At 38.6% G+C, this 60,948-nt stretch overlaps 3 protein-coding genes across 3 annotated transcripts; 1 reads left to right on the top strand and 2 right to left on the bottom strand.

Annotated features, from left to right (window-relative positions):
* Positions 1-38,954: 38,954 nt before the first annotated feature.
* Positions 38,955-40,482, top strand: LOC124197794. The gene is made up of 4 exons (XM_046593341.1): positions 38,955-39,173; positions 39,248-39,740; positions 39,822-40,168; positions 40,246-40,482. Exons 1-4 carry the CDS (start codon positions 38,955-38,957, stop codon positions 40,480-40,482), a joined length of 1,296 nt encoding a protein of 431 aa, XP_046449297.1.
* A 12,111-nt stretch (positions 40,483-52,593) lies between these two features.
* On the bottom strand, positions 52,594-53,842 carry LOC124197795 (alpha-(1,3)-fucosyltransferase C-like). The gene is made up of 3 exons (XM_046593342.1): positions 53,660-53,842; positions 53,080-53,581; positions 52,594-53,018 (listed from the first exon to the last, which is right to left on the bottom strand). The coding sequence occupies exons 1-3, from the start codon at positions 53,840-53,842 to the stop codon at positions 52,594-52,596; spliced, it is 1,110 nt and encodes a 369-aa protein (XP_046449298.1).
* A 381-nt stretch (positions 53,843-54,223) lies between these two features.
* Positions 54,224-57,691, bottom strand: LOC124197796. Its single transcript, XM_046593343.1, has one exon. It carries the CDS (start codon positions 57,689-57,691, stop codon positions 54,224-54,226), a length of 3,468 nt encoding a protein of 1,155 aa, XP_046449299.1.
* Between the last annotated feature and the right edge of the window lie 3,257 nt (positions 57,692-60,948).

Genomic DNA, 60,948 nt, shown 5'->3' on the forward strand with positions numbered 1-60,948 from the left:
TCTACAAAAAATTCAATTAAAGTAAAGAAAAGAATAATTCTCTCTTTTTAAGACCATATTTATACATTTCTTTTAAAACTAATAATATTGTAATTTCATATTTATGTTGAATATCTGTAATTTTTATTGAAAAATTTTGTAAAAGTTTTGAGTTTTCAAAGCAAATTTCTTTTATTAGTCTGGCAACCATTAATGCATTTCCTGTCTTGAGCAAGCGTCTCCTAAGTTCTAAAGCATAACTGGTCGCCATTTTTGTAGTCGATAGATCTGATACATTTGCACAAACAACAGAATGAAGTCATTTGGGAAGTCCAGCATTGGCTTAAGTGTAATTTCATCCTTTCTGGTATTAATTAATTATGCATGTATTGATTGAGAATGCCTTGCAAATTTAGGATTATTCCACTGATGCAGCGTCAGAGCGAATTTTCGCCGAGACAAGTTTGTTTGTTCAAAAACGTTTGCACTTAAGTTCGAGTTGTCAAGTATGTAAATATTTTCCCATGGAATTACTTTTTATTGTCCCATGACTGTGGTGTGTGTGAGTTTTTTTTTGTGTCTTCTCTCATTCTCTTGTAGATTTTGATGTTCATTTACGTGAGATTTTGGTGAAGAAACGAAAGTGGAGCTCCAAGTCGGGCTCTTTTTTTTCCAGCAAGATTCGGCCAGAAAAGAAGAGGAGGCGGCACGAGGTCCGCCTGTACGGAGAAATCCCCCAATGGACAGGGCCCATCCTGCCACCGCTCCACAAAAACACCAGAGCAGGACGGATTGAAGAGTACCGCAACCGGCCCAACGTCCCGTGTGCTGTAGATTCAAACGATCCTGTCATCCCTTCTACAACACCTGAAGAGCGTGAGGTCATTCACCGCCGGGTCTTGGCACGAATAGCCTCCTATGACCCTCCAGCATAGAGATACTTCCCCACGCCGGCAGAGATAGCAGAATACCATAGGCTCAGACAAAGAGTCGACGGAGATTGCCGCATCACCACGGGGCAGTTATTCAACGGCCCCAAACCACAACAAAAACTCAATCAAGGAGTCGAAGCCGTCCCAGGAGAGGAAGAATGAGCCGTCGGGAAGAGCAGGAAGAAGCAGTTGGAGGTGGAGAGACCGAAGACGAGGAGGTCTTACAGGTGCTGTGGGAGGATCTCACAATTTCAAAACCAGCACCCATCCCATCCCACCAGCAACTAAAGTGGCAGAGCCACCACGGCAAGGACGAAGCAGAGGAAGAGGAGTCCTGCAGCAGAGAGAAAGATCCACCTCAAGGATTGGGTGGATAAGAAGATTGAAGCAGCAACTGGAGAATAATTAGTCGCTCCTTCTTGATGTATCACTGTATTCTTGGGATGTCGCTCTACCGATAAATACAGGCTATGTTTTCCTCTCTATAAATTTAATTCTAATAAAAAAAAAAAAAAAAAACACTTTCTTACAGAAAAAACAGGAGATAAGCGATAAGCTGAACTCCATAAACATTTTTTTTCCCTTTCAGCTCAAGAAGGAATCCAGCTTACAGGAGATACTGTCAGGTTTCAGGTGTTGACTGTGTCTGGTTAACGAGGGTCAAGCAAAAACTTAGCCGACCTACCGCTCGTCACGCCATCTACTGAGAGGAAGGAGAGACGAAAAACTTTCACTCTCCAACAACACCGTAAGAGGCGCTGCAATCAAACTTGAAGCAGCCACTCAATCAATCAACACCGCAAGAGGCGCTGCAATCAAACTTGAAGCAGCAACTCAAGCAATCAACACCGCAAGAGGCGCTGCACTCAAAACTTGAAGCAAAAATTGAAGCAAACAACAAACCAAGCAGGCTTTATCAATTCATAATAAAACAAACAAACAAATCTTTCTTATTTTTCTATCCAAAAACAATCAGGATGACCAACGGACGAAGCGTCTCAGAGAGGCATGAAGGGACATATCACACGCTGGATTAATAACATCCAGCAATACGACAACGTACAAATGGACCTAACAATCTACAATTTAGTACTTGGAGCTGAGACAAACTTACAAAACGTACACACCAAGTACAAGCGACTCTCGGAAGGGATCGCCAGAGACATGGAAGAAGCAGGAGCGACCCGAGCACAATTCGATGCTGAAGTCGACAACCTAATCCAAGTGGATGAAGAAGTCAATGCTGCATACGTTATCGTCAAACGGAAAAGGGAAGAATTTGGAGGAATCCAAGCAACTGAAGAAAAAAACGGCAAGATCAAACGTTCCTGCTCATGCTCAATTCTCAACAAAGAGCAACATGAATGTACACTTTCTTTACTGATACATTAGTCGAGATAAGAGGAGTTACGAATGGACTTGATCTTACTCCTAAAAATCCTTCTTTTTTCACTAACAATTTTACTTACATCTCTGTCTCTCGTCTCAGTTCTTCTTGAACATTTTTAGCTCCTGATAAACCAGATTTTCGCGTTCATTCTGGGATGTAAAGAGTTTAAGATTTTAATGTTGTCATGGAAAAAAACGTTGTTTATTTTGGTCGTTAGAGGAGCAGTGCAATGAAGGAAGGAAGAAGCAAACTTTTGAAATTTGGTCACTTCTCGGCCGTGATGATGTTGTGGCCATAGGAAGCTCTGGCTGCGTTCAAAGGAGGCAACTCTCTCACGTGGAGCTCTGCTTTCCTAATCATTTGGCTCTTCTGTCCTATTTGAGAGAGAGAGAGTTGTGTAGGAGCCTGAGGCTCATACAAGGTTGTAGGTTGACGGTAGTCATACCAGGTAACCATACCAGGATCCAGCATCTTTCCAGCCAAATTGCACGGTATTCGGAATGTGTGTCTGCTATGTATGCCTCTGAATCGCCAACCCCTGGTATCCACCTTTTCAGGAACTCGAGCTCCGCCATCAAAGGCATTGCCTCATCCAATAAGCCAACAAAATGCTTTATCGCAAAAATGAGGAACCTGCTGAGCTGACATCAACCTGCCTCCATCGCCTTCGACTTGGCCATACCCATATAAACTCATTCTCCCATAGAATCGACATCGAAGGATGCTGGGAGAAACACAATGTTCATTCGAGAAGGATTGGTCCGTTCACTTAGGATCTTGGTCTGAAGATAATCGCTGAGAGCAGACGGAGTAGCTGACATCCAAATTCCAAAGCATTAGAGTTGCAGCAGAAGAAGGCCTTCACTGCAGACAATGTGACGCTCAAGGATTCAACAATGAAGGCCGTTTCGTAGACAGTTTCTGTCTTCGAGTGGGATAAACTACGCAGTCACTTGGAATCACCTTGTGGATTTCCCACCTCTACGAAGTTCCGGTTGACTGATTGGCATGCTGATCGGCTTTATCCACACCACTCTCATCACATCAACTTATTACTGTATGGGAGCTAACAAAGAGCCGGTGGCCATCACAACCCCTAAATTTTATTTTAATGGATGATATTTTGGGGGAAGCTAACTTATAACATCATCTTTCATCTCCCAAAACGACGTAATTTTCATTCATGTGGTTGACGTGCCACGGCACATTGCAAGACATTTTTAAATACCTTGATAAGAAGCCAACTGAATTAGGGCAACAGGTTGAGTGTTGTCATCAACGTTTGACCATTCACAGTCAAACCCTAGAATTGGGACTTCCGAACAGTGTCTGTGAGAAAACAAACAAATATTATTCTAAATTTGCCAATTGGCAAGTATATTTGGCAGAAATACTGTCATGTTCACTTTTTGGAAGCTTAAAAATTCGATTTCTTAATGTGGTGGGTTTCAGAGATTGGATTTTTATGATAATAGTTCCTGTCTTCGAGTGGGATAAGCTACGCAGTCACTTGGAATCATCTTGTGGATTTCCCACCTCTACGAAGTTTCGGTGGACTGATGTACCTGTGAAGTTCAAACAATGGGAATCAACTGATCGTACCATTCTTTTTGATAAAGAAATGCCTCTAAACGAGTTCATGAATCTATTATAGTAGAAAAAGTTGATAAATTGACCACGCATCACTTCATTAAAAAAAACAATCCAAATTCATAAAAGAGTTGAAGGAGAATCTTCCAGAAAATGTGTGTCTTCTCCAAGGAGATTTTTCTTATAACTACTCCAAGATTGCACAAAATTCAACGCCAGGATGTTTCTTCAATCCAACACCACAAGCAACAAGTTCCTAGCATACATAACTGTTAATGGTAAATATGTGCAACATCCTATTTGTGTTACATCTGACTGTACTGCAACACAGTTTCTGTTAATTTCTTTTTGAATGTTATGCTTACTTATCTTAAGGAATTGCACCCAAACTCAAAGAAAGTTATTCATTTTAATGACGGAGCTGACAGCCAATACCAAAACTTCAAAAAGTTTATCAATCTTCTGCATCACAAACAAGATTTTAACTTAGATGGAGAATGGCATTTTTTCGCGACTAGCCATGGTAAAGGTCCATTTGACGGAATTGGAGGCACCTTAAAAAGATTAGCACTTAGAGCAAATTTGCAAATTGCGGCTACCATTCAAACACCGCAGGCTTTATTTCAGTGGTGTGAAAGTAACGTCAAAAACATTAAGTGTTTCTTCGTATCAGCAACTGAAATAACTGTCAATAAAAAACAATTATGGTTAGGTTTTCAAATTTCAAAGCCATACCAGGCACACAATCCTATCATTCTTTCGTACCATATGAAGAATTTGAAATTGAAGCAAAAACCTATTCTTCTAGTGAACAGTCAAAGAAATTTGTCATGAAGTGCAGAAAAAACCAACAATCACGCGGTTTAGAATTTTCACAATTGAAAAATGACTGCGTTATAGCTTGTCTATACGAAGAAGATGGGAAATAGTATTTCGCCAAAATTTTGGAACGTGACGAGGAACGCGTAGAGGTGAAAGTACAATTCTTCAAACAAGCAGGAGAAGACTAACCGCAACGTGGATTTCAATTATCAACTAAAAAAGATGTTGCATTTGTTCCGATGACAAACATACTAAAACTTGTGGAGTCTTTTAAAAAATCATCAAGTAGAGCAAGAAATTTCCATGTATCGCAAGAAGAATTAACTACAATCGCCTGTACATTTTCTCGTTTGATGCAAGATGGCCAACTGTAGTTGTTTAAAAGACAACAATGCACTGTTAATTTAGATACGAATAAAATGTTTTCAAACTACTTGCAGTTTTATTACGCAAACTAATAAAATCTTACATTTCCTATCAGTAATAACAAGTTAATGAAAAAATACATAATTATTAAAAAATAAAATTATTCATCATCAAAGGCAGAGTAGTACTGCTGTCTGTATTGTTGTGGTATAAACCGATTACATACACCTTCATTTGGCTTTACAACAAAAATAAAATTTATTATTCATCAACAGCAGAGTATTACTGCTCTCTGACTTCTTTTGGTATAAACCGATTCCATCCTGCTTCATATGGTTTTACAATAACAACTTTTACTTGAAATTCAATTTTCTTTGACGAGTCGTGATTCTTCATAATCTGGTCGAAGTTTTCTTCATTTACGATTATTTTTTTGTGAAATATTTCAGTACGGGAAGGAATTAAATTTCTTCGCAATGTAGTGTTTCTCTGGTCCAATGAACTGATAGCACAATTTAAAATTTAAAAAAAAACTGAACTATAAAATAATTACCAGATAGCCTTCATAAGAAATTGCTTGAGTAGTGTATCTCTCCTGTTTGGCAGTTCCATCAAAAAAAGATGACTACAATGTGGGTGTCAATGTTTACTTTACGTTTACATGATGTATCCATTACGAAAGAAACTAGAAGATGAATTAACCATACAACAATTTTCACAGCCACTTAAACAAAAATGAATAAACCGTAATATGTAGCACAAAATAAGCAACGAACCCTTGTTTAGAAACAAGGGAAACTGACTGCTGATGAAAACAAAAATAGAGCAGAGAAAACCAAAACATAGTTTATTATATGGTTTCTAAACTGCATCCCTTCAATTACTGCCTCGAACGTCGAAATTTCTAACTTAAATTTCTACATTACGACTTGGAGAATATCTGTCTAAGTATTACAAATAAATATTCCGAATACCATTTAATATACATGTTCCATAAGAGCTCTTGAAACCGGGAGGAACAACGGTGGTGCCGTAGTGGCCTGCCTCAGCATACGCTTCAGCCTGACAGGCCAAATCCCTATCCCGTGGCTCCACCATTCATCTCTTCCACCATGGTAAAAGCCTAATTGACTTTACGAACTGTTTTGACTATTTTTTTTTTCTAATTTTTAACAGGTTCAAAATGCAGGAAAAGTTGTCTATCAAGTTCAGTGCATCCGTCTGGAAACAAAAAACAAATGAAGAACAAATTTCTTCTCGGAGCGACACTTTATTTCAAACAAAGGGATAAAGGATAAAACATAATGGAATTTTTTTGTGACACTTAAAGATGGGTAATAATTCAATTAATTTCGTAAGTTGTTGGCAGCCGATTGAATGTGTGTATTTTTTTTTATTGTTACTGATCTGACAAACACCTGGTAGAGTTGATTAATATAACGCGCCAATATAATGCAATTATTACTTCTAGCATCTATTACTGATTCTAAACATAAGAAATATCAGATAAATTAGTAATAATAAGGTTCAAAGGAACATGCCAAAGTTTCCACTCGTCTCCTCTACGCACAAATTAAACCAAAAATTAGATGACAGTTGTGGTTTAACTGTAGGAAAAATATAAAGGAAATTTCTAAAAAAGTTAAAAATATTAAAGAAGCACTAATTTGATGTTTCACCTTTTAATTAATGTAGTTCTGACATTATAGAGATTGAGTATACACGGGACTTCCGGATAGACAAGATATAAAAAGAAAACACAAAAATCAACAAATGAAACCCGTATTTGCGGCAGCAGCACGCTCTGAAACAGTAAGGTAAGTAACCAGCTTGTGAAGGAACAACAAATCGTCGGCCGGAAAACAAAAACAATAATAAAAAATAGATGTAATTGGAAAAACATTGAAAAGAGGAAAAGAGATGAAGATTACTCTGCCGAGAAGCGCCCCGCCTACGGTGTTGAGAGTCAATCACGACGGAGGTATTCAAAAATCTCAATCGTCACTTCGTGGAATCTCTTTGTGCTTTCCCTGGCGAAGGTGATCGCTAGAGGCATACTACATACTTCCACTCCGTTTGTTACTTTCATTACTTTCACTACTGCCAATCGCAACAAGGGCAGTCCACAGTCGACTTATCAGCTGTAGAGAAACAGAACGTTGTCGACAGTAATATGGGGTTTAATCCGAGCCAGACAGTGAAGGAACAAAGCGTGGTGGCCGTAGCGATGGGCCAACTTCCAGATGTTGACCAGCGATTTGAAACAAGCTTCCGTGCATTAAGTGTCGGGAACGACAACGATGAACGAAAAGCATATCATGTCCACAAACAAGTCGTACGGGACGTCAATGATTTCCTAGACGTTTCCCTGAAGTGGAAAGTCGGAGGAGTCGTCAAATTTAATCGCGGGCGGAAAGCAGGGACCGCCAGCACACAAAAAAGCCGCATGTGCCTTGTAGGTCTCGCCAACACACCACATTATACACATAAAGAAGCATAAACACAACGATCCATACATATTTTCGTAATAATGCATATAAATATATCATATGACTATATTATATCATATGAAAGTGGCAATTTTTCGGCTGTAGTTTAATTGGCTCTCGCGATGTCGATGCGAGAAGCCGCGCATAAAAATTCGGTGGACGATCTCCATGGGTCAGTGTTTGTCGTATATTTTATTCGTTTGTTAAAATGGAACTGCTCGTACAAAACTTTAGCAACAACGTTACAATTTCGTACCCGTATCACACAAAAAGAAAGGAGATAAATTATGACACATTGTTGAAGAATACATTGAAAAACACAAAGACAAAAAGCCAAAAAGAAATGCTGTTGCAATTCGACAAATACAGTAAGTGGCTTCATCTTTTTTGCTGCTGGTGTTGAGTTACATGTGCATCTCTCTCGTGATAGTGCCCTCCTCTTGATCCGTACAAAGGTGTAGTTCTCTCCGTCCTTACAAATTGAAATGACAGACGTCATTAGGGTAATTGGTCAAGTAGCATTTGATGGACTCGCAGGAAAACAGACTGTGTGAGATCAAAGCGCATTGTTAAATTTTGATGGATTATAAAAATTTTAAGACATCGAGAGGCCTTGCTTGTCACTTTCACTGTTCCATTGATAAGCCTCGCATTTTTGCACCCTATTAATTATACATGTTTTTGTTTTTCTGTATGAATTTAGTGTGTATCGAAAAAAGGACGCGAAAACGATGGAATAGGACGCCGAATCGTTTCATCAAACTTACTTTCATTTATTAAGTGTAAGTAAGTCCTGAAACACCACCAAATCGTACTCCAAACTTAACACTCTGTTTCTGGCAGCCCCGAAAGTGAAGGCTTGTTTTTTCGTAAACCTGGTTTACTGGGAAGGTGAGTAAGGTAAGATCAACCGTGTTTTTGTGCTAATCTGGTTGATTTCTAGTAATTGCTGTTGGTCTCAACCAACAAATTCTCTCTTGGTTGAGGTTCAACAAGAAACGGCAGATTGCATGGCCGAGTTCTACTCCCACAGATATATGTCCACTTTTTTACGGAAAATAATGTCCAGGAAACCCATTCAGGACAAATATGTCCGCGTTTTTTACGGACATATATTTGACTTGTCTACTTCCATCGTACTGTAAGCATTTGACGTATTCTCTCATTGAAATCCTCAATCGTCATAAGCTTCCTCACATTAATAAATTCGTACAGAACAGTACCCAATTCGTAGGGCTCAGGCCCAACATGCATCAAATCAATAGACCTATCTCTGTATGAAAAGATCTGGAAAATTCAGGACACTGTCTTGTTTAACTCCACGAACCATATCAGACGGTGATGCTAGGTCTTCCAAGTCCCTTTCGTGTTCCTCTGTTGACCGAAATCTAAAGTTTTCTTCGCGGAAACTTGGCCTTTTAACCATAACACATAGAACAGTTATGGTCATGTGAAAAGCAGCAGGTCAATCCATACATTTCATTTTTTTCTAGACAGTCACCCGAAAATTGTGAAATGCTACCAAAAATTCTAACCTTCCCTCGGTCAGGTACGCAATACCTTCATTCTCAAACTTTTCTATGTCCTCCATGAAACGATGCAGTATAGGGTGAAAACCATGCTTTTTCAAATCAGTTACGTGGCACAAAGAAAAGACATGCACAACACTTGCCATCAAAATGTGATTTGTGAATGACTTCAAAATGTGAATAACAGATTTGAAACAACCATCGTAGATATTGTGTTTTCTCCAACAATAACAGAAAGCATGCTTTTATACTTTTCGGAATTTTATGAGGAAGATTTAAATCAATTCAAACATCGTCTGATCAAAGTTTGCCAATAAAGCCAAAACAACATTTCTCGATCGATTCATTTCCATTCAGTTGTTCAAATGGCCCACCGACATACAATTCCTGTTTTAAATACGAATAAAGAAATGCGATTTTCAAAAAGGGAGCGTATAACATTTGTAATTTCAAAATTATCGCAACGTCACTAGCAATTAGCAACGAACTTTCGGCTCTAAGCCACAGTGTAAACAAATCCAGATCACGGGATTTCTGTTTAAAGACACACAAAATTCACCACCGGTCAACACTAAATGGGAGCCAAAAATAATAGATAAATTATTTTTGAATAAAAATGATACAATCCTCTGCTCTGTCAAAGCTAAGATTTTGGGAAGGCAGTACTCAAAAGGAAAATTTTTTTGCTATTCGACAAAGACCTGTCGATAAAATGATTTGTTTGGGCAGGTACGGAGAATAATTTGGATTGGAAAAGAAACTTATTTGCTAGTAACATTGTTTCAAACTCTTGACAAAGACAATTCAATCCATGCATACAACCTAAAAGAAGAAAATGAAAATAAATTTCTTGTAGCTACTGTGTCTGAACTATTGGATTACCGTCCTTTGGATGGCTGCATGCCATTTGAAGACCAAAAATGGTATGTAAAGTTGATGTATGCTGTTGTTGCACCTCAGTAGACAAACACGAACATTCAACATTTATAAATAGCTAACACAAGACCAGTCCTTGTAAAAAAAACTAACAAGTCTTGCACATCACCCTATAAAAGACAGAAGAAACACGCAAATTATCATTTAAAAGTCTCTCTTAACTTTCCTTGACACATCTTACGTTAGGAAGATTAATTACATATTACGAATTTATTTTTTAAATACAGTAATAACCTTTTTGTTCAAAGGCATTTAATGGAAACGCAGACGACCTTGCTCTTGCTGTCATACAAAGCCAAAATGTTGGGTGAAGTACCTTCTCAACACGCAATAATTTTTACAATTGGAATTTCATTTATTTCACACGCCGGTGGCGTATAAATTTGTTTGTTTCTTTAAAACAAGGAAAAATGGAAACCAATATTGTTGATCAACAGATAAAATGTAAATATGAAATAATTGGTTATAGGATTGCCAGTGAAATAGCAAACCGTTAGATGCCAGAAAATCCATTAAAATAGTACAAAAAATCACAGGGGATGGTAAGGAAAAAAATTGATTACCAAAACGAAACATTTGGTTTTCTCCTGTAGGAACGTTAACACTATTGTTTTGATCTCTCTCTCGTTATCTTTTCCGATTTTTTTTGGCTTCTCAGCGAAAACTTGTGTGTCGTGTTACGTGTTTAGGAAAAAAGTTCCTAATTGAAGCCGACAACAGGGATATATTTTTAGCGCAAAGTAAAATCTAAAATAGCACTTCTTTTATTGAAATAACAATCAAATAGCTAATGAGTTCTTAATCCAGTTTTTTTTTGTAGTCGAGACAACTGTGAACATTGCGGTGAATCTATTACAAGTGCAAACTTCGGATGGGTTTCATGTTTTGTGCGATTCGGTATTCTCATCTTGCATGGATAACGGCATTGCGTCATTTGTTGTTAGCGTCTTGTATGAACCAGGGCAGCAAGATGAAAAACTGGCAACTGCTGCCAAACACATCAAAAGATGCTCAAGATCCCAACACGTCATCCGAAATAACACCAGTGGTAATTCAGGTCATATGGAGTATGTATATTTCATTCGAGGAGTCATTCTAAATTATAGCTTTTGACCTCACAGAACCCCTTTTCGCCCTTGTGCTATCATACGGACGTCTGGAAGGAAGGCTACCGAAGTGGATGGACTAATAACCAACCTGGAAACTAGCAGTGTTTTGGCAGACAAGGACAAGCGTCGTCTTAAAAAAATCTTTTCCACTTATCTTTACGCCAACAACGGCAAGTAAGTATAAATATTTAATAAACTTAATCGCAGTTTCTAATACTATTACATACTTGCAGGACCCATAATCCGAAGCCAGAAATCATACACCAGTTGGATGTTTTAATAGTAAATCAATTTCCAATAACACGAAGTCCGTGTGGCCAAGGACATGCATGTGTGATTTAATAAGTTATAAAACGATACATAGTTGTTTTTCTTATTGCATCTTAATTTTTTTCACAATTCAGGAAGTTTGGTATGACATTAATACCAAGTGTGGCCGTCTTTATAAATTTGTGGCGCGCAAGAGAAGAGCGCAGGGAGTGAAGAGATCTTACAGCAAAACTACCGCATTGTAGTAATCTGGGCTAATTAATTTCAATCATTTTTGTGTTTTTGATCTAATCTTTTGATTTGTAGGAAAGTGGACTACTCTGATGTTTCTGTGGAACAATTTATGAAAGCGGCGATGCTGACTGATTCCAACAAAAAAAATGGCTGAAGTGCATAAAAAAACCTTCAACATCAGGAAAGCCTGGATCGACAACAAGAATCAAAAACCGATGGGACAGGAAATTGTAGAGCGTTTTCCTCGATTTATGGATATGCTAGAAGCAGTAAGACAATTCCTTGCTCTGTCGATAAAATATTTGTTATTAATATTTTTTGACAAATGCATTATTAACTGGTTGCCAATGGAGGCGAAAATCCTTAAATTACTCCCGGCTTAGGCCCAAGACGACATTAATATGTCAGGTAATTCGTTTTCTGTTTCAATTTTTATTTTGCTTGTATTTACTGCTGCAAACAGGAAATCCAGCTATGTAAAGCCATTGGATTTTCTCTGCTCTACCAATCCTGTTGCCAGCTTTGGTTGGAAAACTCAAGGGCTGCCGACCACTTCCAAAAACCGTGTCAGAGCAGCTTATTCTTTTTTCTCCAGTATGTGTGGAGCTTAATTTAATTTACCATGAGTGAAATTTTTTAAGTAATTTCTTTTTTCTTTTAGGAAAACTTCAACATTAGAACTGCATTTCAACAAACACAGGACGTGGGAATGAAGAAACCGGGAGTAATCGTTCTAGGAGAAAACACGTTTCCTCAAAGCGGAAACTGTAGCCATACATATTAAAGTTAGCTGTTGTGCCGAAGCAATGGCATACTTATGTGCTTTGTATTATGTTTTCCAATATTCCTATCCTGATGCCCTCCACATAGTTTTCGGCCTTTTTGAAAGGTTGTTGGAAATCCCCAAACCCTCTGTTAAAGCCAATGCCACTATTTCAAACTTTGTGGCTCGCGTAAATGCTGTGGATGTTAACGTAAATGTACCATGATGTGGTGTTCTAAAAAATGAACAATTCCTCTATAGACAAATTTTCAAAGGTGTGATATACATATAAACTGATTACAATAAAGTAATATTTCTAAATTGTATAAGATCTTATTGGATCAGTAAAAAAAATATTTAACGAAAAAAAATGTTCATATTTTTCGATGTCCTTGAGCGAGGCAGCTAAAAGTCAAGGCCTTAACACGCCTACCACTTATCTGTCAAACGACTTTGGTTTTCTTTCCGATGGTTTTGATTTAACTTTTGTTATTAACCTTTGTAGTAGCTATGGATGTCTAGTTTCAAAATGTGACATTTATGTCCATTCATTCATTTCCGCGTTTTGTTGCAAGAAAAGGGATGGATTCGGCGTGCCATATTTACCCCAGAACGCGGAAATTTTCTTAGCTTATTCGTCAGTAGCCTACGTGAGAAGAGAACTCAGACCACTCAAACTAAAAAACAAACGCTTGTAATCTAGGTAAATCATTTCATCAACAGAGAAATAAATCAATAGAAATAAATATCGTGTGATTACTAATACCATAACAACTTATTTCAGAACGTAGGCTACACTTGTAATTATTAATTTTCGAGTTGTCAAGTAGGTAAATATTTTCCCATGGAATTGCTTTTTACTGTCCCATGACTGTGGTGTGTGTGAGTTTTTTGTGTTTGATGCCAAATTGGCTTATTCTTCTGTGTCCACCTTGTAAGCGTAGAGTGAGGAAGGTGTGTAACGATTAGTTGTTAATTATTTGTGATTTTGTAATTGTGTGTTGTGTTGCGTTTCTTTTTTAGAACTTGCATCATGAATCAATGGCTTGAAACTATGTGGAATGGTCGGGACCAATCAGATAGAGATGAGTAAGACGTGGAAGATTGTGTTTTAAATGCTGTTCAGAGACACCTCATCAGAGACACCATATCCTTACGGTATCTCTAATTTCCCTATTTATATTTAGATTATGTAATTTTAATAATCTTTTTTTACACAGAATGAGGAATTGACCAATCAAGAAGTAGAGTTGATCGTATTTGCCTCCCACAAAAATGGAGAATTCAAGTATCTGGTTAAGTGGTAAACGGTATTCTCTAAACGGACAGACATCACCACAACAACAAAAAAAAACAGAAGTCTTTCCGCAATTCGAGTGAATGATTCAAATTGTAAAATCAAATCCACAACTGAGCAAAAAAAACAGACAACTTCCAAAAATGGTAAATATTGCAACGTTGTCTACAAAAAATTCAATTAAAGTAAAGAAAAGAATAATTCTCTCTTTTTAAGACCATATTTATACATTTCTTTTAAAACTAATAATATTGTAATTTCATATTTATGTTGAATATCTGTAATTTTTATTGAAAAATTTTGTAAAAGTTTTGAGTTTTCAAAGCAAATTTCTTTTATTAGTCTGGCAACCATTAATGCATTTCCTGTCTTGAGCAAGCGTCTCCTAAGTTCTAAAGCATAACTGGTCGCCATTTTTGTAGTCGATAGATCTGATACATTTGCACAAACAACAGAATGAAGTCATTTGGGAAGTCCAGCATTGGCTTAAGTGTAATTTCATCCTTTCTGGTATTAATTAATTATGCATGTATTGATTGAGAATGCCTTGCAAATTTAGGATTATTCCACTGATGCAGCGTCAGAGCGAATTTTCGCCGAGACAAGTTTGTTTGTTCAAAAACGTTTGCACTTAAGTTCGAGTTGTCAAGTATGTAAATATTTTCCCATGGAATTACTTTTTATTGTCCCATGACTGTGGTGTGTGTGAGTTTTTTTTTTGTGTCTTCTCTCATTCTCTTGTAGATTTTGATGTTCATTTACGTGAGATTTTGGTGAAGAAACGAAAGTGGAGCTCCAAGTCGGGCTCTTTTTTTTCCAGCAAGATTCGGCCAGAAAAGAAGAGGAGGCGGCACGAGGTCCGCCTGTACGGAGAAATCCCCCAATGGACAGGGCCCATCCTGCCACCGCTCCACAAAAACACCAGAGCAGGACGGATTGAAGAGTACCGCAACCGGCCCAACGTCCCGTGTGCTGTAGATTCAAACGATCCTGTCATCCCTTCTACAACACCTGAAGAGCGTGAGGTCATTCACCGCCGGGTCTTGGCACGAATAGCCTCCTATGACCCTCCAGCATAGAGATACTTCCCCACGCCGGCAGAGATAGCAGAATACCATAGGCTCAGACAAAGAGTCGACGGAGATTGCCGCATCACCACGGGGCAGTTATTCAACGGCCCCAAACCACAACAAAAACTCAATCAAGGAGTCGAAGCCGTCCCAGGAGAGGAAGAATGAGCCGTCGGGAAGAGCAGGAAGAAGCAGTTGGAGGTGGAGAGACCGAAGACGAGGAGGTCTTACAGGTGCTGTGGGAGGATCTCACAATTTCAAAACCAGCACCCATCCCATCCCACCAGCAACTAAAGTGGCAGAGCCACCACGGCAAGGACGAAGCAGAGGAAGAGGAGTCCTGCAGCAGAGAGAAAGATCCACCTCAAGGATTGGGTGGATAAGAAGATTGAAGCAGCAACTGGAGAATAATTAGTCGCTCCTTCTTGATGTATCACTGTATTCTTGGGATGTCGCTCTACCGATAAATACAGGCTATGTTTTCCTCTCTATAAATTTAATTCTAATAAAAAAAAAAAAAAAAAACACTTTCTTACAGAAAAAACAGGAGATAAGCGATAAGCTGAACTCCATAAACATTTTTTTTTCCCTTTCAGCTCAAGAAGGAATCCAGCTTACAGGAGATACTGTCAGGTTTCAGGTGTTGACTGTGTCTGGTTAACGAGGGTCAAGCAAAAACTTAGCCGACCTACCGCTCGTCACGCCATCTACTGAGAGGAAGGAGAGACGAAAAACTTTCACTCTCCAACAACACCGTAAGGGGCGCTGCAATCAAACTTGAAGCAGCCACTCAATCAATCAACACCGCAAGAGGCGCTGCAATCAAACTTGAAGCAGCAACTCAAGCAATCAACACCGCAAGAGGCGCTGCACTCAAAACTTGAAGCAAAAATTGAAGCAAACAACAAACCAAGCAGGCTTTACCAATTCATAATAAAAAAAACAAACAAATCTTTCTTATTTTTCTATCCAAAAACAATCAGGATGACCAACGGACGAAGCGTCTCAGAGAGGCATGAAGGGACATATCACACGCTGGATTAATAACATCCAGCAATACGACAACGTACAAATGGACCTAACAATCTACAATTTAGTACTTGGAGCTGAGACAAACTTACGAAACGTACACACCAAGTACAAGCGACTCTCGGAAGGGATCGCCAGAGACATGGAAGAAGCAGGAGCGACCCGATCACAATTCGATGCTGAAGTCGACAACCTAATCCAAGTGGATGAAGAAGTCAATGCTGCATACGTTATCGTCAAACGGAAAAGGGAAGAATTTGGAGGAATCCAAGCAACTGAAGAAAAAAACGGCAAGATCAAACGTTCCTGCTCATGCTCAATTCTCAACAAAGAGCAGCATGAATGTACACTTTCTTTACTGATACATTAGTCGAGATAAGAGGAGTTACGAATGGACTTGATCTTACTCCTAAAAATCCTTCTTTTTTCACTAACAATTTTACTTACATCTCTGTCTCTCGTCTCAGTTCTTCTTGAACATTTTTAGCTCCTGATAAACCAGATTTTCGCGTTCATTCTGGGATGTAAAGAGTTTAAGATTTTAATGTTGTCATGGAAAAAAACGTTGTTTATTTTGGTCGTTAGAGGAGCAGTGCAATGAAGGAAGGAAGAAGCAAACTTTTGAAATTTGGTCACTTCTCGGCCGTGATGATGTTGTGGCCATAGGAAGCTCTGGCTGCGTTCAAAGGAGGCAACTCTCTCACGTGGAGCTCTGCTTTCCTAATCATTTGGCTCTTCTGTCCTATTTGAGAGAGAGAGAGTTGTGTAGGAGCCTGAGGCTCATACAAGGTTGTAGGTTGACGGTAGTCATACCAGGTAACCATACCAGGATCCAGCATCTTTCCAGCCAAATTGCACGGTATTCGGAATGTGTGTCTGCTATGTATGCCTCTGAATCGCCAACCCCTGGTATCCACCTTTTCAGGAACTCGAGCTCCGCCATCAAAGGCATTGCCTCATCCAATAAGCCAACAAAATGCTTTATCGCAAAAATGAGGAACCTGCTGAGCTGACATCAACCTGCCTCCATCGCCTTCGACTTGGCCATACCCATATAAACTCATTCTCCCATAGAATCGACATCGAAGGATGCTGGGAGAAACACAATGTTCATTCGAGAAGGATTGGTCCGTTCACTTAGGATCTTGGTCTGAAGATAATCGCTGAGAGCAGACGGAGTAGCTGACATCCAAATTCCAAAGCATTAGAGTTGCAGCAGAAGAAGGCCTTCACTGCAGACAATGTGACGCTCAAGGATTCAACAATGAAGGCCGTTTCGTAGACAGTTTCTGTCTTCGAGTGGGATAAACTACGCAGTCACTTGGAATCACCTTGTGGATTTCCCACCTCTACGAAGTTCCGGTTGACTGATTGGCATGCTGATCGGCTTTATCCACACCACTCTCATCACATCAACTTATTACTGTATGGGAGCTAACAAAGAGCCGGTGGCCATCACAACCCCTAAATTTTATTTTAATGGATGATATTTTGGGGGAAGCTAACTTATAACATCATCTTTCATCTCCCAAAACGACGTAATTTTCATTCATGTGGTTGACGTGCCACGGCACATTGCAAGACATTTTTAAATACCTTGATAAGAAGCCAACTGAATTAGGGCAACAGGTTGAGTGTTGTCATCAACGTTTGACCATTCACAGTCAAACCCTAGAATTGGGACTTCCGAACAGTGTCTGTGAGAAAACAAACAAATATTATTCTAAATTTGCCAATTGGCAAGTATATTTGGCAGAAATACTGTCATGTTCACTTTTTGGAAGCTTAAAAATTCGATTTCTTAATGTGGTGGGTTTCAGAGATTGGATTTTTATGATAATAGTTCCTGTCTTCGAGTGGGATAAGCTACGCAGTCACTTGGAATCATCTTGTGGATTTCCCACCTCTACGAAGTTTCGGTGGACTGATGTACCTGTGAAGTTCAAACAATGGGAATCAACTGATCGTACCATTCTTTTTGATAAAGAAATGCCTCTAAACGAGTTCATGAATCTATTATAGTAGAAAAAGTTGATAAATTGACCACGCATCACTTCATTAAAAAAAACAATCCAAATTCATAAAAGAGTTGAAGGAGAATCTTCCAGAAAATGTGTGTCTTCTCCAAGGAGATTTTTCTTATAACTACTCCAAGATTGCACAAAATTCAACGCCAGGATGTTTCTTCAATCCAACACCACAAGCAACAAGTTCCTAGCATACATAACTGTTAATGGTAAATATGTGCAACATCCTATTTGTGTTACATCTGACTGTACTGCAACACAGTTTCTGTTAATTTCTTTTTGAATGTTATGCTTACTTATCTTAAGGAATTGCACCCAAACTCAAAGAAAGTTATTCATTTTAATGACGGAGCTGACAGCCAATACCAAAACTTCAAAAAGTTTATCAATCTTCTGCATCACAAACAAGATTTTAACTTAGATGGAGAATGGCATTTTTTCGCGACTAGCCATGGTAAAGGTCCATTTGACGGAATTGGAGGCACCTTAAAAAGATTAGCACTTAGAGCAAATTTGCAAATTGCGGCTACCATTCAAACACCGCAGGCTTTATTTCAGTGGTGTGAAAGTAACGTCAAAAACATTAAGTGTTTCTTCGTATCAGCAACTGAAATAACTGTCAATAAAAAACAATTATGGTTAGGTTTTCAAATTTCAAAGCCATACCAGGCACACAATCCTATCATTCTTTCGTACCATATGAAGAATTTGAAATTGAAGCAAAAACCTATTCTTCTAGTGAACAGTCAAAGAAATTTGTCATGAAGTGCAGAAAAAACCAACAATCACGCGGTTTAGAATTTTCACAATTGAAAAATGACTGCGTTATAGCTTTTCTATACGAAGAAGATGGGAAATAGTATTTCGCCAAAATTTTGGAACGTGACGAGGAACGCGTAGAGGTGAAAGTACAATTCTTCAAACAAGCAGGAGAAGACTAACCGCAACGTGGATTTCAATTATCAACTAAAAAAGATGTTGCATTTGTTCCGATGACAAACATACTAAAACTTGTGGAGTCTTTTAAAAAATCATCAAGTAGAGCAAGAAATTTCCATGTATCGCAAGAAGAATTAACTACAATCGCCTGTACATTTTCTCGTTTGATGCAAGATGGTCAACTGTAGTTGTTTAAAAGACAACAATGCACTGTTAATTTAGATACGAATAAAATGTTTTCAAACTACTTGCAGTTTTATTACGCAAACTAATAAAATCTTACATTTCCTATCAGTAATAACAAGTTAATGAAAAAATACATAATTATTAAAAAATAAAATTATTCATCATCAAAGGCAGAGTAGTACTGCTGTCTGTATTGTTGTGGTATAAACCGATTACATACACCTTCATTTGGCTTTACAACAAAAATAAAATTTATTATTCATCAACAGCAGAGTATTACTGCTCTCTGACTTCTTTTGGTATAAACCGATTCCATCCTGCTTCATATGGTTTTACAATAACAACTTTTACTTGAAATTCAATTTTCTTTGACGAGTCGTGATTCTTCATAATCTGGTCGAAGTTTTCTTCATTTACGATTATTTTTTTGTGAAATATTTCAGTACGGGAAGGAATTAAATTTCTTCGCAATGTAGTGTTTCTCTGGTCCAATGAACTGATAGCACAATTTAAAATTAAAAAAAAAAACTGAACTATAAAATAATTACCAGATAGCCTTCATAAGAAATTGCTTGAGTAGTGTATCTCTCCTGTTTGGCAGTTCCATCAAAAAAAGATGACTACAATGTGGGTGTCAATGTTTACTTTACGTTTACATGATGTATCCATTACGAAAGAAACTAGAAGATGAATTAACCATACAACAATTTTCACAGCCACTTAAACAAAAATGAATAAACCGTAATATGTAGCACAAAATAAGCAACGAACCCTTGTTTAGAAACAAGGGAAACTGACTGCTGATGAAAACAAAAATAGAGCAGAGAAAACCAAAACATAGTTTATTATATGGTTTCTAAACTGCATCCCTTCAATTACTGCCTCGAACGTCGAAATTTCTAACTTAAATTTCTACATTACGACTTGGAGAATATCTGTCTAAGTATTACAAATAAATATTCCGAATACCATTTAATATACATGTTCCATAAGAGCTCTTGAAACCGGGAGGAACAACGGTGGTGCCGTAGTGGCCTGCCTCAGCATACGCTTCAGCCTGACAGGCCAAATCCCTATCCCGTGGCTCCACCATTCATCTCTTCCACCATGGTAAAAGCCTAATTGACTTTACGAACTGTTTTGACTAATTTTTTTTTTCTAATGTTTAACAGGTTCAAAATGCAGGAAAAGTTGTCTATCAAGTTCAGTGCATCCGTCTGGAAACAAAAAACAAATGAAGAACAAATTTCTTCTCGGAGCGACACTTTATTTCAAACAAAGGGATAAAGGATAAAACATAATGGAATTTTTTTGTGACACTTAAAGATGGGTAATAATTCAATTAATTTCGTAAGTTGTTGGCAGCCGATTGAATGTGTGTATTTTTTTTTATTGTTACTGATCTGACAAACACCTGGTAGAGTTGATTAATATAACGCGCCAATATAATGCAATTATTACTTCTAGCATCTATTACTGATTCTAAACATAAGAAATATCAGATAAATTAGTAATAATAAGGTTCAAAGGAACATGCCAAAGTTTCCACTCGTCTCCTCTACGCACAAATTAAACCAAAAATTAGATGACAGTTGTGGTTTAACTGTAGGAAAAATATAAAGGAAATTTCTAAAAAAGTTAAAAATATTAAAGAAGCACTAATTTGATGTTTCACCTTTTAATTAATGTAGTTCTGACATTATAGAGATTGAGTATACACGGGACTTCCGGATAGACAAGATATAAAAAGAAAACACAAAAATCAACAAATGAAACCCGTATTTGCGGCAGCAGCTCGCTCTGACACTTTATTTCAAACAAAGGGATAAAGGATAAAACATAATGGAATTTTTTTGTGACACTTAAAGATGGGTAATAATTCAATTAATTTCGTAAGTTGTTGGCAGCCGATTGAATGTGTGTATTTTTTTTTTATTGTTACTGATCTGACAAACACCTGGTAGAGTTGATTAATATAACGCGCCAATATAATGCAATTATTACTTCTAGCATCTATTACTGATTCTAAACATAAGAAATATCAGATAAATTAGTAATAATAAGGTTCAAAGGAACATGCCAAAGTTTCCACTCGTCTCCTCTACGCACAAATTAAACCAAAAATTAGATGACAGTTGTGGTTTAACTGTAGGAAAAATATAAAGGAAATTTCTAAAATAGTTAAAAATATTAAAGAAGCACTAATTTGATGTTTCACCTTTTAATTAATGTAGTTCTGACATTATAGAGATTGAGTATACACGGGACTTCCGGATAGACAAGATATAAAAAGAAAACACAAAAATCAACAAATGAAACCCGTATTTGCGGCAGCAGCACGCTCTGAAACAGTAAGGTAAGTAACCAGCTTGTGAAGGAACAACAAATCGTCGGCCGGAAAACAAAAACAATAATAAAAAATAGATGTAATTGGAAAAACATTGAAAAGAGGAAAAGAGATGAAGATTACTCTGCCGAGAAGCGCCCCGCCTACGGTGTTGAGAGTCAATCACGACGGAGGTATTCAAAAATCTCAATCGTCACTTCGTGGAATCTCTTTGTGCTTTCCCTGGCGAAGGTGATCGCTAGAGGCATACTACATACTTCCACTCCGTTTGTCGCCATTACTTTCACTACTGCCAATCGCAACAAGGGCAGTCCACAGTCGACTTATCAGCTGTAGAGAAACAGAACGTTGTCGACAGTAATATGGGGTTTAATCCGAGCCAGACAGTGAAGGAACAAAGCGTGGTGGCCGTAGCGATGGGCCAACTTCCAGATGTTGACCAGCGATTTGAAACAAGCTTCCGTGCATTAAGTGTCGGGAACGACAACGATGAACGAAAAGCATATCATGTCCACAAACAAGTCGTACGGGACGTCAATGATTTCCTAGACGTTTCCCTGAAGTGGAAAGTCGGAGGAGTCGTCAAATTTAATCGCGGGCGGAAAGCAGGGACCGCCAGCACACAAAAAAGCCGCATGTGCCTTGTAGGTCTCGCCAACACACCACATTATACACATAAAGAAGCATAAACACAACGATCCATACATATTTTCGTAATAATGCATATAAATATATCATATGACTATATTATATCATATGAAAGTGGCAATTTTTCGGCTGTAGTTTAATTGGCTCTCGCGATGTCGATGCGAGAAGCCGCGCATAAAAATTCGGTGGACGATCTCCATGGGTCAGTGTTTGTCGTATATTTTATTCGTTTGTTAAAATGGAACTGCTCGTACAAAACTTTAGCAACAACGTTACAATTTCGTACCCGTATCACACAAAAAGAAAGGAGATAAATTATGACACATTGTTGAAGAATACATTGAAAAACACAAAGACAAAAAGCCAAAAAGAAATGCTGTTGCAATTCGACAAATACAGTAAGTGGCTTCATCTTTTTTGCTGCTGGTGTTGAGTTACATGTGCATCTCTCTCGTGATAGTGCCCTCCTCTTGATCCGTACAAAGGTGTAGTTCTCTCCGTCCTTACAAATTGAAATGACAGACGTCATTAGGGTAATTGGTCAAGTAGCATTTGATGGACTCGCAGGAAAACAGACTGTGTGAGATCAAAGCGCGTTGTTAAATTTTGATGGATTATAAAAATTTTAAGACATCAAATAAGCTGAGAGGGAACTTGTTGGATTAGGCGGATTTTTCGATGACGCCCATAATTTATGATGTAGCATGTATGATCTCGTACGGGATCAGACGTATGTTTTTCACTACGATCTCAAAGTAGTTTTTTGAAGGAATCACAAACTTGGGTGGATGTTTACAATAACCAGTTGTTACCTTCAACGACAGCCTTTTTTGTAGTCAGGCCAATAACGGCAAATTTTTTCCATCAATTGTGTTTTCCTTTGAAAATAAAATGGAATGAAGTAACAGACCAATTCCTAATTTTTTTTTCATATTTCAGTGACGGGAATACCTCCAAAAGAACATGCGTTGCCAAAAAAACAAAGTGAATTTTAGATTACCACAATTGGTATTGTTCAAAGAATTGAATTTTTCAAGGAACCAGATGGTGTTTATTGTCAAAATCCTAGGCAATTTGCGTCAACCGACATTCTCAAGCTAATGAACAACAATTGTATAATATGTTCGCACAACGGACTGTCCGTAAAGTCCAGACAACATGAATAGAGGTTACCAAAGTTGTTTAAATTAACAACAACGTGTCAAATTTTTGTTGTTGTGTTTGTTTCGAGAAGCAGCTAATATAAGCCAATTCCGGAAAAAGTATTTGAAAATTTGAGAAAAACCGTCGCTGAAAACGAAAAGTATTTAATTAGTACAATTTTTTTATTACAACAACACTAACTTCATTCAACTTCTAATTATAGGCAGATTTAATATTATTTAATATTAAAAATGAAAACAAATTTGGATTACTAAATCCATGTTATTGCGAAAATTGGTCACTGTGGTTTAATCTCAATCAAATTTGGCTGAATGCAACAGAAATGTTGTAGACGGGAAAAAGAACAAATACATCTCGTCAAACAACATGGCAAAGCTTTTTCATTTCTGCAACTCATACGTCTCTTCAATGGTTGACAACGTTTCAACTCACCGGGAGAATTGACTGTCAATCATGAATTTATTTTTATTTCCTTAACATACTTTTCATTCAAAATTTAATTTAATAACTACTTTCAATTCCTTTCATTTAGGTTCGTAATCTTTACGACCTTAAAAGAGGTGGAATCGAGCAATGTAGAGTCATTAACATGTCTCACGGAGTAAACATTAGTTATAATGAAAACTACCTGGTCAACAAACAGAAAGTAAACAAGGGTGTAAAAAAAACTTCATCATGTTCTCCGGGGACAAATTGCTGCAACGGGCGGAAATTCTTGAACGGGATCCTTCAAATTTTAAGCCAACGATCTCTAAGCCAACTATAGATGGATATCTTTCCGGAATGGTGGATGGTATGTTGATGTCAATGTTATAAAATTAAAAACAAATATTTGATTTTGTTTGTGCTATAGAATCTATAAGTGGTATGTTTAGAAACAGAAATTATCGGAAATGGCAAAACACTGCATCTGAAACCGGATGTGAAGTAAGCGATGAAGAGGACAGTGATAATGATGCGGCACCAAATCCTACCAAAGACCTTGTGATATTGTCTGATTGTGCGCCTACATCCGACAAGGAACTAACGGGGACAAGTGGAGAAGGAAAATGTACCGAACAAATTCCCATTTCCTCCGCCATACGCAAATGAAGCTCCTCGTCCAACACCATCGTACATTGCCAACCAGACCACTCCACTACCAATGGAACGCCCGGTTACAAATCCATCCTACACGGCTTTCCCTCATTGCCACAATTACAACTCCAACGACGACTTCCAATTCAATTTTGAGACCTTTGGAAATCGTCCTCAACAACTACAACACCACCAGGAGGAAGTAAATCCCATCGCCGATCTTAGCCAAGTTGAACAGCCGGAATTTGCCAAAGAACAAGAGTTTTCTCAACAGCAACTGAAATTCACCCAACAGCCACCAGAATTCCCCAGAGATAAGGAGATGGCTTACTCTGTATAAAACAAAAGTCCAGCAGTCGACATTTTGCCCCCTCCCAGTCTCAGACGACGAATTCGACTGCGCTGCTCCTTTCGGCTAGCTCTAAATAAAATAAAAAAATCGCCCATTTTATGTTGTGTTCTGGCTTCATCCTTCTAGCCACCTAGCGGTAGATATTTAAAATTCGACGACCAAAGCCCTTTTAGGACCATATTTTTTCGTTTACAATTGATTTTCTTAGCTATTATTGATTGTTTTTCAATTAATGCTTAGCTAACAGCATAACCTGTTATATTTCAAGTTCATATATCTAAAGGTGCATGTCCTAAAACAGCTTTTAGTTTGCACGTTTTCAACATCATCCGCTTGGTGGCTAGGAGGATGAAGATAGAACACAACATAAAATGGACGATTTTATTTTAAAATTTCAACCATTAATATCTCGGTAAGTAAGCCGCAGATAATAAAACAGTTTTAAAAAACTGTAGAGGAAAGCTAGATCTATATTTGTAGAAAATTTGATCTTTTAAAAACGATTTTGTTTGGCAGAAACCTGCTATTCAAAACCCGAAAAATTTCGCGATTTTTGGCAACCCCATGTTAGTTTTTTATTTATGTCTTAAAAACTATTTAGCTACGAAATCGCCGATTATTCCATTCGATTTTCCGAAAAATTTCGCTTCGAGTGATCTATATTGCGACCGGCTCAGATTCCTAGTCACGATTTCCTAAAAATAAAAAACCCTAAAGCTGGCCTGCTTTGGCCTGCTTGAGTCATAGACTCGTTGTTAATGCTAATTTTTTGCCTCAAAAGGTTCACTAATCGAGGAAAAATAGACATACTATTTGTTTTCCGGAATTGTTGCATGCGTTACTGGTTGCTGCAGAGAAAGACCGAACTCCCAAGAACGCATGCTTCACCTTGCAGGCACACGTAACCCATTGTGGTGATAGGGTAGACTCTGGTAATAAATTTATATTGTTGCCTTTGCGGTCGAAAGTTATAATCTTTTTTTTGCCTCTCGCAGGACATTATATTTGCCAAAGTAGAGGAAACGATGTAATTATACGTCTTTTTTATGAACAGGTCAGCACTGTACTATTTTGGAACCACCATACCGCTCAGCCTACCTTTTATTTTTCGTAAGAAAATGTGTATATCTATTTGTAAATTGAAGAAAAATGAGATTTTAATATGTTTTTTTTTTTTCATTTATTAAAATAAAATGGTACGGGACATCACTCATCATCTTTGAAAAATATAGTGTTAGAACGATGAATTGCACAAATTTAACTGACTGATTTAATGGGCCAGTTTTTCCGCTCGCCACAATTTTTCAAAAGATATGATAAGCTTTTTTTTTGCACTGATTGTTTATTCCTTTTTAAATGGTAAGAGTGATGGGTCAGCACATTGAGAAGTGGGTCAGTCCACGCGAAATCTGCCGATCGATTGCGCCGTCAAAATTGGGATTCGATTCATTTTTTGGGTTGGGTAAAGATGGGTCAAAAAAAGTGATTCTGAAATGTTCAGAATTATCGCTTGAACAGTTTAGGAGATATTTAAATTTAAATTTATTTTTTTTTATTTTGCCGTGAACTGAAAAAAATTAATTACTTTGTTTTTCTGTGATTGCGACTTTATTTTTCATTATTATTTTATTAAACCAAAACCAATCGACGTAACATTAAATTTTACGTCGATCTTACACATTTATTTTTATTTTTAAGAAATATTTTTATCGCAATTTGAAAAAAAAAATCTAAAATGGTCCCACTTTAAAAATTAATATAAAATAAAACTGAAAATTAAAAAAAACAACGAATAATCCGATGAACAAGAGATATGTTTACCCCAATCAAAAAATTGGGAGGGTGTGTTTTGTTAATCGTGAGATATATAGCAGTTTAGAAACATAAATTCTCGTGTTTTGTGCGTGTTTTTCCATCGCCCCAAGCCATTTCGCTTCCTTTCGGTCGGCCGTTTTGGAAGGGGGAGTTTTTCTCCAACTCATAGTAAAAACGACCGAGAGACTTGAGTGACTAGCAGAACAAAAAAAAACCTCTGCAGTGTAGTATTCGAAGTTTTTCATTTTTCACACTGTGTTAAGACTTTGGAGATGTATACCATTCGAATTTTATGGAATGCCTGACAAAAATTCGGTAAATCAGTGTTCGGTGGGTCAGCATGTTAAATCACAATGTTATTCTTCCAAATTTGTGCCAGAAGACTTCAGTTTATCTACGTTTGACGATCTTTACGAAGACACGCGCAAAACAGTTCAGTTTAGAACCAACATGAAAAGTATAACTTCTATTTGTCTTCACCACAAAACAACATACACAAATCATTTTCGTGTATATTTGTAAGAAAAGAAATCTAACAAATGTAGCAATCCACTAGGCATTCATTTGCCGAAGAAGCGACCCAATTGTTTCGTGTTCCAAAACAATAACATAGAATTTTTGCGAAAAATTTCTTCGAAGAGAAGTGATATTCATGTCTATCCTGGACAGCAGTTATGCGTTACTTGTTACAAACAGTTATTGCAGATTAGTAACGAAAACGAAGTGAAATTGTCTACAACAAGTGAATCCAGTTCAAAATTAGGAGATTTAGAGTCTGTTTTGCAAGAAATTGTCAGCGATGATGCTTTTTCAAGTCCATTAACTTCTCTTAAAAAACACCTTTGGAAATAAAAATTAATAACAAATAATCTAAGTGTGACTCCGATAACGATTGAAACAAAGCGATCCAAGGAACGTCGAAATCCTTATATTGCCAAGAAAGCGGAGCAAGTGAAGAACGTGTTCATATTACTCCACAAAAATCACATAGATGATAGTTTAGTTACACTTGTTAGACTACACTTCTCAAATGTGCGAAATAAGACAGAAATGCATTGAACTAAAAATGGAAGGGAAAGTAAAAGAAGTAATTAGTTTTTTTACTTTAGCACATGTGTCATGGAGTAAAGAAGTTACTGCTGATTATTTTTTCTGTGACCGTCTCTGAAGTGAAACGTACCCGTCTATTAAAACAAGAAAAGGGAATACTTGCCGTACCAGACCCCAAAAGAGGTAGAAAGATTTCTCCAGAGGAAATTGATATTGTCCAGGAGTTTTATCTATCAGACGAATTCTCCAGACTTATGCCTGGCATGAACGATTACATATCTGTCAGATTGCAAGATGGATAGAAGAAAACAAAAGTTCAAAAAGGGCTATTATTACTTAACATTGAAGAATTATTCTTCAAGTTTAAAGAGTATAGCTTGAATAAACTTTGCATGAAGTGCTGCAGCAAATCTAAATTCTATGAACTACAACCGAAGCATGTTATTGAAGTTGGAGCTGCTGGCACCCACAACGTGTGTGTGTGCGAAAGACACCAAAACATGAAACTGATGCTCGACGCTATTCATGGCAAAACAGAAAAGTGTTATCTAATGAATCTAATTGTTTGTGATGTTCATTACTATGAATGTATGTTGAAAAGATGTGTTAATTGTCCTGGTACAAATGCATTGCTTGAATATCTTATGACAACTATACCAAACGATTCAATAATTAAATTTAAAAATGGGAGTCAACAAATCGTACTATGTTGCACAACATCGAACTACCTAATCATGAGTTTGTCACATTATTGTTTGCCAAAATCGATAAATTGAAAAGTCATCATTTTATCTCCAAATCTCAATCAAGATTCAGTCGTGAATTAAAATCTAACTTTCCTTTGAATCAATGCCTTTTGCAAGGGGATTTTCCCCAAAACTACTCAATGTTGAGTCAGGATTCCACGCAGTCTTCTTTGGTTCCCCCGCCACCTCAATGTGCATTGCATACCTTTATTGCGTACATAAATGTATACGGTAAAATCATTTCACATAGTATGTGTGTTTTCTCAAATTACATGACTCATAACACAGTTGCTGTACATACTTTTTTAAAACCTGTCATCAAACAAATTTTTCTTATTTGTCCCACCCTTGAAAAAATAATCCATTTTACGGACGGGGCTGCTTCTCTATACAAAAAATTCAAGAATTTCAGCAACCTATTATGCCACTTGGAAGACTTTAAAGTTGCAGGGGAGTGGCACTTTTTTGCCGCAAGCCACGGAAAAGGCCCTTGTGATGGCATAGGAGGAACGTTGAAGAGGCTTGCAAGAAGAGCTAGTCTCCAGGAAACAGCAAACATTCAAACTCCGGAATCGTTGTATAATTGGTGCCATACTAATGTAACAAACATTCATTCGTTCTACGTACCATCATCTGAGATAGAAGAAACTGAAAAATTATTGGAAAACAGATTTAAATCTGCTAAGCCAATTCGTGGCACGAAATCATTCCATTCGTTCGTTCCTGTCGACGCATATTCATTGGAGGCTCGCGTAATATTATGTTCCGACACTTTTAAATCTTTTGTTGTTATTCCACTCCCAACATTTTTATCTTTTAACTATCAAGATGTTCAAGTCAACTCTGTAATCGCCGTTGCATATAAAGATGGAAAATGGTACTTATCGAATGTCGTTGAGAAAAATGATGCTGCTTTCGAGTTTAAGGTCCATTTTTACAAGCCGTCAGGTGAAGACTCAAGAACCACTGGTTTCAAGCTATCAAAGGCAGAGAACACGGCTATTGTTCCAATAAAAAATGCTATACAAATAACGAAATCATTTATGAGATCTTCACGGCGAGCTCGCTCCTTTAAAATCTTATCAACAGAACACGATGAAATTGAAATGAAATTAAGTAACTTGATGGCCAATGGAGTGGAATTGTAAGACAAATAAATGTTATAAAATTACAACATCTATCTATGTGAGTTTTTCAATTTACTTAATAATTATTTCTATAGTGAGGTGTTGTAATTAATATGTGCATTTTTTTTAATGTGTCTTTTTCTAAGAAACAACAGCGCATTATTCATATTAACCGATATAAACCAAGGTATTCATAGGGACGATCAAATTGAAGTATCAATTTCAAAAGTTTTTATTTCGCCGCGCAAAATCCATAAACAAACAAGCTTTGCTAGTCAATAAAGGTCGTTTTTACTATGAGTTGGAGACACTCCCCCTTCCAAAACGGCCGACCGAAAGGAAGTGAAATGGCTTGGGGCGATGGAAAAACACGCACAAAACACGAGAATTTATGTTTCTAAACTGCTATATATCTCACTATTAACAAAAATACCCTCCCAAATCTTTTATATGTTATGTAAACATATCTCTTGTTCATCGGAAAATTATTCGATGTTTTTTAAAATTTTCAGTTTTATTTTATATTAATTTTTAAAGTGTGACCATTTTAGATTTTTTTTTTCAAATTGCGATAAAAATATTTCTTAAAAATAAAAATAAATGTGTAAGATCGACGTAAAATTTAATGTTACGTCGATTGGTTTTGGTTTAATAAAATTATAATGACAAATAAAGTCGCAATCACAGAAAAACAAAGTAATTTATTTTTTTTCAGTTCACGGCAAAATAAAAAAAAAAAATTTAAATTTAAATATCTCCTAAACTTTTCAAGCGATAATTCTGAAAATTTCAGAATCACTTTTTTTTACCCATCTTTACGGATTTCCCCAACCCAAAAAATGAATCGAATGCTAATTTTGACGGCGCCATCGATCGGCAGATTTCGCGTGGAATGACCAAAGTGCCAAATTAATTTAAAAAAGCAAAGAAAGTTTCAGGAAAACAAATCACAATGTAAGGATTGCTTAATATATGGTAAGAGTCTTTGAATGAATGAGAATGTGAGGCGTCTTATTTGGATGACAAAACACTTGAAAAGTTAAATGAAATTCAAATTGATGAAGAGAAAATTTTAGGAAGATAAGATTACGGCCAAGTTTTTCTTGGTGATTGGAATGGCAAACGAATGGCTTGAAAGCAAATCAAATTTTAACAAATCAAACGACAAAAACAAGAGGAAGTGCTAACATTGCTGTGACCTGACCATCTGAATGCCGTTTAACTGTTGCACGTCGAGAATGACCCAAAGCATATGCCAAAAAGTCAATCGGCATACATAGCCAAAAAAATGTTTTCAAATCTTAAAAACATGGTTTGTTAATGAAAATGAAAATAAATTTATTTCGTTTCCAGTTAACAGTTATAAGCACAATACGTTATTGGTATACGTTTTTTCTACATTTAATATTTCTAATAGAAAACATTTCGTTTGTTTATAGTAAACATAATTGCAAATGTAGAAAATGAATTCATGTTTTTTCAAGTGGAAAGTTATAAACACAGCATGTTATTGTTATCGCTTGACGTTTTCATAACCATTGGAAAAAGAGGTAACAATCGCATCCAAGTAAAATTTACATCCACTTCAAAGAAAAGGGGGAAAGAATTAGAGAAAAGGAAAAAGTATAAGAGAAGGAAAAAAGTATCAAAGAAGAAAATGATAGAGTAGAAGGCGAACGATATAAGAAAAGGTAAAAATCTTAAAATTTATTTGTGACCAATTATTAACTTGAAACAATTGTAATCAATTCTAATCAATGAAATTAACACGAACAATTGTTATTTTTTCAAGAAAAAAATTAAATAAACCAACCAGTAACACTAACACTGGAAAGCATGAAGGATGAAGATGAATTTATTCAAGAACTTCATCTTAGCATGATGGAATGGATTTCATCTTCTCGTCCAGTTTGTTGGGTTCCGTCGAGCAGTTTGATCTGGTAAGAGGGGTTGACCTCATAAACAACCCATTTCGGATTGACCGTAGTTTTAGGCATCCTCTGTGACTGTCACCTCGACACCTTCATGTTCAACTCAACAACCTAGTCCGGCGTAAAAAAGAGGCCTTGAAAAATTGCATCAAATTATGATTCATTGGGATTTTTAGTTCCAATGGGCATGATAGCAAAAAACCTTGATGCAAGATATTTTGCGATCTGGAATCGAATGGAACGTTGAGCTCTCGTCGTCGCTTCTTGTTACTTGGAAGCGATGGGTTCTCTGATCTCCCCACTATGTAAACTTAAAGAATCCCTCGCTGTTTTCATCGATGATACCATAGGATTGACAACAAAAAAGTTAGTTTCTAAGTGACCTAGTAAGAGAGTAAACTAATCCTTTGGCAATTGGGTTATAATTGGTAAGAATCCTCATGATAAAGATGGTAGCAATAAGTAGTAATGTGTCTTGAGACCAATGGCCTTCGATTTCAACGTTATTGACAGTATGTATGTTTATTATTATTTATTTTTTTACTTATATTTTTTTCCAATTCTCACTCGTCAACCATTTTCTATGTCTTCACAATAATCTGATACACCAGACAGTACTTCTTGTAAATCTGTCACTAGCACAGATAAAGAGATTGAAGAAGTAGTACCTCAAGAACAAGTGATTTACATCATACCTCACGAAAAAGATCCTATAGTTGTTGATAAAGGGACACCAACCAAGAGATGGTGTATGCAGAATGTTCATAAACAAACTGCAACTGCCATCTCTGCTGAAAAACCTACCTTCATCATACAAACTTCCAAACCTTTTTATACAGGATCTCTTAAACAATCCAACTTCCGTTATCATCTTGAAAAACAAGTCTCACATTCTTTGAGAGGTAAAAAACTTTGAAAAACTAAATATTACAATCTTCTGCTTTTGAGTTCAGCTGAATCGCACTTGTCAAAATTAAAATCACTTGAGCACCAAAACGTAAGTACGCGTACTGCTATTATCAATAATGGAATATTGTACTTTTTATTTCCAGAATGACTTAATCTTCCATTTACAGAAAAAATACAGAGGAGAAGGAGTGATTTTATGGGGAACTCAGCGAGTGGCAGACCAAAAGCAGTAAAGTATAAAAACGTCGGCCCTACAGCCACACGTGAAACAAATTGTGACTGTTTTGCTGAGATTTTAAATTAAATTGTTTGACACATTTCATTTGATCTGGTGTTTTTAGCGTTTCTCCCCAAATTTTAGAAATTGTCTCCCCTCATTTCCCCTCGTGCAGAGTTATCGTCAGTATTCCTTACGTCAGCCAAAAATACTGACGTAAAAAAACCTCCAAGTCATACGTCACGGGATTATCTCCCGTAAAAAGTCAACGTCAAACGCCAGCGAAAAAAATCTTATGTCAAAAGTCATGACTTAAGTCACTCAAACGTCAAATTTCCATTTTGCATTACTTTATTTCCATCTAAATTTGTTCAATATACTACTTGAAAGACATTTTTAGCAATACTAACATTTCAAGTAATATATCCGAAAGCCTATTCCTTCGCACTGTGAGCACTAAGGCTGCCTCAAGGAAAGCTCAACAGGAGCACTAGAAGAGATGACCGTATTGTACTTAATAAATAGATTCTTAATAGCTGAATATCTGTCCAGCATTTCGATACTAGTTTCCGTATCTCTTAAAAAAATCAACTTCGTCCGGCTTGGTTAAATCACTAGGGCAAAAATTTAGAAAGTCTTCTGTAAGAGAAGCAGAACTTTTGTCGCTCACTGGTGACACCGTATCGCTCAGTAATTGCTTGAGCTGGATTTTGCAATTTCTCTTCTTTTCCTAGTCTTTAATCCAGTTAGATTGTAAAAAGGGATGGGTAAGTGCGGCGAAAACTGCTAATTGGTCGTCAAAAAACCTGGAAAATATAAGAAAAAGAAACCGCCATAAGCCGTATATAAATATTCAATTATGGTCCTTAACTCAGATCGATCGACGAAATGATCCGGTCGCAAATAGCTCCTAGATTACGGAAAACTCTCTGTTTCAATTGATTTTTGTCCTAAAAGGGTAGAGGTAGAATAACTCCCAATCCAAGAAAGCACTAATTTTAACCCTGTAAAATATCGAGCACCGCTGCAAGAGGCTTCATCACTAGCATGTACTCAATCAAGAGTTCAATGTCTTCCTTGGTCAGAAGTGGCAATCCAAGCAGACTGAATAGAGTGTTAGCTTTCTCCAAACTTTTATAATGAGTGAGGAAAGATGAAAGGCTGTCAAAGGTGGTGTTCCACCGTGTAGCACAGGGAGTCACAAGGACCACGCCTAAATTCAATTTTAAGTTTCAATTATCATTTTTTTTTATTTTTATATAAATGAATAAATTAAAGAGCAAGAATGATTTTACAGACCAAAAGCTTCTTTTGACTGCTCAGCTGCTATTATTGAACGACCAATCTTTGTTCCATAAAGCTGTCATTTTATTCATTGCTTTCCTGAGTGCATTACTTTTTGGGAGTGACCTGATGTCAAAATTGATTAGACTTTTGTCGGCACTGGCGATTAGATTGACTGTATGAGAAGCGCGTCTAAATAAGAAAAGAATCAATTAGATTAAAAATTGGAATAACTACATTAAAATTGATCAACCTTATATATGAGCTGGAAGTATGATGGGTGGATCACATGCAATCTTCTGTTTGTAGAATAGCATAAGTTTCATTAGTACGGGAAGCAGCTTCGCTTACATCGATCAATTCTTCATCCTCGTCGTCATAAATTTGCCCCACCAAAGCTATAACAGCATCAACGTCGCTATCTTCTTCGAGTAAAAGGAGGTTTTCTGCGGCTTTTTTCGACATTCCAGCCTAAAATAAAATGGAGATGAAGACGGTCAGTAAATGTTCGAAAAAAGAATAATAAAAACATGCTTACTGAAAATTTCTTGAATGCCTTTAAGAAATTTTAACCATTGTCTGTTACTATTTGATGCACTTTGGTGTGCAAAGCAAATTCATCTAGAATGCCATCAATCATTTTGGCAATTTTGTCCTGTGTGTGGGACCCTTATTCAACAAGGGAATTGATGAGTAAAGAGAAAGCACAAGAAAAATTGAAATTGGACAAACATTTTACCTTCAAATATCTTGCAGGCTACACCTGCCGATTTTCTCTAAATTTTTCCAGTTTCATCAGTAACTAGCCAATTGGCCGTTACCCCCATAAAACTGCGCTTGGTCGAACCCCAGATATCGGCAGTTAAACAAACTTCGGTTACCGAATTAAATTAACACCTCAGGTGTCAAAACTATCAAAACTTATCGTATCATCCTAAATTTGTATTTGGTTAGTGTTTTTTGTGTTCCTCACTGGGTTTTTCATTTTTTGTTAGTTCGCGGGTATTTATGGTGATGCGAAATTTGCACGAGGGAAGAAAACGAAGTTTAGTCAAAAAATCTTTACTTTACTTTAAATGTTTATGATAATGAGCTAACGCAGCTCTTTATTTTAAAACCGATCCCATCTTTTTAGCTTCAACCGTTCGGTACTTATGGGCCACCAAAGTAGCCCTTTTTCCATAAGGCTCTACGGGGTGTTCCCAAAATTAGGCTTGGTCTAAAAACTTCCAAATTAGAAATTTTAGTTGAATTTCCTTAAACCTAACCCCAAACGTAAACTAAAACAACGTCAAAAATAATTTCGTCACTTTATTTTTGATGGTTCTCTCGCGCGTTCCCAAGTTTAGTTAGATAGGCTAACTTTAATTTCATAAAGCAAAAAATTCATGCGCTTTGACACAACCAGCGAAACCATCCTAGGCCCAATGAAAACATATTACGTGTTTCACATCGTATATTCGAGTACTCATCGAAAACTTAAATGCACTGCTGTTCATTTAGTCCAGCATGGTAATTGGTGTAGAGGACGAATAGACACAGGGCTGCTTTTCCTTCGTGGCCTTTGCGGAACTGGTGAAAAAATTCGAGCTGAAAGCAACTCTTTGGAAAAAAAATCAGAAACATGGGTAAAAATATATTATTTTGATTTTTTTCTGTATTTTCCTATCGCTAATTTTACATATCAATTTTGCATGAATTTTTACTGGTGTCTACGTTTTTCTTGTTTAATCAATACATAATTTGCTGAAATTGTGTGGAATACTTCTTTTAAGAAACTTTTAAGAATCTCCAACTCAAATTAATCGTCCAAAATACCCCTTTTTTCCGGAGAAAGTTTTCCGACAAGAATCCAGAAAGAGACACTTAAAAAATCCGGAATAGGTCTATCCTGTCAAGAATCGAAGGCGATTGGCAAAACATGAGTTAAGGGGGGGGGGATTGATTTATTTTCTAAAACAAAACAATTTGTATGCTGGGGATGTGAGATTATGGGGAAAAACCGGAGGTGTCCCAAGTGGGAATGGTCTCCACTACAGGCACGTAAGAATGATCTTCGATAAACTAGTGAAAGGACAAAACCAAAGGGGTGGGTGGGAAATTTTTTACTACTGGAGAAAAATATGGCAGTGCATAAGGCTTCTGAATTAAAACTTTATGTCAACGTAAAAGTCAAAGGATGACTTATGGAATTTATAAGTGTAACTGATTGTTTTGATAAGTTTTGTTAAGAGAATTAAACTGAAACAGACTAGTTGACACAGGGATGTGTCCAGTACTTTTCTTTCAGTAACGTTGTATTGGTACCGTTACTTTTACGTTCTGGTTTGGCGAACATTTTTTCCACCAGCACTGAATAGACGTTCAAATAAAGCCGATGATGGCAGAGCAGCATTGTATCTCATATACATCTTCTCCATTGTAGAGTAAATGTTCAAACTCTTGGTTTCTGAGCTTACATCCGCCAAATATAGGTCGACTTCATTTGACTCTGTGGATTTCTTGTTCTTTTTCAACTTTTAAAGAAGACCTTTCTCTTATTTTGTTGGGATGAAAGATTAAAATCGCTATCTGTGTCAGAAAGAAAACATAATCTTTGTCTTAAAAAACAGATGTAAGAAAATGACAAAATGACGTACCGTTCTTCATTGTTTTTATCTTTGAAGGAAAAGGAGAATTAAACAAGGAGATCTTTATATTCCTGTTCATCATATTCTTAAATAAAGGATGTCTCGTATTGAGGATTTATCATTGCCGCACTCTTTGGGTCATTATCCTAAAAAATTCTTAAAATCTTTATTTAATTAAGTTGTTGATAGTAATTACGATTGGAATACAGTTTTAGATATCTGATTTGTATATCGAATCCTCCATTTTTAAAAAATTTTAAAGTCGGTAGGAGGTAGCCAACATTCACCTTTTGGTCGGCTTGCAAGGTATCAAGGGCTTCTGAGAGTGGTCTCATAACTTTTACGCACTCTTTTATGAATTACTCCTCCACAAGAACAAAAAATATTCGATCTTAAAATGTCCAGACTTTTTTCAATTCTTTACTCTTATGGTTGATGAAATTTCTCCTTCGTAAAAGGGAACTGTTCTTTTCTAAATGTCTATATCTTCCTCCACCTTTGATATGCAATCTGGCGTATTATAAGTAAAAAATTAAAATAATTAATGCATCACCTTTTAGTTAACAAATGTTGACAAATGTTGTAGTTCATTGCATCTCTATTAATCGGGACACCATTTATTACGTCCACACAGCGTTGTTTAATGATTCTTGCCTTGAAAAACGGTGATTCGAAATAACTTTCAACCTATGGAACTTTTTAATTTAAATGAAAAAAAATTTATTTTAAATGATGTTTTAGCTAATAAATTAAATAATATAGTGATATATTTCTATTAATCTCAACCTTATGGACTAAAGTTTAACGTGGAATCCCATAATCTAAAGCAGCACCAATTAGGGAACTCCCATTCGTAACTGCATTCAATGCTTCTTCAACGATGATGTTTTTGCTATTCGATTCATTTTTGATTATGTTTCTATTTTTTAGCTAAAATGATGTAATTGTCAATTTAAAACGACGATATTTGAATGAATATTATAGTAATACTTACTGCATTCCATAAAGTTGAGTGATTAATTGTGTGTTTTGCTGCAGCCACAGTTGGTTTGATTCCATTTTCAATATCATGCACTGCTTTTTCTGTGTTTTCCAAGTTATTTGAATTTTTCTCTACTTTTCTACGACAAATGTAATACGTAAAATACAAATGCTTTTACAATCAAATTTGTTAGTCTATACCTTTAGAAGTGTTGTTGTTTCCTCGGAGTTTGTTAATGTTGAATGTGTTTCAAAAAACGAAGAACTGCAAGCTATCTTGCTTGTAATTGCTGTGGAGGAAAGTCATTTCTTGAACTAATTTAAAACGGTATCCGTTGGTGTAATCTTGTTTTAAAACAATCGGCATACACCCCTTTGTAACAAATCAGCGAAATAAAATAACAACGTGCAAAAAGTATTGGCTAATTGAACTTGTAAGCAATTGTTGTTTTATGGGAATTATAGTATTTACCATGAGCAAAAAAATTCCACAATCAAAGCTATAGTGTCTGTTGTGGAAGTTTTACTTGGATTTCACTTTTCCACGTTGTTGGATGTTTTTTTCCAAAAACCATGTAATCATGAATAACTCATAACTCTGTAGCATTTCCATGTAACACACCATTTCTTTATCTTTGACTAAACTTTCATATAGTTTGATTTAAAGGGTCTTCATGTTGATAGCTACTAGTGTTTCTACCAGAATCATTGGCACTTAGTGTCACTGGCACTGGTAAGAGGTTACTTTTTTTGTAGGTTCGGTTAGACAATGAAATGGTGTTTGCGTGTTATAGATGGATCTCCAAAAAGGAAGTAGACAACTATTATGGCTACTTCCAAAAACAAGTTTTAATACCCTCAGTCAAAAACCAAAATTTTTGGGAACACGGCGAAAATCAGATTTTTTACATAAGCTTTTCTTGCGCGTTTCCAAACTTTTGATATGTACTGTATGTTATAATTTAGTTTATTTCATGTTGTTGGGTTCGGATTAAACGGAACATGGAAAACGGGGTAAAACAGGTATAGCCAGATCAACGTTATTTCCAAAAAACGCCCCCTGGCAACAAAAACAAGGAAAAATGATCGAAAAAACTTTTTTTATAGTATCTCCACTCCTACTTTATAAAATAAATAAAAATACAGCACTTCTGAAAGGAAAATGAATCTCCTATTCAGTGAATAAATAATGCATTGGTGAAAACTTTTCACCAATGCATTATTTAATAAATATAACTAAGCCGTTGCAGAGAAAATTGATGTTCCATTTTACCCCTGGCTCTGTTACGTTTAACCCTATTTTTATTTTTTTTTCGTAATTTTATTATGTTTGCATTTCTTCACATAAATATTAAAATGACTCATCGAAAAAATAAAAAAAATTATCAAGTGTAAATAAATGCCAGGGAATCACCCCTATACTTTTATTTTTTCATAATTCTTATTTTTGTTTAAATGGCAGCTTAAAGAAAAAAATGTCCCATATAGCCCCGGTCTATCCTACTTTCCATAGGACTCTTGATATAAGATTATAGGACTCCATAGAAGTATCTTGATAGAAATGTTTTTTTTTTTACTGGAACACAATGATAATAATGAAAAACATGCCAGTAATGACTACTGCCTTAGAGTGTCTGAAGTGTTCAACGATCTGCCCAACAGCAGGGGCCTCTCGAAGACATTATAGTGTACTCTGCTACTTAAGAGGAACACATCGCCATGGTGCGAGCCTTATTTGCTCGCGCAGCAGCTCACAACGTGCTGGCGATCAACAAAAGCAAATTTGTGTTTGCCCAGCGGGCCGTAAAATTCGGAGGATATTTCGTCGACGGTAACGGTTTCCACCCGGACCCTGAGCTCATGCGAGCCATCCACGAGTTCCAACGTCCACTTTCCATCACCGACATCCGATCATTTTTTTACTGTGCCAGCAGGTCGGTAATTTTTCCGCCCAGCTGTCTGCAGCTTTGAATCCACTTTCCCCGCTCCTAAAAACTGGATTTGCATGGGAGAGGACGACGCAGAATGATGCTGCTTTCGATGCGACCAAAGTTCTGTTGTCAACGGTCAGTGATTTGGCGCTTTACGACCCGTCACGGCCCACCAGCATCCATGTGGATGCTTCGAGGCTCAACGGCCTCGGTTTCTTATTAAAACAGTGTGATGCTGCAAACGTGTGGCGTGTGGTTCAAGCCAGGTCTCGCTTCTTATCGAGCGATGAAAAAAGATACGTGATGATCGAACTCGAGTGTCTTGGTGCTGCTTGGGCCATGCAGAAGTGCCGACAATTTCTGGAAGGGTTGCCGACTTTTGAGCTTGTGACAGACCACAAACCCCTGGTGCCAATCTTAAACAGTTACGCGCTGGAAAAACTCGACAATCCCTACGTCCTCCGTTTGCGCCTCAAAATGCAGCGCTATTCAGTTGTCGCTCGATGGGTGCCGGTCAAAAAAAAAATGGATGCCGACGCTCTGTCGCGGGCACCCGTTGATCGAGAATCCACCGGTGACGAACTAGGCGAAAGGGTGCCCTAGTTTCCGGCAAAAATCGCTCTACTGAGCCTCACCGGGTTGGACTTCCCAACAGACGACGCCTCCGTCGATCTGGTGTTGGAGAAAATCCAGCGGGCGACAGCAGCCGACCCCGTTATGAAGAAACTCAGGATCCAAATCGTCACTGGATTCCCAAATGACAAGTGTAATTTGGACCTTGATTTACGTCCGTACTGGAACGCGAAGGAACGTTTGGCCATCGACGAGTCCGACGACATGATCGTCGTCGGACCCAGAGTTTTGATCCCGCAAACGGTTCACGCAAACATTTTACGGGACTTAGGGCAGATGCACCAACTCGCGACGAAAACTCGTCAACACGCTCGCATGTCCGTCTACTGGCCAAATATTGATAATGACATCATCAACACCACCAAAACTGTGAAGTGTGCACCAAGCCTTCCCTCCCGCCGGAACCGTTCAAGTCACGACCACCACCCACCCGCACTTTTGAACAGATCCATGCCGATTTCGGCGAAATTAACGGCGGCCATTTTCTGGTCTTCGTCGACAGTTTCAGTGGTCGGCCTCATTTGGTTGCATTTCGCGACAAAATCACAACGGCCCTTCAAGTGGTCGAACAAGAGCGAAAGCTTTTTTCAAATGTTGGTGCGCACCCACTGACATTTTGGTCCGACAACGGCCTCAATTTGGAGCAGCAGAGTTCCGGTCATTCCAGGCCAATTGGGGGATAACGGACCTCACGTCATCGCTCCTGGACGTCTGGCGCATTTAACGCCGCCAAGTTAAAAAAAAAAAAAAAACAAACAAAAAAAAACAAAAAAAAACATTTTGATTTTCCGCTATGCGCCGCGATCTGGAGGTGCATTACCCACTCAATTAATTTAAATTGCCCCGTCCACGATTGTCTGCCAACCTATCGCCGCTCTTTTGCCCCCGAGTGGCAGAAAAAGGATAACATTTTAGAAAAATGGGCCGGCTATTGAAAGAGCTGCAAATCGCTTACTACAATAAAAAAGACGCGGCCATTAACTCCGCTTGTGGTCAGCAATCACGTCCTCATTCAACATCCGGACAGCAAGCTATGAGACACGCCCGGTTTTATTGTCGAAGTCGGTAAACACCGCGACTACTTGATCAAAACCCCAGCTGACCGCATATTTCGACGCAATCGGTGATTTCAGTACCTGTACCAGTCTTCCGACTGGTACTGCGGTGCTCCACCAAGGGCCCGCTCAGAAGGACCAGACGGATCCGATTCCGCCACCGGAACTACCACCAACGTCGCCGACGCTTCACCGATCTGCGCGATCTTGTCAACCTAGGCGAGTACATTTCCCCAATGATTGGACACAGTTCGAATGCCGTCTCAATTTGTGTTTACTGCACTACTTTGTCATGATTACCCCAACTACTCGCTTCATTTACTCCATTGTACTGTTTTATGTGTACCGTGTGAGCAAAAAAACACTTCATTTAACTGTTTTTTGCTCGTTGAAAGAACCGTGTGATGACGCCACATCTGGCAACACGGCACCCATCCCCCGACCTTGATATGCCCATCAAAGACACTCTCACGGGCTCAGTTCCCTTTTGCCCCTCTTGGGTAACGGTCGTGTCTACTCTCTCGGTTCCCAATACAGATTGTTTTTGAATTTAAAACAAACGAAGAAGAACGAATGCGTAGGCCTACTTACGGAAATAATTGTATACTCTGATCTGATGGAAAGGAAGTACCACAGTCTTTAGGGCCAACCATTACATTTTGTTGCACTAAGGGAACGGTTCCTCAAAATTATCACATTCATGTACTGGTTTTATGAAATTTCAGGGACCGGTTTCAAACTTCAAAATGTCTTTGCAATTAAAGGGAGGGACTCTACAATCTATCAAACACATCAACATATCAACACTGATAGATATTTTACATTTTATTTTTACTGATTTTAATTTTAAGAAACCAGTGGCATTCTTTCAATGTTCTCCAAAGTAAGGGATCGGTCTCTAAAAACTCATACATAGACTACTTTTTCTATATTTGAGAGACCTGTGTCAATCTTTAAGTTTGGTTTCTACAAATGAAACGGTCTCCTATTCAGCAAAAATGGAATGAAATGACAGTTTCTCAAAACACTAAGGGAACGCTTTCTCAAAATTGGCACTTTTAAGTACTGGTTTTCTGAAATTTAAGTGACCGGCTTAAAACTTCAAGATTTCTTTCAACTAAGGGGAGGGACTCTACAATCTACCAAACATCGAGTACTGCTTCCATTCTAAGAAACCGCTGTCAATATTTCAATTTTCTCCAATGAAAGGCATTGGTCTCTACAAACTGTTACACATACACTACGTTTTCTACATTTGAGAGACCGGTGTCAATCTTTCAGTTTTGTTTCTAAAAATGAAACAGTCTCAAAATGAGCAATCATGAAAGGAATGACAGTGTCTAAAATATGTGAAACGAATTTAATATAAAGAAAGACCATAGCAAACCGAAACTGGTCTATTCTTGTTCAAAACCGTTGAATTTTGGTAAAATTACATAAATAAACTTCAACAATTCAGAGTGATTGTCTGTATTTACTTGGCGACGAAAAGTTGAGCATGAAGCGGTCCATGCACGCAAGCGTAAAAAAAACTAAATAGTCTGCTTTGGAGGTTTGACGGGTTTCTCTAGATCTTTGCTGACCACTTGCATTTCTTTGTCACCTATTGGTAGCTTTTTCTTGGGTTTTGTTGGAAATAATGGCGGAAAATCAAGCGGCGGAAGCAGCAAGTCTAGCAGCAGTTTGTTGAATTCTTGCTTGAATCTTCATATCTCTTTTCTTCATTTCCATTTTCTACATCGTCACTTTTTTCATCTCGGCTTTCTAACCATTCTTCCCTTTCAATTTCAATTCTTTCTTAACTCAATTCTTCTCCTACTTCATCTGTCACTTCGAGATTCTCAAAATTAATTTGTGACATGCTTTGGTCGAGTTCAGGATCTGCTTCCATTTTAAAATTGCTGTTTAAGAGATGAGATTTGTTGCTGCTGTGCGAGGGGACTGGCAAAGAAGACAATGAGGTCGAGGATGGCGTAAATCCAGATGGCTCTGGTATTGCACCATTTTCCTTAAACATCTCCTTCGCAGTCCTTCCACTTAAAATGTTGTATCCCATAATATTGAACGGCTCGTGGGGCTAGTTGGCTCCGCGGTGCATTACATAGCCACCTTCTTTGAAGGCGACTCCCGGAGTCGGCTTAACGTAGCAGAAACATTACAACACCAAGACAAAAAGAATAAAAATAAGTTGAGAAAAAGGAGAATGCTGTAGTTGGGCTGGGAGGGGAAAAAACCATAGGGAAACGTTTGTAGAGAAAAAGAAATGGAAGAAGTGTATGGGGAATATCGGCTAGAAATTTTTTTCGAGATAGAAAAGAAAAGTGACAAACGTGGCACATTATAACAATTTCGGGGAAAATAAAAACAACTCGAAGATGGGGTAGAAGAGACATAAAAAGAAATGGACATGGAGGAATTAGGAAAGTACTGACGGCATATGGGGCACGTGGCTAATGAAGCTAGGCGCTATTAGTGTATCTAGCGAAAGTAAGCTACGGATGGTAACTACAAGATAAAAAGAAAGTGGTGCCTGATGGCGATCATGAATATGGGGAGAAGTGAATAGTGTATAGCCCACAACCCTCCCCTTTTGGTAATCAAGCACGGACCTCCGTGCTTTTGGATTGCACATGGCCATTTAGTCCGCATTTTGGGCATGTCGGACCGGCTTGTGATCGGGCAGGCGGGCGGTAAGGACGGACTACGAGTATTCGTTGCCAGGAGATGCATATTTCCGGGAATTTTAATTGGAAATCCACGCACCGCATATAATCAAGGCCTAAAATTATTCGTGTAGTGATTTTTGAGATCAATACACAAAAATTCGGGTTGCTGTTGAGAGGCATGATTATTTTTCCTGTGATGGAGAAACTTGTTTTTGTCACGCAGTCGAAATAGCGGTCTGACCCTTCGTACGGTACGATCGATGTTTCGGATTTTGGATGCGTACGTCGGTGATGCAAGGGAGACTCCGAGCCCAGTGGCCCACACCAGTTTTTGGTAGAGTTCTTTTTCGTCGCTTGGCACTGGGAAGAGGGGATTCGTGTGTTCATCCCCGTCTATTATAATGGTACCTTGAAGTGCGATGATCGAATCTATCCCAATGATGATGGATGCTCCTATCTCCTAATTCCGTACGACGTATGCCACGGTCGCTGTCGTCTGGTCTTTAGTGTGTAGAGTAAGGCTCGTTTCCCACAAAATTGGAAATACGCGGGACGTTGTTGAGTCGATAAATTATACATCCGGGCCAGATACTGGGCTCAATGCCTGCACATCTCAACGCTTCCGCCACGGATTGGTGGATGAGCGTTATCGATAAGTTCGTAGCGAAATAGATTATTACACGGATGTTGTTCACCACTACTGGAACATAGAGTTTGGTCTCCATTTCTGGAATTGGAAAGTCAGTATCAAATGCTAAGTTCACAAGCGATGCCGGTGGGGGGGGGGGGAGAGTGGGCACTGTTGGCGCTGAAATCTTAATTTAATTGGTCGTCGGAAACTTTCGGTCACTCACACAATTGGTTTTTCAGCACTGGACATGTCAAAATATTCGGCTTACTGAGGGCTGAAGGAAGGTGTGAAGAATGGGCAAAGAAGAGAGAGGGAAAAATGTGAATGAGTATATATTCCAACTATTTGGAGGATAAAGAGATAGGAAGTTTAAATAAAAAAAATGAAAACAAAATGATTGGAGTTGAAATTTGGATGTATTTCCTGGCAATACGGGTGTAAAAGAAAGTTCAAGAGTTTCGCTAACTTCTACCGCTAACTTTTGATTTAAGATAATTTGGGTTTAGCTGGGAATATGGCCCTGTGCCAGGTGTTGAGTCTTCAGAGACTGGGATAACCCCCCCCCCCCCCATTAAAAAAACAATTTACCCTTGTGCACGTAGCACTGTATTCATCTTGTTGTTACGCAAGTTCATTGCCACTGGCGAGACGCAACCACAGGCCGGACCATTTTTATTACCAAACCAACATCAAGAAGGTGACCTACGACGGCAAGTACCTGAACTGGGTGAGAAAAGACGAGCAAAACTCTGGTCCCGCATTCGAGTAGTATCGCAAATTCGAGTGCGCCCTCAACTGGGACGAGAAGCAATTCATGGGCACCCAAACTTTAATTGCGCACAAGAATTCCCGTTTCATCAAACTCTGGCTGGATTCTTACAAGGACAATTATCGTTCAAACAAATGGTAAAATTTAAATTCATTTATATCCTTTTTACTTAGGCTACTCTATACCAATGATGCTCTTGTATACTAGGTACTACAATGCGGGAGAACGGCCAACGACTGAAATCCTGTTGCCGAAACCGCATTTGATCCATCGCGAGAAAAAACAATTTAACTGTCGTTTCGATGAGGATCAAAAATCCGAAATTTGACTAGCGCCCTGTCGTTGTCATCCATTTGCTGATAAATCACCGCAGCTACAGTGAGCAATCCTAATAGGACTACACAACTGAAGATTGGGTCCTCAACCTTCTCATGGCAATGCAAGGGAAAACAAAGAAAACGACTCTTAAACTGATGATCATCGCTAAATAAATTGATATAACACTATTAAAAAACTTACTAATTATTTCGGGGTTTTAGGTTTTTAATTTAGAGCGTTTAGCCCTAAATTCTCGGTAAACCAGATCTGGGATTCCTTAACCCGAAATATTTGTATCGTATCGCAATACGAATTTGTTGTGGTTGTTACCCCTAAATTTTCATGGTTATTTAGAAGGTTACCTACGTTAATTATTCTATAGTAGCCTATCCAGCTAGGGAACGATGAGCCAATGAAAAAAATTAGACGGAATGTAAGACGATTAAACTTTGTATTACTCTTTGCCGACCAAAATTGCAATTTGTTTGAATGATGTCAGTTCAACGAAACATTAATGAACGACGACGACGACAATGACAACGAACACAAGGTCAATAAAAGTTAAACAGCATTTATAGTGTTTACAAAAAAAAGGGATAAACCTGGGCAATAAAAGGAACAATCATCTTTTAAAGGACTTAACTTTGCATAAACAAGTATGATTTTAAGACTTGCTTACTACATTCAATATAGAATATTCAATATATGCATTCAATAAAATGATTACGTCAATATTTACTTCCAACCACTAAGCACATATTCAGAATCCAATCCTGAATCCAATGCATTAGTATTAAGAGGCTTAGATGTAGTAGCCTTCACCACATTGTCTATGAAAGAAATGAAATGATTACAACAACATTTAATTATAGTAGGGGAGAGTTGTACTAGTTGTGGTTTTTTGTGGTTTTTGAGCCCCCTCTTCTTTATTTCTCAATATTTTTTATCCCCGCTAGGCTTAAAAAAAAGAGGAAAAAATTAGCTATAAAAAGCGTATTTTTCTGACAATTTGCTTTGTTTGAAACCAAAAACGTTTTAAAAATGAAGGAGGGGGGGTTGAGTCGGGGGGCAACATGCTCATGTACGCGGGGTAGGATGGCCCATGTTATTCTTATTGGCTAAAAGAACACCTGGCGATGGCGTCATCAACTAAATTTCCCGAAAAATTTTCCCTCCTATCTCTAACCCAACAACACAAGTTGCCCCGAAAAAAGGTTTCTTTGTTATTATTGCGTTTTCAAGCAATAATTTTGTTAATAAAAATATATAAAAATTGGTTGCTGAAAAAGGAAAGAATTTCCTTTCAGAAACTAATTTTTCAGAAATTTTAAGTTAACTAGGGAAGACCAAAAAAGAAAAAAAGAAAACGAAATAGACGACACGTTTTAAGGGACAAGAAATTATTTTAGTTGTTGTTTCCATACTACACGGACTATTTCCGTAATTTTTTTTAAAGCTGCGCATTATTAAAAACTATGACTGCTCAATCGAACCGGACGAGGCTGCGACGGACACAGCGTCTCTGGCAATTTGACTCAGTATTGGAAATCTACTACTGTTTGCTTTCCAAAATTTAAGAGGCTTCGTTGGATGCAATTCACCTTCACCAAACCTTTTTCTAAGCGTGGTGGAGACTGGAGAAGACTAACGAGAGAGAAAAGGGTCTGGCTAAACAGCTAGAAAAGTACAGTGGCTACTAGAACCAAGGGCCGACCTTGAATAGTTGAATGACTGAAGTTGCAATTTTTGACTTCAAATTTCAATCACTAGATGAGAGTAAAAAAAAGTATCTTTATCTGGTATCTTATCTGGTATCTTCGGGGTTTTTCGCCCCAGCCTGAAGATAAAGATACTTTTTTTTGCGATTTTCAAGGCAAGATAGAAGATACAGAAAAGATACCAAAAGTATCTTATCTTATCTTATCTTATCTTATCTTATCTTATCTTATCTTTCCGGAAAGATAGGACGCACTGGTGCCAAGTTACCCACTACCTCAATTGCCCCGTTCTCCCCTACCGACAAATTTATTTCGGGACTTTGCTTTCTCTTGAGTTGATGGCCGAGTGATTGGCCTACCGTCAATTGTCAGTTGATTGCTGTGATTACATGGTGCATCACTTCAAGCGAGTTCAAGAACAATGAAACAGCTAGAAAATCTGAATTTTTTAAATTTTGGAATGACATTTTTTCTGTGTATACAAAAAAGGGGATAATAATAATCATTGTAACGGATCATGTTGCACCAATTTATATTTGATTGCTGATTCATTTTTGTGAGCGTGCCTTATTGAACGTTTAACGTTCTTATTGGGAACATTTAAAGGATATACGATTCAAAGTACGTGACCTTAGTATTATTATATTTCATCGGTTGTAACTTAAGCGTTTTCTAGAACTGCGTAGTTAGGCGCCAACTACGTGGCAATAGAAACGCTTGGGTATACAGTACCTACCGAAAGTCTTAAGAAGCCCGAGAGGACCTTGTGCAAAAACGCTGTTTTTGCAGTCCTCTCAGTACTACAGTTTTTTACCAAATGCTTTCAAATTTGGTATGTACATAGCTAGAGGTAGTGAGACCATCTCTGTTTTTTCAGATTTTTGTTTACATTTCCTGAAGTACTTTTAGCCGGATCTAAAAGTTTTTGGAAAGCCGAGAGGACCTTATGCAAATTAGGCCACTTTGGCCTTTTTTGCAGTTGAACGGCTTGGGGTAGGGAAACGCGACTTTTTTTAAAAAAATCAAACTACGTTAGCTTTATCTCAGGTCTGATTAAAAATTTTTTTATTAATATTATCTCAGTTTCATTTGAAGTTAAAAAACGAAAAAGTATAATTCCCCTTTTTTCCGCTTCCATCCCTTTGTTTTCTCTCGCGCCAACGAAAAACACATAGCCATATATAGCCACGCCTATCTCTTCCACCCTTTTTTACTTGAAACTCCACCTTCTCTTCGGCAAAGCACAATGTACTTCAAATTCGTTAAAATTGCTCTGAATGACGCCATAATTTTCGTTTGGATGTTAGAGGAACAGGCATTTGCTGCTATTACATTCCATTTCAGTTGAGTTAATACTGAATTTAACGGCCCGTTTTTCTCAGTTATGTCTTGGAATCTAGTGAAAACGGGCAAGCAATTGATTACCCAACTTGTAATCATTACTACGGGATTGATCATTTTAGCAATCATCTATCAACAGGTAACTAAGGAATTAAAGCTACACGAACAAATTTTAAAATATTATATAGGCCTACCACGCATCAACGCGTTCTTATACATCAGCGCGGTTTAAGTTCACGCAATGATTATATTTTTGTGTAGCATATATTATCATGATGAGCAAATGTAAACATCAAAGAATAAAACGGGAAGTTATATTTTTGTGTGTATCCTTTCAGGAACTCAGTTTCCAATCCTCGAAAGAAACTGCGATGGAAGTAAAATTCACTAGGTTAGAGAAAAAGCTAAATGACTGTGAAGCGGAGAATAAAACCGTGGCCAGTTCACTGGAAACAGAAAGCAATTTGGTTCGGAAAAACAACGAGACGTTGGCTAACAAAATTAAACTTCTAGAACAGGAGAAGAATCAAACAGAACAACTTATCGATAGAAACAGGGACAAATTAAAGTCAAACGTGACAGTAATAGAACGGGATTTCTTCCACTACATGGCCGTTTCCTTGCGGGACACGCCCTACCCCGGAGTAGAAAACTACACCCGGTACACGGGGGCTCGTCTAGGGATGCTACCATTTGCCGGAATTGAGCCGCTCAAGCTGGAATACGGTCCCGTGACTAATAAAGTCACGTCATTCCGCTACCCCATCACCGTTCCAGCGTGTCAGATTCCCGCCAGGAACAATCAAAGTGTTTTCGTCGCCGTCATCTCGGCCCCCAGCAATTTCGACAAGCGAAACACAATCCCGCAGACGTGGCGAACTCACCTCAATGTCTCCTACCTTAACAGTATAATGGTCGTGGCTGGTTTCGTTTTCATTCTGGGGTTGACGGACAACGACAACACGACCCAAATCAAAATCGAAGAGGAGAGCAAAACCCACGGTGACCTGATTCAGATTGAAATGTCCGATTTCTATCGGAATTTATCGCTTAAAGTGGCCGGCCTCTTCAACTGGTTGTACAGGCACTGCCAGCAAATTGATTTTCTTTTCAAAGTGGACGACGACGTCTATGTCAACGTCCGGAATCTCGCCCAGTTCGTCCGGTTCCAAACCGGTCCGATCAGAGCATTTACGGCAATTCAGCTAGCAACTTGTTTCCTGCCCGAGGTAGGCACATTCAGCATTCGAAATATGATTGGAGTGGACATTTATAATTCTCTCATAAGAGTAGTTTGCTAATAGTAAAGAAATGTTTAGCTATATCCAAACAGTTATATTTTCTCACAGGGGCTGAAAAATAAATTGTTTAGATAGAAAGACAAAACAGAAACAACAAAAATGCTATGTAATTGCCCGAAACCACCTGAGGTGGTTCAAGGTATAGAGCGGTTGGTTCAAGTTTGTCTTGTTTCGGAATTTGATTGGTTTGTATTGTGGACTGACCCTTTTGTTTGGTCTGCCATAACATGTGACTAGCATTTTTATTTCCATTTTCAAAAAGAATACTCATTTTCTTTTCCACGATTTTTGCTGTTATTGACCCTGGGATCAAACCCACTTCATCTTTGTAACATTTTTTTTTAACTCACCTTGACACCACATCTCAACATGTTTGCCTATACCTAAAGACTTCCTATACATAAACATGTGTTTTGGAAAAATCTCCAAACCACAAAATGTTTTCTACTTAGCAAACCCCATTTTTCGAGTTTGACGGCGAGCGTGATGATTAAATGTTTTATTTTATCTCAGGTGGCAAATGGAATGTGTCTGTGGAAGAGTGGCCTTGGAAAGATTACCCACGTTATTTCTTTGGTCCCGGTGTTTTATTTCCTGGTGGGACCATCCTCCCGTAACTAGCTTCTTTCCAGACTACTCCATTACATCCCGTCGACGATTTGTACTACAGTGGCATTTGCTCAGAAAAGGCAGGCGTCAAAGTTCGTTGGTCTACTTCGTCCAACAGGTATAAATGAATTTGACGTTTGCTTATCCACCGTGATCTAGGCTTGCCTATATGACACCTTCGAAATATAAACATCGGTTGTTGCTATAGACTTCTCTCTATAAGAAATATGTCGGTTAAAAATTCCGAGATTAGTCTATACATCTCGATAAAATATTACCGAGATAGATGTCGTTATTTGATAATTTTTCGCTATTTTTATCATTTTTCGGTATTGATGAAGAAAACAAAAAAAAGAGGCGTAAAATTGTCGCCTCTCCTCTTTTAGTTGTCGGGTGATCAAAAAAATTGACGTCGTGGAAGGGAGGTAGACAACTAGACATAGATTACGTATACAACTCAGGGTGGAAATGGGGGAAAGACAAAGTAAAAAAATGTAGACAGCGTCATGTTAGGTTCGCTTTTAAGCAAATTAAGTAGGTCGTTTAAACTGCCTTTATCGTTTTATAACGCAAGATTAACGACATACGTCTGCGTATTATTATAGTAGTAAGGCCTATACCAAAATATGCCCCAGTAATATATAGGGATATAGCGTTTATCCATGTATGGAATGAATGTTGAACAGAAAAATACAAAGTCCCAACTTAGTAATTACAGGATTTATTACCAAATATAAATAACAAATAGCACAGTCAGTAGCACTTCGAGTTGTGAATTGCCATGTGAAAATTCCCAGAATATAGCTAATAGGCCTACTTGGATATGTAAGGTGAGAGAGGAACGGAGAAGAAGAATAATTTTAAAAATCCAGGATCCAGGTGGAAATTTAATTTTTGGATCTCTTTCTCTCTGACCCTGATGTGGGGCTACCTAAATTGCATATCAAATTGATATTTCTAACAAATGGGCTTTATTAACATGATTGTATTCAACCTTTTTATAAAAAAAAAGTTAAAAAAGTTTTGAAATATACAAGTTACAAATGAAAAACGAACTGGACTATTACTAACATAGTTTAATTGGCTGAATAGTATATGAACGGTGCCGGATCTACGGTTCAATCGTCTTTTGGCAAATCCGACAAGGATGCCAGATCTTTTATCTGTTGAAATAGGACAGGTAGAAATAGGACTAGTGGATGGTAGAAATAGGATTGCTCGTAAGGAGAAATAGGACTGACAATAATGAGTTGCAAAAAGTAGTCCTATTTCGACCAGTCCTAATGTGACTAGTCCTAAAACGTAGTCCTATTACTACCAGTCCCATATCGTTTCAGTCCTATTTCACCGACTACCATCAACGAAATATGGATGTCTGCAATATTTAATCGTTATTTATATAAGGAAATAGCTACAAATATTTTATTATTGTATTAATTTAAAAATTCGCTACAATTAACTTTAACAAATAAAAATATGACTAGTCCAATCATACAAATCTAGATGTTATTTTCCGCTAACCATTTTTTTTATTGTTGTAATATTGATAAGGTAGGCCTACACAGCAGCGAAAAACTACTTACTGTATTTTGGCCTTTTTAAGTAGTTAAAGGCTACTGATTATCAATCTAAAACCTTTATTAAATTAATTAAGTCCAACCTAATTAGGGAAGAGTGGGGAAAGTAGAGAATTGAGTAAGTATTCACAGTCGCTGATATGTCGCTGATAGTCGGTGATATGACAGAATATTGATGATCAATACAATTTGTCTATCTACCTTATTTTCTATTCATTTAGCGTTAGGTATGAGGGTTGCGGAACCGTTTGCCGCATCGCGGTAAAATAGTTATTGATGTTAAGGGATAGAGTTAAGTAAAGAGGGACGTATTAGTTAGGGATAAGAAAATGAGAAATCTATCAAATAAGGTAGCTCAATCTCTATCATAGGTTGACAACATCCACCAATACACATAAAAAAAGGCGGGTTTTGGAGCTACACGTAAAGAAACTTTCAGCCGCGAATGTATAATAAGTTAAAAACTTCTATAGTAATCGTAGGGTCCGTATCTTGTAAAAATAGAAACCTCTGATGCAAGAAAAAGTAGGCTATAACATACTAAAAACGTGCCCCCCAAAAGTAAAACTAAAGCTTTGAAAACCCAATAAAGGATTTTTTTAATCGTGTTGAATTGAATATAGCCTATTTTTGTTCTCGCTCGTTGTTCTGAAGAGATCCTCAATCAAAATTTTATGATTTCATATTCAATTAGACAATAAGAGATTTTGGGGGTGATGAGCAAGTTTGGTTCGTAGTCTGACCAGACCACCATGAGGCCACGTCTTCAACAAACTTATTGTCTTTCTTGCTGCTGGTGAGCAGCTCGTTCAGTAATTGACAAAGACGATACCTCCATCCAAAGGAAGTCGATCGACAACGTATTGGCTTTTCCATTCGAAGTAACTCGAGTAGAGGGTGTCCTTAGCAATCAGCTTCTCCAGGGGGTCGGCCAGTGCCTCTGGGTTCTCAAAATGTCTGCCGTTTACGTACGATCTGGCGGGGAAGAAGTCGGAAAAATCGGCTCCGCCATAGACGACCGGCACCGTGTCGTGAGCCAGCGGCCGGTAGAGTTTCTCCGTGACGTAGTCGGGACAGAGGGAGTTCTCGAAACTCAAGTAGAAACGATAGTGGCGACTGAGCATCTGATCACATTCGGATTTATTTGGACAGGAATGCTTGCCATTGGCGCATTTCCCGTAAATGTCCACAGAAATGAACTCGGAGAAAACGGCGGACCAGCGATTCCCACTGGCTGTTTGAATGGCAATTAGAAACAAACCAGGCGACAGCCCGATCCTTGATGTTGTTAATACTTGTCACGTTCGTTGATGCCGAAAAGACTGATGAGGGATCTGCTGAGTGTTGTTCCAGAGCTGCTACTGAGTCATTTCCATAGCATGGGAATTTCAAACAGGAAGGCGAGGCTGGATCGATACAACGCAAGCGACCGTAAGCGTGCAGTTCAACGACATCCGAATCCCGGCGATACGTCATCGTCCTGTTGAAGTAATGGCGGAAGACGGGCTGCTGCAACAGGCCCAGGTCCGTATGGATTGGTGATTCCAGCAGGAAGAAGATGAAGATTTGGTGAGGACGCCTCCATTCTGGCAGAGGCAAGTCTTGGACGTGCAGGTCTCGGCCGTGAAAGATGACGGCATTGCTGTCGTTCAACAGTCCTCGGTCCGTCGTCGTCAGGCAATTGCTGCTGCTGGATGCGGTAACTCGATCGATGCATGAACCGAATGGCTCGCTGCCCAGTCCAACCTCAAAATCGCTGGACTCGAAGAATTTCGTCCAGTAGAGAATGATGGATGTCTGATGTTGGGGGACCGGTTGAAGTGGGCGCTGGGACGTCCTGCGTATCTGCTAGTTTCCTTCTTGGTCTGCTATTACATTTTTGCGATTTTCTAGCAGCGGAAGAGCCTTCAGCAGAGTCTGCAGCACTGCTTGCTGATCGGTCGCACTCAAAACAAAAACAGTTATGATGAAACTCACAAAAATGGCAACGTAGAGTGTCGACCGTAGATTCAAATTTCCTGGGCGAAATAAATGGTTGCACCGCCAATCGTCCAGCATTGCGCATTTAATACGTTATCGTTCGTGTGTGGACATGGACTATAGTCATTGATCGACGAATAGTAGTTGATAGGTGAATGTCACAGACGTGCTGCCACACGGAACATGCGGCGGCTGCTGACTAAGAAAGTACACTATTATTATGAAAACCATTTCGAAATAAATAAGGTGTGGTCGACACTGAGCTGGCGGAACTTGTACTTAGTGATAACCATCATTTGTTATCGTCCAGCCAACGAGTCTATTGCAGAGCAACACTGTAGAAATTGGACATCCCCCGCGCATCCTCCCCCTCCCCTTCAGTGTTCAACCTGCTGACAAAGTCAGCCGTCCTATATATAGGTCTATATAGACGCGGGAGAGGGTTTCATTATCGCCGTTTTAATGCACGCGGATGTTATTCCTATCAATCTTATAGGGGGAAATTCTTGACCGTAGCTTGCACGTTTCTTGAAAGAGTAGTTTTGCATACGTAATGACCGGAAGGCAAATTCCTAATGGGTCAAATTCTCTTGACATCGCCGAAAACAACTCCCGTTTCGTCGTGATTGGAGGCAGCTCTTTAACTCTCAATTTGTAACAGTCGCTGTTGCAGTCCCATGCGAGCCCCAAAATGTATTCTGTCGGTAAGGCGCCATAATTTAAGTCAAGGATCGATCCGGCCCGGTCTTCCGCTGGAATTGTTTCTAGGACCCGTTTAGATGAGGACGCAAAGCCCGTTAATTTAAAACCACCGATCGCCAGCGATTCTGTGACGTCCTTTGCGAATTTTATGGCTTCCCTTTCGGTGTCGAACGAGTCACTCAAATTATCAGCGTAAAAATTTTGCTTTATTCGCGATGCAACTTCGGGATATTTTCTGTTTTGATTTACCGCATGCTGCAAGACCCAAATGGCCGCGGTTGATGCATGGACTGCCCCAAATACCAAGGTCGTCATTTGGTATGTCTTCAGCGGTTTATTGCTTCCGAATTCGCGGAAGACAAATCGTTGGAGAGACTGATGTTTTTCTGGAATTCCGACGCGATGATAAAAGGCCGCTATATCCGCAGAAAGCGCAAAAAGACATTCCCTCGACCGTAGCAGCACTCCTATTAGCTTTGGGAGCAACGGCGGCCCACGGAGAAGTTGGTTGTTGAGCGAGACTTGACAAAAACTTGCAGCACAATCCATAACCACTCTGATTTTCCCTGGTTTGTTCGGATTTTCAACGAAGTGATGCGGCAAATACCATATCATTCCTTCCGGCTTGTTGATTGCAGACGAGTCTACCTTTACAGCGGTGCCGGAATCAATAAGCTTTTTTACGATTAGATTGTATTTGTCCGCATAATGTTGGTTTTCCGGCAGCGAGAGACGTCGTTCCATCCCATAATACCTAGACACAGCCTGTTTTCTATTATTAGGGAAGACAAAGCCTTTTGAGCGTAGAGGGAGATCCACCTGCCATCCGCACCCGATGAAAATTACTGATGATTCGAGCACGGCAATTACTTGAGCATCTTCGGCCGAGGTGATCGTGGGAGCATAAACATCCGTACCGAAAGACTCGGTAGAGTGAAATTGTTCTACGAGATTACATAGCGCCTCATCATGGGAAACTGAGTGAATGTTGACATTTACTTTCTTGCTTGGCCCGGCCACAAGAAAATTGGGAATTTTTCCCACCACCGACCATCCAAATTGAGTCAGAATCGCTGTAGGGCCGTCATCTTCAATTGATTCCCTAATCTCTTTTTGAATATGGGCCGAAAGTTGGTCCGCTCCAATCAATACACCAACTTGAGAAGAGTCTATTGCTGGCAAATTCAAGTCTGCGAGATGAGCCCAGTATTTCTTCAGTTTTGGCCAATCGATTTTTCTAGGTGATAAACTGATTTTTGGAACGAGAAAAGCTTCACTGATGGGAGTTTCGTAGTTCATAGATGCAATGCGGAACGAAACGACCTTAGAGTCGATGGTGATTGAATCATTGAAGTTACCGAAGCGAATACGAAAGGTGGGCCCAGTCAAATTTAAAGTTTTTGCGAGAGCGTTCGTAATGAGCGTGGCCTCGCTCCCCGGATCTAATACCACAAATGTTTTGGCGACGGACTCATTACCTTTTACAGTGACGGGTAGGATGGCTAGCAATACGGGACGTATGTGGTATGGGTTACGTGCACGAATCGTTAAAACAGTTAGAGATTCGTTACCTTGAGTTTTTGCAGACGGAAATTGGCGATCGGCTCCGTGTAAGAGAGTGTTGTGGGCCTTTCCGCAGTCCTTACACTTCACGTCAGTGCGGGAGCAATTTCTTCCGTAGTGGCCTTGTGTCAAGCATTTGAAACAAAAATTGTTGTCGGCGCAGAGAGCTGCTCGTTTGTTGACCAACATTTTCTTGAAAACGTTGCAATACTCGAGGCGATGACCAGGATTGGCACTGCAGGCAGGGCACTGCGGAGCTGCTACTTTTTCTTGAATTCCGTTCGTCAACACAGTAGGTCCACGATAATTACTGCTACCAGGTTGACCATAGCCGCCTTGCTGCCGAGGGTGAGTATTATGGGCGGGTTTATTAACGACATCTCCGGCCACGGAAAGTCGAATTCCACGATACTCTTCTGCTCCGACAGCGATATCAATCCACTTGTCGAAATCTCGTAGCGATGGTAGATTCGGACGAAGGGAATATGCATATTTTCCCCAGTCGATTTGAAGCTGAATTGGAAGCTTTGAGGCGAGCGAGGAGATGACGGTTGAAAACGTAAATTCCTTGGAGTGCTCAACGGAAACGCTTGATACGGCATCACGGACATCTGCCGCTAAAGTGAAGAGCGAATTAAAGTCTCCGGTTTTGAAAGGCTGGACTTGGAGAAGGTGCTGGTTATGCGCCTGCATTATAAGACCTGGATTTCCATATTTAACTTCCAATTCTTTCCAAGCCGACTCAAATGCATATGATCCGTTGAAGATGTGGCCCATCCTTTTCCGAATATCTTCCGTAATGTTGTCTTGAAGGCCCAAAAGCTTGTAGGAGTCAGGGATGTTTGCGTCGCGAACGGTGGCGTGAATACCGTGCGCGAATCTTTGCCATTTTCGCGGATCCCCGTTGAATTTTTCGACGATAATCTTTGGCCAACGACTTGGCGGAGCGAATGTTGCCGATCTTTCGGTTGTTTCTACGGGTCGTAAGTTTCCGATGGTATCCATATTGCGCTTCGGTGTGGAGGAAAGGAGTGGGTTTCCTTGAATCGATCCATCGAGCGCACCAGCCAAGAGCTTTTCGCGCTCGATTGCCATTTTAATATCTTCTTCTTCTCTCTCGCATTGACGTAAAAGATCATCCATCTTGCGGGAACGTTCGACCTTTTTCCTTTCGAGTTCGAATTCAAGTTCAATTCTTCGCCGTTTCGCTTGATTGGCTTCGTTAGGCTCGACTTGGTTATTGATGCCACCCGCCGAGCCCAAATTTAATGGGTTGATGGGAGGATCGTCCGGCGGAGTCCTGCGAACAGGTCGTTGGTTTATTTCATTATGCTCTGGACCGCTATCCTGATCTTCTTCTGTTCCATTGGATTCAGTCGGGGGATCCTGCTGCAGAGCTTGATCAACATTCGAGTCTTCAACGACCCATCTTTCAAAGCGCGGGTTAGCGCCGGGTTGTAAATACCCTCCAATAGCAAGCCGTGCTTGCCTATTTACCGCAGCAACGCTTTGGATGTAGTCCTCTGCTGCCGCTCTTTCTTGATCATCCAGGTCTCTCGCGACGACGTACCGCTCGTTAATCGCCGTGATACGCTCTAGCGCAGCCTCAAGATCCGTTGACAACACCGCGAATACAGCTTGCGATGCCCGTCTGTTAATCATGCTGTACACTCGCGTAACGAGGTTCGTTTGCTGGCGTTTTGTAGTGGTTCGAAGCCGGAACAAATCCGGGGCATTCATTAATTCCAGGTCGGCCATGGCGTCGGAAGATTGTGGACGTACGTCACACGGACCGTGAGTTAAATTTTTCAGAGACTTTCGAGCAAGGCGTGTTTGAAACGAGGGACTGTGTTCGTTGCCGTACGTTCGTGTTCGTATGTTCGATCTGGGATGATAAAAACAATTGTTAATTATCGAAACGTAGAAGCAATTTGTTTGGGTCAGTATAGATACCCTTTCGGACGAGAATTATTCGAAACGAGTATGTGTGTTCGAGGGCCGTATGTTCGTTTTCATATGTTCGATCTGGAGGTAAAAAGGAATTATTAATTATCAAAATATAAGGCTAACAGATTTCGTGAACAGTATACCTGTACACCCTTTCGGAATAGAATTGTTCGAAAGTCGAGACGAGTGCTGGTTGTGTTCGAAAGTGGATTGTTCGTGTTCGTAGGTTCGACCTGGGTAGGTTAAAACATAATCTTTTAATTTTTAGGTAAACAAGCGAATAATTTCCAGTAACATAACTTAACGGGGATGACTTTTGCAATTATTAAAATAATATAAAAACAATGTGCAGTTATTACAGATACGAGGCCAGCGTGTTTGTAAAAAAGGTCAGAGGTGGCAGCCCCGTTTATCTTGTTTGAAGCAGAATAACGTAATATAAGTAAAATAACGGGCCACCGAAAACCACCCTTCAATGTTTTCTAAACATTGCCGAAAAAATAAACATTCGCATTAAGCACATATGCGTCTACCAATACAAAGTATTTAAACCCACGGTTGACTTGCTTATATACCTTTCCCGAAAACGTTCGCGATCGCACGGCCATATTCTTTCTCGTCTCCTCGAAAGTTCTTTCGATGCCCTCATTTTACTATAGAAACGGGATTTCAAATAAGGTAGTCGTTATAATGGAGATAGAACGTCATTGAAAGAAGAGCAATCCATGTCCTGTTGCTATGCCGCGATTAGATCCCCCCATTTGATGACGAACAGCTTCATCTCCCATAAATTAATAAAACATTGGGGAAAACTAATCAGCCCAGATAGGGTAAAAAGATGAGAGAAGACGACCCTTCCGGGATGCTATTATTTTGTATGTTAGAGCCCCACAAAATGTCCCTTTGTATTAAAAAATAAAAGGGAAAGTATATGACTTAGCATAAAAGAAAACTTAAATGAATTGGCCGTAGACTATTACAACGGGGAGGGGAGGGGGGGGTAAGGATAAAGAAAGGATCGGTGGGAAGAGGTGGGGTTCGAATTTTTTTTTTTTTTTTCGCGCGACGAAATAGATTAAGAGAGGGGGTGGGGTTCGAAAAGGGGCCTCGTGGTCGTGACGTGAATTTCGGTATCGACGATATTTTTGCTCGCTCAGCGTGCGTTCACACCCAATATAAAAAATTCGTTGACTTACCCACGATGAAAATTTTGCCACGTTAGGAAGACGTACAGGTACGTGAAGTTCGATCCCGGGTTTCGGCACCAATGTGACGGACCGCTGTCCGCTGAGGAAAATCAATCACGAACACCGTAGACAGCGAAGAATATGTATTCTCGACACGGAATCACGGTACAAGGGAACACGCGCACCTTACAGTCGATTCGATTAAACTCAAAATTAAGCACAAAAAACTCTCGATTCGCCGGAATGTTCCGGCCTCGTTGAAATATCTGGATCGACTGGCCGCTCGTTTTCTTCTCCTCCCCCGCCACCGTTGCCATATCGCGATTTCTTTCATCACCTGTGCCGATGCACAACAGACATACAGTCGCGGCTGAAAGTTTCAATAAGTGTATCTAAAAAATACGCCTTTTTACTGTGTATTGGCGGATAGTGTTAGCCTATGGATGGTTGAGCTACCTTATTCTCTCGTTTCTTTATTTTTTACCGCCCTTCTTTACTTAACTCTTCCTCTTAACATCGATTACTAATTTACCCACGATATCGCAAACATTATGCATTCCTATTGCCTAATGCTAAAATGAAACTAGGCCTAATCGATGCAGAAATTACCACAGTTACAAACTGATCAATCCTTTGCCATTTTAACATTTCATTTTAGAACTATTGCTAGATTATTGGTTATCGACACAATTGTCTTTGTCTGATTATTGGCCATGGTTCCCCATAGTTAAGAAAGCCACGCCAACAAATCATTGTCGGAGGGGAAAGGGGTAGGGGGTAAAACTTGAAAAAATCAGGCAAATAAGGTAGCTCAACCTCTTGCATAGGCTAACACCATCCGCCAATACACAAAAGGTGTATTTTTGAGCTACACGTATAGAAAATTTCAGCCGCGACTGTATAAATATAATAATAATACTGTATAGTTTTATAAATTTTTATTATCCTCATTTGATTACTCTGCAATTATACTATTTTGGTAGTCTATTATATAGTCTATTCTATAGGCCTATAGGCCTATACTTCAAATGTGATCGAAACGCGTAAAAACGCTAATTAATTCTTGGTGATATAAAGCTAAAGAGCTTTAAATGTATTAAAGTAGGCCTACCTATTCGAATGCACATCAGCATGTAACCTATATATCTGCTTCGTCATCAATATACTCTAAAATTAAATTCGTTTAGTTGAAATTTGAGTTTATAAAATACGTATATTGTGTGATTTATTCCCTGTTGGCTTCTATAAGTTTATTCCCTATAAGTTTTGAAAAATAGACGAAGTATAAAATTATAGGGCATATTATAGGCCTACAAAGAAAATGAAAATGAAAATTTTTTATAAACGTAATTGTTCTACTAGTTGGCGCTTTTTTTGTTTTTTGCGCCCCAACTTATTTATTTCTCAATATTTTTGATCCCCGCTAGGCTTAAAAAAGAAGAAAAAGTCAGCTATCAAAAGCGTATTTTTAGTTTATGACAATTTGCTTTGTTTAAAACCAAAATAAGCGCTTTGAAAATGAAGGAGGGTGGGTCTAGTCGGAGGCAACATGCTCACGTACAGTATCTTCCATAAAAATCAGACTACCCTTTTTTTTTAAATGACGCCTATCGATTCGCGGCAGAACTACCTGATGTAACCAGACAGTTAGGGTATGGGGTAATATTCTAGAAACGGACAAAGGCTTAATTTTCATGACAACGAGCCAGCCTTTAAGGCATTTAACTCTGAAGCACATGGCCTTGATAAAGGAGAGGTTGGGTCACGTTGCCGCTAGCCATCCAA

The sequence above is a fragment of the Daphnia pulex genome, chromosome 7, assembly GCF_021134715.1.
Source record: "Daphnia pulex isolate KAP4 chromosome 7, ASM2113471v1".
Classification (NCBI taxonomy): Eukaryota; Metazoa; Arthropoda; class Branchiopoda; order Diplostraca; family Daphniidae; genus Daphnia; species Daphnia pulex.

Coding starts and splice junctions, on each gene's coding strand:
- LOC124197794 (XM_046593341.1), top strand. CDS start 38,955: ATGGTGCGAGCCTTATTTGCTCGCGCAGCAGCTCACAACGTGCTGGCG. Junction 39,741..39,821: donor CGTTGATCGAGAATCCACCG/GTGACGAACTAG, acceptor ACTTCCCAACAG/ACGACGCCTCCGTCGATCTG. Junction 40,169..40,245: donor TCATCAACACCACCAAAACT/GTGAAGTGTGCA, acceptor ACTTTTGAACAG/ATCCATGCCGATTTCGGCGA.
- LOC124197795 (XM_046593342.1), bottom strand. CDS start 53,842: ATGCTGGACGATTGGCGGTGCAACCATTTATTTCGCCCAGGAAATTTG. Junction 53,582..53,659: donor TGCTAGAAAATCGCAAAAAT/GTAATAGCAGAC, acceptor CCCCAACATCAG/ACATCCATCATTCTCTACTG. Junction 53,019..53,079: donor GGCATCAACGAACGTGACAA/GTATTAACAACA, acceptor CCATTCAAACAG/CCAGTGGGAATCGCTGGTCC.
- LOC124197796 (XM_046593343.1), bottom strand. CDS start 57,691: ATGATTAACAGACGGGCATCGCAAGCTGTATTCGCGGTGTTGTCAACG.